General features: G+C 43.0%; 2 protein-coding genes across 3 annotated transcripts in view; both read left to right on the forward strand.

Annotated features, from left to right (window-relative positions):
- Nucleotides 1-5,099: 5,099 nt before the first annotated feature.
- FBXO21 (F-box protein 21) lies at nt 5,100-55,423 on the forward strand. Of its 2 annotated transcripts, none has more exons than XM_070763079.1 (12): nt 5,100-5,427; nt 28,818-28,953; nt 31,121-31,215; nt 32,774-32,895; nt 36,296-36,442; nt 37,780-37,916; nt 40,320-40,456; nt 42,873-43,049; nt 44,255-44,387; nt 45,749-45,939; nt 48,854-49,011; nt 49,243-50,223. In XM_070763079.1, the coding sequence occupies exons 1-12, from the start codon at nt 5,102-5,104 to the stop codon at nt 49,266-49,268; spliced, it is 1,785 nt and encodes a 594-aa protein (XP_070619180.1). In that variant the 5' UTR covers nt 5,100-5,101; the 3' UTR covers nt 49,269-50,223. The 2 variants fall into 2 exon arrangements, with proteins under 2 accessions (XP_070619180.1, XP_070619179.1); XM_070763078.1 differs by lacking the exon at nt 49,243-50,223 and adding an exon at nt 54,310-55,423 and having other exon boundaries at nt 5,103-5,427.
- A 10,450-nt stretch (nt 55,424-65,873) lies between these two features.
- The window catches only part of TESC (tescalcin), a 56,930-nt gene continuing 50,714 nt past the window's right edge, over nt 65,874-72,089 (forward strand). The window contains exon 1 of the mRNA XM_070763081.1: nt 65,874-65,970. Coding sequence (XP_070619182.1) covers nt 65,919-65,970 — 52 coding nt within the window. The 5' untranslated portion in view covers nt 65,874-65,918. The remainder of the gene's footprint in view (nt 65,971-72,089) is intronic.

Raw genomic sequence — 72,089 nt, forward strand, 5'->3', positions numbered from 1 at the left:
TAGCGACTTTAAGACTTGTGGACTTCAACTCGCAGAATTCTCCAGCCACCCATGCTACAAGCCCAGAAGCTCTTTCTTAGCTGGGATTCCATCTGTCCTCCTTGACCCCGAGCCCTCTGCCCATGCTCAGAAGCCTCGTTGCTCTGCTGCTGGCCATGCCCAGAAGCATCTCTTACCAATCTCTCTATTCCTGGTGCCTCATACCAATCCTTGAATACAGCTCATCTGTCTGGAACCTACACTGCATTTTGGATATCAACACTCTAGAAAATGTCCAGAGATACTTTACTGGAAGAGCCCTCCACTCACAACAGAATGCCCTACACAACTAGACTCACAATCCTAGGTTTAGGAAGCTTAGAACTACATCGCCTTAAACGCGACTTAAGCATAGCCCATAAAATCATCTGCTATAACGTCCTTCCTGTCAGCTACTTCAGCTTCAACCCCAACTGAGCTCAACATTTCTGTTGCATTTGTTAAGTGGGTTCTGACCCATTTTACGATCTTTCTCACCATTTTTTAAGTCCACAAGTCTTAAAGTTGCCGAGTTTGGGGAACCCTGCCCTATATGATTTCATAGCCTCTTTTAAAACAAGCATCCCACCCCGCCCCTACATCCCTCGAAACCCTTTCTTGGGAAGGAGGGAGGGAAGGAAAGGAGCTGTGTTCGGATCATAACAATGCTTCAAGCGGCCGCCCCCCTCCCTTTTTTTCCTCGACTTCCTCCCCGAGCTCTGGATGCTGCAAAAATCTCCATTTGTATAACGTGCTCAGCACCTCTCTCATGGACTAGATTCCTGCTCATGTTTGCAAGATACCCACAATGTTCTACAAGCATGCACCTTTTATGTATAGTTTCGATCTGATTTTATGGAACTCAAAAAAAAAAAAGGAAAAAAATAATACTTATGCCTGTTCGCATTGCAATCAATTAAATAATAATAATAATAAATTCCATGCCTCATGCTTTATGTTTTTCAAGCTGCTTGAGAATTCATTTGTGAAGAGGTGTGTTTTAACTGGTGCTGGGGGTTTGGATGAGAATTATCCGCTCTCCGTGGGGCTACGGGTCCCCTTTATAAGGTTGGCGTGCATTTAGTCTGGTGAGGGGGCTGGGGGCTGAAGGAATCTAGCGCCTGATCAAATTAATCTTGGTGTGTGCTGAAATTTGATGAAAAGGTTCACATGAGACATTTGGACGGTTTGGACAGTGGAAGGTCTTCAGCATAAAACGTATCAGGAAAGACTTAATGAACTCAATCTGTATAGTCTGGAGGACAGAAGGGAAAGGGGGGACATGATCGAAACATTTAAATATGTTAAAGGGTTAAATAAGGTCCAGGAGGGAAGTGTTTTTAATAGGAAAGTGAACACAAGAACAAGGGGACACAATCTGAAGTTAGTTGGGGGAAAGATCAAAAGCAACATGAGAAAATATTATTTTACTGAAAGAGTAGTAGATCCTTGGAACAAACTTCCAGCAGTCGTGGTTGGTAAATCCACAGTAACTGAATTTAAACATGCCTGGGATAAACATATATCCATCCTAAGATAAAATACAGGAAATAGTATAAGGGCAGACTAGATGGACCATGAGGTCTTTTTCTGCCGTCAGACTTCTATGTTTCTATGGACAGGAGAACAGAAATGTTTACTCTCTCTGGGTATACCAAAAACGATTTGCAGAGCGTGGTTTTCTTCACAAGAAGAAGAGACACTGGACAGAAGCTAAAGAGCAGGTTAATATACTATTACAAGACCTCCCAATCCTACGCTAGCTAATCTAGCATGGTGGGTTACAACCTACCACGGTGGTACACAGAATTTCTGCCTAAATATAGTCTACATGCTGTTTCTTTTCTCCTAAATATGAATAGTACCTAAAAGAAAAACAGAAAATTCTTTTATCTTGTTAAAACAGAACCTAAAACAGCAGACACTGGTCTTCTTAAAGCAGTGTTTTTCAACCAGTGTGCCACGGCACACTAGTGTGCCACGGCACATGGTCAGGTGTGCCGTGAGAGGGGAGAGAGAAAGAGAAAGAAAGAAAGAGAGAGAAAGAAAGAAAGAGAGAAAGAGAGAAAGAGAAAGAGAGAGAAAGAAAGAGAGAGAAAGAAAGCAAAAGAGAGAGTGAGTGAGAGAGAGAAAGAAAGCAAGAAAGAGAGAGAAATGAGAGGAAGGGAGAAAGAGAGAGAAATGAGAGAGAAAAGGGGAGAATAAAGAAAAATGAGAAAATGATTGATGCAGAGAATGAAAGGAAAGAGAAACAAAAGAGAGAGAGGAGTGACTCTTGATTTAAAGCGTATGATAAAAAGCACCCAAATAATAAGAGAGGAAAACCCCCAGCCCTCACCTGTTTCTGGAAATGGTTCAAGAGTGTTTATATATACACACACACACAAGGGGGGATAACATGTATAATATGTACTGTCTTAGAGTGTCATTTTGTGTCATTTTGGTTGGTGGGGTGCCACAGGATTTTGTAAATGTAAAAAATGTGCCGCGGCTCAAAAAAGGTTGAAAATCACTGTCTTATAACAGGATGGGACCTGGAGAAGGCCAACTCTGTGGGACCTGATTACTTACGGGATAGGTGAAGCAATAGACTGTCCCGTAGATAATCTGGGATGGAGAGAGTCTGGCTCGCTGGAGAGGCCCCTTGCCTAAACCCACATAGACTCCGGAGCTGCTACCTAGCATCCAGTGAAGGGCTGCAATATCTTTTACTACCACACTGTGGGTGTGGCTAATTTTGTGGGTGTGGCTTGCTGGCCATGTGCCCAGGTGGGAGTGGGGTGGCTTAAAGGCAGGGGTGGGCTGCTGCCCAGATGGGGGAGGAATGCAGTGGGTGGAGCAAAAATGGAACTCCGCCCCAGAGCCCCCAAATTGCACTGAAAGATGTTGAAAGAAAATGCAGGGCGTCCTGCATAAGCCACACCCACAGTGTGGTAGTAAAAGTTTTGGTAGCTCTTCCCTGCTTAAAGGTCATGTGACTGGCTTAAAGGTGGCCAACAAGGGTTTGGGTTAGGGTGCCTGGCCTCTCCTCGCCTCAAAGAGATTTCCCTATCTATTTATTTTATTTATTTTTATTATTTATTTATTTATTGTTAGAGTTGAAAGTGACCATGCAGGTCATCAAGTCCAACCCCCTGCCTGAGCAAGAATCCTAAAGCATCCCAGCCAAATGGCAGTCCAATCTCCTCTTGAAAGTGTCCAGAGTTGGGGAGTCCACAACCTCCACAGGCAGGTTGTTCCACTGGTTGATCGCTCTGACCGTCAGGAAGTTCTTCCTTACTTCTAGGTTGAATCTCTCCTTGGTCAGCTTCCAGCCGTTGTTCCTCGTCCGGCCCTCTGGTTCTCTGGAGAATAGAGTGGCCCCCTCCTCTCTATGGCAACCCCTCATATACCTGTATACAGCTATCATGTCCCCTCTGGCCCTCCTTTTCTCTAGGCTATCCATGCCCAGTTCCCGCAATCTCTCTTCGTAAGTCTTGGTTTCAAGTCCCCTAATCATTTTGGTTATTACTGAACATCTAAAATATACTATTTAATTCTATGTATATATGCCATATGTCTACATACATATTACACTCGCACACAAAAATATATATTATCTACTAAAAAATGTATATGTATGTACACACATGCACAGCTCTTCTAAAATTATACACATTCACCCTCATTTACTGCAATAGGAAAAACATACCCAGAGCCCAGAAGGGAAAAAAGGAAAAAATAAATAAAATTTCTACCAGTTCTGCGTACCTGATTGTACCTGTAGAAGCCCAACACTGCTAGCACCTGATCTCCTAAGCATTACAGAGTGTATCCTTCAGCCTCCTTGGCCCCCTTTCTAGCTTCTAGAGATGAAAATGTAACGTTCGAAGAGATTATAACAACAACAACAACAACACCAAAACAAAAAAAAAGGCATAACAATGGAGCATGTCTGGATGGAGTATGAAATAACAATGGAGTATCAAATCAAAACATACAGATATATTTCATCTGATAACAAGATTAATTTCAATAGGGCTGGACTTCAACTCCCAGGATTCGCCAGCCAGGCTTATGCTCACACAAACACCAACAAACCAGGGCTTGTTTAGAATAGAATAGAATTTCATTGGCCAAGTTTGATTGGACACACAAGGAATTTGTGTTGGTGCAGATGCTCTCAGCGTACGTAAAAGAAAAAGACACATTTGTGAAGAATCATGTGGTACGACACTTAATGATTGTTTTATTTATTTTATTTATTTATTTTGTCCAGTACCCAATGAGAGTTTTAGTGGAGATATATATACACATAGTAAAATACATGATGAAGGTTATAGAGGAGATCCTCATAGTAAAATATATCTAAGAAATAATAGAAAAGAAGATATAGTAATAGAACATATCAATGAAAGAATAGAAGAGACATAGTAATAGAAGAAAGGTATAGGAGATATAGGAGAGCAATAGGACAGGGGAGGGAAGGCACTCTAGTGCACTTGTACTCGCCCCTTACTGACCTCTTAGGAATCTGGATAGGTCAACCGTAGGTCAAATAAGCAATGAAGAAACAATCGATGATAATAAAAATCTTAGGATACAAGCAACAAGTGACAGTCATACAGTCCTAAGTGGTAGGAAAAGGATGATAGGAATGATGAGAAAAAACTAGTAGAAATAGAAGTGCAGATTTAGTAAAAGGTCTAACAGTGTTGAGGGAATTATTAGTTCAGTAGAGTGTTGTTACTATGGGTAAAAACATGCTATTTAATTATTTCCTATTTTAAAAGTAATTAAGGATCATACTAAGGAACTAGAGAAGGGCAATAAAAAAACTATTAAGTATTCAATAAATAGTGCATAAACCTACTGTGTTCACCCTCCCTCTGTTAATGCAATTTAGGATTTCTTCTTATAAACCTCCTTGTGTCCTCAACAGAGCAGAATAAAAGTAGCCCAGCCATGGTTGGGCGGGGTGGGGTGGGTGGGGTTGGACTAGATGACCTACAAGGCCCCTTCCAGCTCTTGTCAATCTGTATTTAAACGAGGAAGAATGTATGTAAGCAGCGCAGGCGCTTTGCAGACGCCCCCCGAGGGAGGGATGGAAACCCCTCCCGCCGCGCATGCGCAATCCTCTCCTCGGCCTCAGAGACGCTCCCAGGCTGCGGCGCGCAAGATGGCGGCGGCCGAGCGGGAGGCCCGTGAGGCGGCGGCCGAAGAAACCGAGGAGCAGCGGCCGGCCCTCGGACCCGCTCCGGCCCCGGCTCCCTTGGGCCTGACGGAGCTGCCCGGCGAGCTGCTGGAGCTCATCTTGTGCTGCGGCTCGCTGGGCGCCGCCGAACTAGGCCGCCTCTCCTGCACCTGCCGCCACCTGAGGGAAGCCTGCCAGCCCCGCGGGAAGGTCTGGCGGGAGCAGCTGCGGCGCAGGTGGGCGAGGCAGCCTCTGGGCGTGGGGGGGGGGGAGAGAGAGCAGTCCGGCACGGAGGGGGGTGGTAGAGGGAAGCTTCCGGGTTTCGCATCACGGCTGCGGCAGAGTGCCTGGGCATGTGCAGAGTGCAGGGATAGAAGACAGGGTACTTCCAGCCAGGAGGAGCGTTCCGCGTTCCCACCATGAGTGCACCAAGGCGCCTGGGCATGTGCAGAGTGCAGGGATAAAGGAGCGTCCATGTTTGGTAGCACAGGTGCATCAGGGTGTCTGGGCATGTGCAGAGTGCAGGCATAGAAGACAGGGTGCTTCCAGCCATGAGGAGCGTCCAGGGGTCCCACTATTGAGTGCACCAAGGCGCCTGGGCATGTACAGAGTGCAAGGATAAAGGAGAGTCCAGGTTTGGTACCACAGATGCATCAGGGAATCTGAGCATGTGCAGAGTGCAGGGATAAAGGAATGCCCAGGTTTTGTGCAACAGGTGGATCAGTGTGTCTGGGCATATGCAGAATGCGGGGGTAGAGGAGGAGTGTCCAGGTTTGTTTTTTTTACCGCAGGTGGACCAAGGTGTCTGGGCATGTGCAGAGTGCAGAAATACATGAATCAAGCCACCTCGAGTCCTCGGAGAGGAACGACATATAAATCCGATGAATAAATAAATAAATATCCAGCTTTTGTACCACAGATGCATCGGGATGTCTGAGCATGTGCAGAAAGCAGGGGTAGAGGGTTAGAGCCAAACAGGAGCAGCATCCAGGTTTCGCACCCCAGGTGCATCAGGGTGCCTGGACATGTGCAGAGTGCAGGGATACAGGAGTGTCCAGGTTTGGTACCACAGGTGCATCAAGGTGACTGGGCATGTGCAGAGAGCGGGGATAGAAGACCGGGCACTCCAAGCCAGGAAGAGCAGCCAGCATTCCCACCAAGGAGCATGTGCAGAGAGCATAGAAGAGGAGCATCCAGGTTTTGTACCACAGGTGGATCATTTTGTCTGGGCCTGTGCAGAGTGCAGGAATATAAGACAAGGTACTTCCAGCCAGGAGAAGTTTCCAGGTTTTGCACCAGGGTGTCTGGGCATGTGCAAAGGACAGGTGGGGCGAGGAAGAAGAAGTTGTCCCAGATCTAAAGAAGCTGCCTTGTTTTTGCAGCTCGTGATGCACCAGGAATAGAGAGATTGGTAAGCGATGCTTCTGGGCATGGCCAGGAACAGAGCAACGAGGCTTCTGAGCATGGGCAGAGGGCTTGGGGGCCAGGAGGACAGATGGAATCCCAGCTAAGAAAGAGAAGGGGGAGCCAGATTCAACTTAACAACCAGATTACTAACTTATCCGCTGCGGTGATTTGCTTTAAAAAATGGTGGCGAGAAATATCGTGAAATGGGGCAAGACCCACTTAATAAATGCCACAGAAATGTTGAGTTCAGTTGTGGTCGCAAGTCGAGGACTTCCTGTAGATGCCACTCACCTGCCCCGAGCCACTTTTAAAATACAGTGTTCTCTCGATTTTCGTGGGTTTGAACTTCGCGAATAGCCTATACCACGGTTTTTCAAAAAATATTAATTAAAAAATACTTCACGGGGTTTTTTTCTATACCACGGTTTTTCCCGCTTGATGACATCATACATCATTGCCAAACTGATAATTTTTGCAAATAAATAACAAAAATAATAATTATTGTTAATAAATAATTATGTTTATAAATATCAGGATTACTAAGTGTCTTATTCAATGGAGAATACCAGTAATAATGGTGAGTAAATTGTTAAGGGAATGGAAAATGGTAATTTATGGGTTTAAAGTGTTAAGGGAAGGCTTGTGATAATGTCCATAGCCCAAAATGGTGTATTTACTTCCGCATCTCTACTTCGCGAAAATTCGACTTTCACGGGCGGTCTCGGAACGCATCCCCCGTGAAAATCGAGGGAACACTGTATACTGTTCAAAAAAATAAAGGGAACACTTAAGCAACACAATATAACTCCAAGTAAACTAAACTTCTGTGATATGAAACTGTCCACTTAGGAAGCAACAGTGATGGACAATCCATTTCACATGTTGTCAGCACATTCGACTTTGTGCAGTTGGAGTCTACAGAGAGGGGCGGCATACAAATCTAATAAATTAATTAATAAATAAAGTATTCCATGAGAATATTTCATTCATTCAGATCTAGGATGGGTTCTTTGAGTGGCCCCTTTACATTTCTGAGCAGTGTAAATTCTGCATGCTTCATTTTTTTTTAGTCCTTCGGAGATTTAGAATGACTTGATCTGTTGGCCATTTTCAAGGCCTTAAAAACCTGGCTCTGCACTCGTGCCTGGAGCTCAGAATGTGTTATTTGGCTGTGGTGTTGGTTGATGAATCATCATTGCTGCTGTTTGTGGATGTTTTTACGGTTTTAATGTCTCTTTTTGATTGTTTTATAATTTTAGAAGTGTAAACGGCCCGCTTGTTGTGTTGGGCAGCTATAGAAAGTGAATGAATGCATGAATAACTGAACAGAATAACAGAACGATGGAGTTGGAAGGGACCTTGGAGGTCTTCTAGTCTAACCCCCTGTTCAGGCAGGAAACCATCTACCATTTCAGATAAATGGCTGTCCAGTCTCTTCTTGAACACCTCCAGTATTGGGGTATCCATAACTTCTGGAGGCAAGCTGTTCCATTGATTAATTGTTCTCACTGCCAGGAAATTTCTCCTTAGTTCTAGGTTGCTTCTCCCCTTGATTAGTTTCCATCATTTGCCTCTTATGAAACATAGAATAGAATAGAATTCTTTATTGGCCAAGTGTGATTGGACACACAAGGAATTTGTCTTGGTGCATATGCTCTCAGTGTATATAAAAGAAAATACAGATTTGTCAAGAATCATGTGGTACAACACAATGATTGTCATCGGGGTCAAATAAGCAATGAAGAAACAATCAATATTAATACAAATCTTAGGATATAAGCAACAAGTTAAAGTCATACAGTCCTAAGTGGGAGGAAATGGGTGATAGGAATGATGAGAGAAAACTAGTAGAAATAGAAGTACTGTACAGACTTAGTAAAAAGTTTAACAGTGTTGAGGGAATTATTTGTTTAGCAGAGTGATGGCATTTGGGGAAAAGACTGTTCTTGTGTCTAGTTCTCGGTGTGCAGTGTTCTGTAGTGACGTTTTGAGGGTAGGAGTTGAAACAATTTGTGTCCAGGATGCGAGGGGTCAGTAAATATTTTCACTGCCCTCTTTTTGACTCGTGCAGTATACAGGTCCTCAATGGAAGGCAGGTTGGCAGCAGTTTACATACATACATATATACATGCTAGTTTATCATTTACCTAGCTATTCTGTGACTTCAAAAGCTCTTTCTGCTGCTTCATCAATGACAGTCCTACTTAAAAATTCAGAGAGAGAATTTCATTTCATTTCATTTTATTGGATTTGTATGCCGCCCCTCTCCGTAGACTCGGGGCGGCTAACAACAGTAATAAAAACAACGTGTGACAATCCAATACTAAAGAAGCTAAAACCCCTTTTTTAAAAAACCAATCATACATACAAACGTACCATACATAAATTGTGGAAGCCGAGGGGGAAAGAATATCTTAATTCCCCCATGCCTCATGACAAAGGTGGGTTTTAAGAAGCTTGCGAAAGGCAAGAAGGGTGGGGGCTATTCTAATCTCTGGGAGGAGTTGGTTCCAGAGGGCCGGGGCCGCCACAGAGAAGGCTCTTCCCCTGGGCCCCGCCAAACGACATTGTTTAGTTGACGGGACCCGGAGAAGGCCAACTCTGTGGGACCTAATTGGTCGCTGGGATTCGTGTGGCAGAAGGCGGTCCCAGAGATAACCTGGTCCAAATACTTTTATCCATTTTCTTTAATAGGCATCTGGTTGTCCTAGCTTGTAAACTTTTCCCCTTTAATTATTTTACTATCTGGAGTTGACAAAGGGCAGTGTTGGTGAGGAATGCTTCCAATAACTGACTTTGCCATTCCCAAACCTTCTATTGTGGGTCCCGTCCATCCGTATCTGCTTGCTTTCATCTCTGCCTTATGCAGTTCCTTTTCAGTGATAGATGTATTTAGTGGCTTTGAATGACCAGCGGGTGCCAAATGACTCGTTGCCTGGAATACGGTGGCACACATGGCCGCCCGTTATTATTGCAACTGTTTATTTTAAAGCAGCAGGGCAGAGAATTAATTCCTCCAACCGAATTTGCAAGGGGGAGGATTTAAAGCCCTCCGATGTAATTACTTCAAATGGAGCCCGGCCCAAAGGAACAGGTCAATAACTCTTCGCCTGCCAGAAAGTCTCACGTTCAAAGAAAACGGCTGCTTTTGGAAGGCAGGACTCCATTCTCGCCAGCCCGCACGCTTGGAACTGAATCTTTGGACGGTCCAATTTGGCTGCTTGGCAGGCTAAAGCCGCTGTCTGAATCGCGGACGGCCACTTGGAAGCAAACTCGCGAGTTTTAGCTTGCTGAACTCGCCCGATGGTTCGGCCTCTTCTGCAGGTGCAGACAGGATATCTCCTTCCTTTGAACTGCTCATTCGGAGTTTTACAAGCCAACTGGCAGTTCGGAAAACTATGGGGTGGGAGGAATTAAAAAAGCTTGTCTTCCCTTGCCAAGGCATGAACAAAGCCAGGCAGCCGGCAAACTTCTTCTCCCTGGAAGAGAAAATTTACATATATCTCTTTCCAAACACTCTTGTCATTATTGACTCTGGAAGTGTTAATGCAAATGCTTGCGAGTCGTATTTCCAGCAGTGAAAGAAAAAGAGAGATCGGTAAAAGTCTTGAACTAAAAAGTTAAAAACAACGACAGTACATTGTGTGGCATCATTGCAAGCTTCCATAGATAGGGTGTGGTTGACCATTAAATGTTATGTGTGGATGATTGTGAAGTATTGATTTTTTTTTAAGATAATGGGTTTTTAGTCATAGTTTTAATTGTTAGATTTGTACATATATTGTTTTGTATTGTATGTTGTGAGCCGCCCCGGGTCTCCGGAGAGGGGCGGCATACATCTAATTAATAATAATAATATTTATTATTATTATTTATTTGAGTTGTCTGTGGAGATTCTCAGCCGTTCGGGTCATGGTTGTCCCAAAGGTGCTTTTTTTCCCAAGAGGCCACTGGACTTTCTTTGTGTTTTATTTATTTTACTTATTTATTTATTCATTGGATTTCTATGCCGCCCCTCTCCGAGGACTCGGGGCAGCTTACAACATATAAAAAACAGTAGGTTACAATAAGATTAAATCCAATTAAAGGTTTTCCTTGAAGATGTGTCACTTCTCATCCAAGAAACTTCTTCAGCTCAGACTGGGTTTATTTGAGGTGCATCCTTTTATTTATTAAAAATATGTGGCCATCTGGATTGAATCATGGCTCTTTAGCCCTTGGACCTCAGTCGTAAATGAATTAAGCAGAATATGGTGCATTGGATTACCTTAATCCAATGATTTCTTTTAGAATACAGGTATTCACATAGTATTCAGTCACACATGTATACAGTAGTCCCTCGCTATACCGCGCTTCACCTACTGCGGCTTCACTTCATCGCGGGTTTCTGAGGAAGTCGATCGGCAGATTTAAACAGCCCGCCGAACTCGATCGGCAGGTTTTTAAAAAAATATATATATCTAAAATTGTAAATACTGTATTTAAATACTGTATCTAAAATAAATACTGTGTGGGAAGGGTTTATAAACACTTAAAACAATGAAAACTTACCAAACAATTACAATATAAATACTTAAATAAGTACTATCAGTCGATAAATTCCCCATCGCGGATTTCACCTATCGCGGCCAGGTCTGGAACGTAACACCAGCGATAGGTGAGGGACTACTGTATGGCCCTTCTTTCCCTTTGGCCTAGCCCTTGTAGGGATTTCTAAAAAGGATTGTATTAAAGTTTGTTGCAAAAATCAAAACCAGAAGCACACACAGATAACTGATTCAGCTGGATCCATTAACTTCTTTATAAACATAGTAACAGATGAAGTTATAATACCATTAGCAGACTTCTTCAATGTAGTTGCAAGTAAACACAAGCAGGTGAGTTAGTTTCATTTCAGCAGAGCAGACAAGCAGAGAGAGCACAGAGTGAGCAGAGCCACACCCAGCCTTAAGCTTTCAGTTTCGATTCTCTGCACAGAGTCAGAAGTGGTTAGCTCCCATGGGCTGACTTAGTTGTTATGTCTATTCAATGGCTAACCTTGTTAACATGGCTCTCCCAACTCATGAATGCCTCTCCCTAGCTGATGGGAAAGGAATGAGGAACTGGTGGCTGCACACTAATAATATCATTAAGCTGTTTATTTTATGTAATTAGAAGGTTCTGTCATTGAGGAGGACATGGTGGGTCTGTTAACTGATTGGGGTTCCCAAAATAACAGCTCTGCGGAGCTGAGTGGAAGATGATTGTTTCCCTACTAAGCCATTTGTTCAGGCTCAGCAGCCAATTTTGAAAAATTCTCCATCTTTCCTCCCCTTTCTGCTCACCCAAATTCAATGGACACTCTATTGCAGTGTTTCCCAACCTTGGCAACTTGAAGATATTTGGACTTCAACTCCCAGAATTCCCCAGCCAGCGAATGCTGGCTGGGGAATTCTGGGAGTTGAAGTCCAGATATCTTCAAGTTGCCAAGGTTGGGAAACACTGCTCTACTGCAATGCTTCTCAATCTTGGTGACTTTAAAATGAGTGGACTTCAACTCCCATAATTCTAGGAATTGGAAGTCCACGAATCTTAAAGCTGCCATGGTTAAGAAACACTGCTCTTCTGTTACTTTTGGTAGGTATGCAACTACATTTATTTATTTTTATTTTATTTATTTGTTTGTTTTGTCAGATATGTATTGGTGGTATATAAAAATATAACAATAATTATATACATGATACTAATAAAAAAGAAACATTAGGACAGGGTACAGAAGGCACGCTGGTGCACTTATGCATGGCCCTTACTTGACCTCTTAGGAATCAGGAGATATCAGCAGTGGATAGTCTAAGGGTGAAGTTTGGGAGGTTTGGTGATGATACTACAGAGTCTGGTAGTAAGTTCCATGCATCAACTACTCAGTTACTAAAGTCAGGCATAGGGGAACTGAGATGTTCTTTCCCCCTGGGCCTCTTCAGTTTATGCATGATATGTCAGTATGTATGTCTGGTTTTTATAATAAGGGTTTTTAGTTGTTTTATTATTAGATTGCTACATATTGTTTTTATCACTGTTGTTAGCCGCCCCGAGTCCGCGGAGAGGGGGGCATACAAATCCAATAAATAAATAAATAAACAAACAAACAAATAAATAAATAAATAAATAAAGTCGTATTTCCTGCAGTCGAGTTTAGAGCAGTTTGCCTTAACTTTGTATCTGTTGTGTGCTCGTGTGCTGTGGTGGTTGAAGCTGAAGTAGTCATTGACAGGAAGGATGTAGCACAGGGGTCCCCAAACTTTTTACACAGGGGGCCAGTTCACTGTCCCTCAGACTGTTGGAGGGCCGGACTATAAAAAAAACTATGAACAAATCCCTATGCACACTGCACATACCTTATTTTAACATTAAAAAACAAAATGGGAACGTACTATTTAGAGGGGGGGAAGAAGTCTGAAATTCATACATGTTTATGTTTTGTTTTTAATTTTCTTTTGTTAACATCTGATTGGCTAAACAAGGTTTTCTTGGTTTATAGAAAAATGTATAAAATATTTATAGAAAAATATATAAAGAAGGAAGCACTTTGGCATAATGATTAATAAGTTGGAAATATAATTGGTGTTGTACTTTTTGAAGGAACATTAAGGAGGGAATTTAATTAAAAGAAAAGTATGTACCTGGATGACAACATTAGAAAAAAAACTTTTGCAACTTTTTTGATGATTGATATTAGTTACTGACAAAATACCGCATTTTATTCAGGGAAAATTAGATGGTACATTGTATTGGTTGAATGTATGTTGAGAAAATTTTTTAAAAATTTACACCCCCCCCCAAAAAAAGTCCTTCCTTCCTCCGCCCCCTCCATTCATTTCATTCTTCCTTCCTTCTTTGTTCCCTCCATTTCTTCTTCCTTCCTTCCTCCTTTCCTTCCTTCCTTTTCCTGCCATTTCTCCTTCTTTCCTTCCCTCCCTCCTTCCCACTTCTCTCTTCCCTCTCCCTTTTTTCCCTTCTTTCTCATTTGTTTTTTCCCCTCTCCCTCGTTCTTTCCCTCCATCATTTTCTCATTTTTCTCTCTCACATTCCCTCCCCCCTCACTTGTTTTCTCTCCTTCTCTCTCTTGCTTTCTTTCTCTCTCTCCTTTTCTTCTCTCTTCCTTCCTCTCTTCTTTCTTTTTCTGCCCTGCAACACGCCGCGGGGCAGTCGGCTGCAAGCAGAAGCTCCCAAGACGGTGGCACCGACGTCGGGTCGCAGTACATTGCTGGCGCTGGCCCGCTGGCTGGCCCAGGACGGAGGTGCCAGCCCCATGCCCAGCGCAGCGCCAGCAATGTACGGCGTCCTGCAACACATCAAGCCGCCGCCGCCGGTGCCTTGCAGCCAACCGCCCCACCGCCGCCTTACGACTACTGCTGTGCCCTCCCGCTTGACCCACGTTGCGCCACCTTCGTGGCTTGCCCTGCTGCCCCGCGCCCACCAGAGCTCCCGGTGCAGCCGAAGCGCGGGGCGGAGTAGGCGGCGGCGGCTGCTTCAGGCCCGCCCCCGAGCTGAGCTTCCTTCGAGGCAAAACTGCAAAGCTCACCTGCCGCCTCGAAGGAAGCTCAACTCAACGAGGACCGGCTGTTGGTCCCTTGAAGCTGCCGCTGCCCACTGCAGAGATCCCTTCGCCCGAACGGAGGCGGCGGGCTCAAGGGACCAAGAGCTGGTCTTTCTCAGCGCTGAATTGTTGCAGCCTCTGAGTCCGCCTCCGGGTGAAGGGATCTCCTCGGGGAGAAAGGAAGGAAGCCAAAGGAAGCTCAGCTGAAGGAGGGCCGGCTGTTGGTCCCTTGAAGCTGCCACCGCCACCAACGCCCACTGCGGAGATCCCTTCGCCCGAACGTAGGCGGCGGCGGGTTCAAGGGACCAACAGCTGGTCCTCGTTGAGCTGAGCTTCCTTTGGCTTCCTTCCTTTCTCCCCGAGGAGATCCCTTCGCCCGGAGGCGGACTCAGAGGCTGCAACAATTCAGCGCCGAGAAAGACCGGCTCTTGGTCCCTTGAGCCCGCCGTCGCCGCCTCCGTTCGGGCAAAGGGATCTCTGCAGTGGGCAGCGGCAGCTTCAAGAGACCAACAGCCGGTCCTCGTTGAGCTGAGCTTCCTTTGGCTTCCTTCGAGGCGGCAGGTGAGCTTTGCAGCTTTGCCTTGAAGGAAGCCAAAGGAAGCTCAGCTCGGGGGCGGGCCTGAAGCAGCCGCCGCCGCCTACTCCGCCCCGCGCTTCGGCCGCGCCGGGGCCAAGTAAGCCGAGGCTAGGCCCGTCGCCCCCAGCTCCAAGCGCGGGGCCTAGGCGGCGGGCAAGCATCGGGAGGGCCTCCCCGTCGCCTGGCTGGGACGGTGTGGCCGTTAACAAGTTAGTGCGCGGGGGGTCCTGATAAATTGTTTACTGCCCCCTCCAGACGCTCTTGCAGAGCTTCCAGGCTCCCTGCGGGGCAGCGAAGAAGCAAAAAAGCAGCACTCTCCCGCTCTCTCTCTCCCTCTCTTTCTTGCTTTATTTTTCTCTCTCGCTCCCTTTCTTTTTTTTTTTTTTTTAATAGTTTTTTTATTATTTTTCATAAAAAGACAAACAAATACAAACAAACAATGAACATAAAGTGGGGGTGTATTTCCCCCGCTTCTTATGAAAGTATAAATTCAAATATAGAAAAAGAATACATATGTATTAACTATTATAAAAAAAAGAAAAAATTAATAAATTTGAATTGAAGTTTACAAATCTTAATGTGGGTATTAAGGTTAATATAACATAGTTACCAAAAAAGAAAGATACCTTTAATATAATCCTAATTACTATAATAAAATAGTATTAAACCTTCAATCTAAACAGTAAGACTAAATTCAACTATTATACTTCAAAAATCTTAATATATTGCTTATACTTATACATACATAGCTATATCATAATCATCAAAAAATCCTTTTAAACTAATATTACTATTATTATCATCTAAATAAAAACTAATACAAAATAAAGAGAAAGAAAAAACAACCACTAACGATATATCTTATTTTTTCTTATCTATCCATTTGTAAACGTTATTCCATGTTTCGTAAAATTTAGTATCCTCTTGATCGTTTAATCTTCTTGTCATCATATCCATTTCAGCGCAATCTAATATCTTAGCTATAACCTCTTCTTCCTTGGGGATTTCCTCCCCTTTCCAGTTTTGCGCATATATTATTCTAGCCGCAGTTAATATATGTATGATTAAATAAAAAATTTCTTTCTTATAAATCTGGGTTGTGACACCTAATAAATAAAATTCCGGGGTATTATCTATATCTTGTTTTATTATTTCTTTTAATATTTTTTCAATCATCTTCCAATATAGTTTTGCTTTGCTACATGTCCACCATTGATGATAGTAAGTTCCTATATCCTTCTTACATTTCCAACATATTGGGGATGTTTTGGGAAACATTTTTGCTATCCTATTTGGTGGGAGATGCCATCTATAGAACATTTTGATTTGGTTTTCTTTTAAAGAAACTGATTTAGTCATTTTCCAATTATTAATCCACACTTTCTCCCATGTGTCTATATCTATTTCCTTACCAATATTTCTACACCATCTTATCATAGTATCTTTTAAAGTCAACTCTATATTTTTATGAGCAATAAGTAGTTTATATATTTTCCCTATCATTTTTGTAGAGTTAGTGGTTATTAAGGTAGTTAAAGGATTCTTACTTTTATTAAAAATGTAAAGAGTTTTATCCTTCTGATATCTAGATCGGATCTGGGCATAGTGCCACCAATCTATTATTATCCCTTCTTCTTGTAGTTCAATTCTAGATTTAAGCTTCATCTGATCATTTAATAGTTCTTTATATCTATGAGTCATTTTCTTGTCCTTTATAGACTTTGGATGCGTTATTGCTTCTAAGGGAGCTAACCAATCTGGGATGCTTAAGAAATGATTCTTCTTTATATCTTTCCATACTTCTAGTAAGTATTTCCTTAATGTATGCCTTTTAAAATATGAATGGTTTTTGTCCTTATCATACCATAAAAATGCGTGCCATCCAAGCATTAAATCATGTCCTTCTAATTCGAGTGTTCTTTTATTATCTAAGATTATCCAATCTCTAAGCCATGTTAGTGCAGCGGCCTGATAGTATAATTTCCAATTTGGAAGGCCAAATCCTCCTCTTTCTTTGATATCTTCTAAACAATTCATTTTTATCCTTGCTTTTTTACCTTGCCATATAAATTTTTTAACTAAGTTGGTTAAAGTTTTTAAAAAGATACCCCCTGGGTTTATTGGTATTGTCTGAAAAAGAAATAAGACCTTGGGTAAAATGTTCATCTTAATTGTTGCAATTCTTCCTAAGAAAGATATTTTCAAATTGTTCCAGGTTGCTAAGTCTTTTTTAATTTCTGCTAACAATTTCATATAATTATCATTTTTTAATGTTATTGTTTTCGCTGTTAAATTTATTCCTAAATATTTTACCTTTTTTACAGTCTTTATTCCAGAAATAGTTTCTAATTTAGTTTCTAGTGTTTTGTTCATATTTTTAGTCAAGTAATGTGTTTTGTTTTTGTTTATCTTTAAACCTGCTACGTTTCCATATTGTTCAATGGTTTGTAATAAAGTAGGAACTGTTGTAGTCGGTTCTTCAATTATAAACATTAGATCATCTGCAAAGGCCTGGAGTTTATAGATTTCATCTCCTACGGTTAAACCTTTTATTCTCCACTTGCACTGCTTCGGAGAGTCCAACATGGGTTAATCTACAGCCTATTGGAAGGGACTGAGTTAAAAATTAGCATAAATAACCGGTCCAACCCCCATGTTGCCCTCTCTGGGTCAGTCTAAAAAACTCAGTCATAGTGGAGGGACTCATGAGTTTTTCCTCCTATGACTCTTGTAGTCTTGTTATTTTAGCTTGTACATTTGCTTAACTTTTACTGTTTTTTATTGTTTTATTATAAAGCATATTAAGATATTCACTAACAAAAAAATTTTTTCTGTTTGTCTTTCAGAGACTGGACAATGTAGTTCGGCAGTTTGGGCCCCTGGTTCTGCGGAGCTATGCCCACTTCTCTTCACCCAGGTCGGAGCCTCTTCCCTGCGAGGGTACAGCTCCAAGGACCGGGCGTCGCCCAAGGAACGAGGTCCCCGGCCTGCGCGGCCATACCTCTGTTCGGAGCGACCATCGGGAGCCGGAGACGACGAAAAGAGGACATTTGAATTTCCCGCCAGGAAAGAAAAGCCGCGGCTGGGAAACGAGCCGGCGAGCGGAGCGCCGAGCCAGGAAGCCCGAGAAAAGCATCGCCGTTCGCAACGGCAGCTGTAATGGGCGCGGCCATGACAATAAAGGCGCCAAACACAGGGCGCCGCCATTTTGAGGCTTAGCTCCGGGCCGCCATCTTGGAGGATTGACGGACAGTCCGATTACCCAATTATATCGGCCGGATGTCCTGTGCAACAGGAAGAGGCGGAACATAATAGCGGCGGCCATTTTTACTGACCAAATTGCTCAAACGCAGCTATAATTACCTGTTGGTCTCACGGAGCTTTATAATCATCCTCATGGCCGATCCAGCCCAACAGGGGACAGCTGAGGCCCCGATCACAAAGGCTAAGGAGAAGTCTCACTCTTCCAAGCCCAAGTCTAAATCTTCGCAAACCTCCTCTGCAATGAGAGATGCTGAAAGGCGCATCAAAGCCCTGGAGGAGCAATTGGAGGCACAAAAGCAAGCTGCCATGCCACAAAATGCACCTATAACAGGTACTACCCCCCCGGGGCTCCCGGAGGGCATGGGATCAGCAACTGATCGGGACTGGTCACCGGATAGATTTGGGGGTGCATCCCAGGTGGCAGAGCCAACTAGGCCAGACATTACCAGGCCTTCTTCTTCTTCTTCCCCGGCATGGCACATGGCATCTCAACCAATGCCAACTGCCTCATTCACCCCGACAGCAGCTGGCCTCAGATCATCCCCAGACACCTGGCAACGCCTGCCACCTGCATTGCAGGACATGATTGCTTCGGCCTATTCCCATGGCATAGTGGCTGGGGCCCAACAACACATGCCCAGTGCCCCCCCTGCTTCGCCTCGCCCTTCTCCATCTGTCCAGAGGAATATATGGGCAGCTCCGGCACCCCCATCTCCCACGCACGAATCCTTTCAGGAGGACATGGGCTTTAGGGAGCATGGTTCTGATCCGGAGGATGGCCTATCAGAGGATGAGGGTGTACCTCCAGAACCCCCGGCATATACTGGCCTCTTTAGGCCCTCTATTTTTCGTGTGCTCTTGAACAAGGCTAAGTTAACTATCGCCTCAGATGCACCTGGCAAGCCCGCTGACCAGGCAGAGATCACTCAACCGACCTCAAGGGTACTTACTGAAACCCAGAGGGATGCAGACTGTATACCTGCTCCCAAATTGTTCTTGGACAATGTTAAAAGACCCTGGCAATACCCAGCGGGTGCTCTAGGCCCAACAGTCTCAGAAAGGAAATTCTATGCGTTTGAACCAGAATTGGAGAATTTACTAGAATTCCCATCTGTCGATGCCCCTGTAGCGGCTCTTGTTTCTAATGCACTAGTGCCATCAGAGGTGGCAGACGGCCTACGACCAGAAGACCGGAGGGCCGAGAGCATAATCAAAAAGGCCCATCAAATGAATGCATGGGCCCTCAAAGCAGCCTCAGCTGCTTCATTTTTTAACCGGGCGTCGGTCCTTTGGCTGCAAGACATGCTCACGAGGCTAGGACCGGAAGATGGCCGCTTGAGGCAAGACCTCAACAAGCTATTAGCGGCAGCAGAGTTCTCCGCGGACGCCACTTTATCGGCATCCCGTTTTTCTTCACGGGCTCTTGCAGCAAATCAGTCGGCTCGACGCTTACTCTGGCTCCGGACATGGCAAGCTGACGCCAAGTCCAAATGGCGTCTGGCTTCAGCCCCATTTGATGGTGCAAAATTGTTTGGTGAAGCTCTTGACAAGGTCCTCATAGAGGATAAAGACAAGAAAAAGGTCTTACCCAGAACCTATAGGAGGCAAGACAGACGGACCACACCATACTTCAGACGTCCACCCTTTCGGGCAGAGGCCTCCTCCAATGCACCCCAGGTTGGAAGGTCATACACTCAGGGGTCATACTCTCAAACTTCGTACAGAGCAGACAGGGGTGGCTTTGGAGACCGGAATAAACAATTCCAACAATCAAGGAGACCATACAGAGGCTCCAGCAGAGGAGGTTATAGAAGGAACAAATGACTCCATCGAGAACCTTCCTATAGGAGGACGGCTACAACACTTCACCGCCTCTTGGGAAGCCATATCTACAGACTCTTGGGCTCTAAGGACTATAGCTCAAGGTCTCACTTTGGAATTTATTCAGGAACCTCCCAGCAGGTTCCTGCAATGCCCAACAACCTTCAACAACCTCAAGAACAACCTTCTGTATCACGAGATCAACCACCTCCTCCAGATAGGCGCCATCGAAAGGGTACCGTCCCATCAGGAGGGGCGGGGATACTATTCAATCGTGTTCATAGTACCCAAGGCCTCCGGTGGTTGCCGCCTCATTCTAAACTTGAAGCAACTGAACATATACCTCAAATATCGGCGTTTCAAGATGCATTCCCTAAAGACAATATTAGCAGCAATTCGCAAAGGGGATTGGTTAACGTCGATAGACCTCAAAGAGGCCTACCTGCATATCCCAGTACATCAGGATTACAGGAAATACCTTCGGTTTTGCCTCGACAACCAGCATTTCCAGTACAAGGCCATGCCTTTCGGCCTATCATCGGCACCCAGGACATTCACAAAGTTGCTGGACATACTCACAGCTCATCTCAGGTCTCGTCCACTACGACTCATGGCGTATCTGGACGATATCATCATCCTGTCCAAAAGTCCTGGACGGGCTCACCACGACCTAACAGAAACCATGAGGACACTAGAACACCTCGGTTTCTCCATCAATCATCAAAAGAGCCACTTTACACCAACAAGGTACCTACCTCACCTAGGCACCAACATAGACACCACAACCGGCATGGTCTTCCTTTCAGCAGAGCGACAAGCCAAGGTCAAAACCTTGGTCACACAGCTACAACGCAACCGTTCTCCGACCTTAGCCTTCCTCTCTCAACTGTTGGGGGTACTCATTTCTTGTATAGACATTCTACCTTGGGCCAGGCTCCATGCCAGGCCTCTGCAATGGTTCCTCATTCCCTTTCAGAGGAACAGAACGAGTCACTCGTCCGCATCAGTGGCAATTTCGCACGAAGTAAGGAAATCACTTCCTTGGTGGAAGTCATCAGCCCTCACGCAAGGATCACCGTTCCTGCCACAACAGGAGATGACCATAACAACGGACGCGAGCCTCTCGGGCTGGGGAGCGCACTCCGAGGTGGGAGTGGCCCAGGGCCTTTGGACCGAAGAGGAGCTCACATGCCCAAACATCAATTACCTGGAGCTCAGAGCCGTTCACCTGGCTCTCAGACATTTCACTGCACAGGTCAGAGGTCAAAACGTATTGATCCTCACAGACAATGTGGCGACAAGGGCGCACATCAACCATCAGGGCGGCACAAGATCGGGTCGCCTGATGAGGGAATCCCAGTCCCTGTTCAAATGGGCGGAACGTCACCTATCATCCTTGAGGGCGGAACACATATCCGGCATCTCGAATCTTCAAGCAGACTGGCTCAGCCGGACCACCATAGATCCGGCGGAGTGGAGCCTGGGCAACGATCTGTTCATGGAGATCATTCACAAATACGGGACACCACAGGTGGATTTGTTTGCCACCCACCACAACAACCAATTGCCCAGGTTCTTTTCAAGGTTCCCCTCGCCGGGAGCAGAGCAGATCAATGCCCTGTCATGCCAGTGGCCGGAGGGTCTGCTATATGCCTTTCCCCCAGTCTGTCTGATCCCAAGGGTAGTCAACAAACTGCTGCAAGAACAAGCGGAAATCCTCTTGGTGGCCCCATTCTGGCCCAGGAGGCCTTGGTTCGCAGACTTGATGGGTCTTTCAATTTCTCCCCCCTGGCGAATCCCACACCACAAGGTGGTCCTGACACAGGGGTCGATTTACCACCCAGACCCTCAGTGGTGGAGTCTTGCCGTGTGGCACTTGAGGGGGAGAGATTGAGGAGAGAACAACTACCGGACAAAGTAATAAATACTATGCAGGCAGCTCGCCGACCCTCCACGACCCGCATTTATCAGGCCACATGGAGGGCATACTGTTTATTTTGTAGAAACCGTCATCAGGACCCACAGGCCCCTTCCGTAATCCAGATCCTAGAATTCTTACAAGCTGGGTTGGACAAAGGACTGTCACCCAACACGCTTCGCAGGCAAACGGCAGCTATAGCCACAATCCTTAAAATGGACTTTTCTCGCCCAATTTCACAACACCCATGGATTCGGGATTTTATCAGGGGGGCATCGAACATCAGACCCCCCACCATTCACAGATTCCCTACCTGGGACTTACCTCTGGTCCTGCAGGCCTTGACAGAACCTCCCTTCGAACCTCTAAGAGATATTCCACTTCGTCTCTTATCGTTTAAAACGGCCTTCTTAACAGCAATCACATCAGCGAGGCGAGTATCCGAACTCGCGGCCTTGTCAATCAGACCGGACTTATGCATATTTCATACAAACAATGTAGTCCTGAGGCCTGATCCTACCTTTTTACCAAAAGTAAACACGGTCTTCCACAGGTCACAAGACATCATCCTTCCGGATTTTTGTGCCAAAGGGTCACATCCACTGGAACTAAAGTGGCACAAAATTGATGTCCGTCGTGCCATCAAAATATACATACGACGGACAGGTTCCTTCCGGAAAACAGAGGCCCTGTTTGTTTCCTACTTCCCGGCATCCATGGGGAGTAAAGTATCCTCTAAGACTGTCAGTTGTTGGATACGCTCCTGCATCGCCATAGCATATAAATCAAGGTCGGCACCAATACCTAGAGGTATCACGGCCCACTCTACTAGAAGTGCAGCCACATCAGCGGCCTGGGCGACACAGGCCCCCCTTGAAGATATCTGTAGGGCAGCAACCTGGACTGCCCCCAATACGTTTATCAAGCACTACCGTTTGGACAGTTTCGCTTCAGCTGAAGCGGCCTTTGGACGCAGAGTGTTGCAGAGAGTTTGCACGGAGTCTGCGCCCCTGGTCCAGCCTTCTCCCTCCCTAATAGTTTAAAGCTTGGGTATATCCCATGTTGGACTCTCCGAAGCAGTGCAAGTGGAGAAGAACCGTTGCACTTACCTGAACGGTCTTCTCGCTGCACTGCAAGGAGAGTCCAAACCCACCCGGCTAACAGGCCCAGGGTCACTAGACGATTCATAGTTGAGTTGGATTCTGTTGAATCAGTTGAATAAAGTTTTCTTGTTTTTCTAACACTATGACTTCGTTTTATTATAAGACTGACCCAGAGAGGGCAACATGGGGGTTGGACCGGTTATTTATGCTAATTTTTAACTCAGTCCCTTCCAATAGGCTGTAGATTAACCCATGTTGGACTCTCCTTGCAGTGCAGCGAGAAGACCGTTCAGGTAAGTGCAACGGTTCTTCTGGGGTCCGCTCTTATTTTAATTAATAAGGTTTCAAGGGTCATAATAAATAACAGTGGTGATATAGGACATCCTTGGCGAACTCCCTTATTTATGTCAAGTATTGGTAATTGACTGTTATTCAATATTATATTCGTTGTTTGTTTTGAATATATGGTATCTATTAGATTAACAAATTTTGGGCCAAATCTCATTTTATTTAATTGCATTTTTATAAATATCCAATTAACGTTGTCAAAGGCTTTTTGAGCATCCAAAAACATTAAAGATGCCATCTTATCTGGGTGTTGTTCGTAGTACTCTAGTATATTTATTACAGTTCTAATATTATTTTTAATTTGTCTCCCTGGAAGAAACCCATTTTGGTCTTGGTGTATTATTCCATTTATAACTCCTTTGAGTCTCTCTGCATAAATGGCAATAAAGATCTTATAGTCTACATTTAATAGTGATATAGGCCTATAATTTTTGATTTTTTCTGGTTCTGTACCCTGTTTATGTATTAAGGTTGTCAGTGATTCTGACCAAGATTTAGGAATTTTTCCGTCAAGTCTACAGGAATTAAAAGTTTCTAACATATGGTTTCTTATTGTTTCATTATCTATCTTATACCATTCTGCAGGTATGGCATCTGGGCCTGTGGCCTTGTTGCTTTTCTGTTTTTTAATTGTTATTAGGAGTTCCTCCATTGTTATTGGTCCATCCATGGTAGCCTGTTGATCTTCTGTTATTTGTGGTAGATTTGAAGCCTCTAAATAGTTAAAAACTTCATCTTCAATGACATGATCTTTAGCATATAATTCCTTATAAAAATTATACACAATGTCTGCCTTACCTTCTGTATCGTATTTTATTTTACCATCTTTATCTTCCAATTTTTGGATTAATTTTGATTGACTCTGTTTTCTAAGTTTATACGCTAGCCATCTGCCAGGTTTATTTGCATATTCAAAGTATTGTTGCTTTGCTCTTTTAATCTTTTCAGTTAGTTGGTTTTGTTCTATAACTCTAATTTTATGTTTAATTACGTTTATTTCTGTCTTTAGATCTCTATTCTTAGTATGTTGCTGCGATAAAGATTCTAATTGTTTTAGTTCGTTTGTTAATTGTAAATACTCTAATTTCTTTTCCTTATTGTATTTTGCTGTATAAGATATTGTTAAACCTCTTATGTACGCTTTAACTGTATCCCATAAGTTCTGTGGAGTAGTGTCTGATGTTTTATTAATTTCAAAAAATATTTTTAATTCCTTTTCAATCCAATCCTTATATTTCTTGTCATTTAATATATACCTGTTCATCCGCCAATTGTTCTGTTTATTATTCATCGTCATATAGACCACTATTGGATTGTGATCGGCCCATGTATTAACGTCTATGTCAACTTCTCTTATTTGTTCTGCCACCGTTTTTGGTGCCCATAACATGTCAATTCTCGTCCAAATTTTGTGAGGATTGGAATAAAAGGTAAATTGCCTTTTGAGAGGGTGTCTTTCCCTCCAAATATCACTTAATAATAGTTCCGCTTTCATTTTTTGAAAAGTACTGGGTAGCAAGTTTCTTCTTGTTTTTTTACCTTTTCCCCTTTTTTTATTACCTCCCCCTCCTGAGTGGTCTAATTGTCTGTTCGCGATAGCATTAAAATCACCTATTATCAATAGATTATCAATAGCTAAATCTGTTATTATTTGGTGTAAATTTTTATAGAATGTCATTTGGTCTTCATTGGGGGCATAAATAGAAACAACCACTAGAGGTCTGGGTTCAATGTCTACTTGTACAATCAATATCCTACCCTCTTTATCCTTATATATTTGTTTGGAATTTATAGAATTCTTAACATACATCACTACACCTCTTTTTTTTTGGTCTGCTAATGCAGCATACATTTTTCCAATTTTGGGATTCAACAGTAATTTTTGGTTATCTTTTTTAATATGAACTTCTTGTAGTATTGCAATCTGAACATTTTGGTTTCTGATTTTGGAAAAAATTTGCTTCCTTTTTCTTGGTTCGTTAAGTCCATTAACATTTACGGAAAAGATTTTCAAGTCTTTATTCGTTGTCATTTAATAGGTTTTTTGGTTTCTCGCTGAGGTTGAACTCTTCTAGAACCTTGGTCCTGCTCTATTACTTGGGCAGTTGCCCCCAGGTTTTCTTCTTGCTGAGTTAGTGATTTTTCCCCTGGTTGCTGTTGAACTGGTTGTAGTTGGACCACTAGTTGCTTACTTACATGGTCGGAGTGGCCCAAGCCACTCTGTTCAAGAAAGAACATAGCTTGATCTACGTTTTCCAGTTTGTACCTTGTAGAGCGCCATGTCAGAGAAAGTCCTTGTGGAATAAGCCAACGGTAAGTGATATTTTCTTTAATCAAGATTTTGGTTAAAAAGTGGTAATCTCTTCTGTTTTCTCTGACACTTCTTGGAACTTGTTTTAATATCTTTATTTCTACTCCGTGTCGTTGAGGCGGGGAGTTTCTTGAATAATGAAGTATCTCATCTCGCAACGCCTTTCTTGTAAATTTAATATGTATCTCTCTTGGGAGGTTGTGTCGACGGATATAGCTATTCGAAATTCGGTATACTTCATCGATTTCTTTCTGTAAAGCCATGGGGTCCTCTTGAAGTATGCCTCCAATGATTTCCGCCATAGTCGTTTTTAAGTCTTCATCTTTTTCCTCTTTTATATTCTGAAATCGAAGTCCGTACGAAGCTCGTTGCATCTCCAGCTGGATGATAGATTCATCATATCTTTTGTATCTTTCATCAGCTCTCCCTTCAAGATACTCCATTCTTTTCTCATTTTTGTCAGCTTGCTCTTCAACTTTTTTTACTCGGTCATCACTTTCTTGAAGAGTTTGTTGGATCTGCTTTATCTGATCTTTCATCTCGCCCATATCAGCTTTCATTTGAGCCATCTCCACTTTAAATTCTGCCAAGTCAGCTTTTATGGCTTCTCTTTGTTGTGTTGCCTCCTCCTTTATGGCTTCTCTTTGTTGTGTTGCCTCCTCCTTTATGGCCTCTCTTTGTTGAGTGGCATCTTCTTGTGATTTGACCATAAAGTCCTTCAAAGCATTCAAAGTCTCATGTATAGTTGCAAGATTGGACTGCATTGTTTTGTCTTTGTCTTTGTCTTTGGTAGACATGGTTAGCACTTGATGCGAAGGAGAAGAATGCGGTGACACTTGTGGAGATAGGGTAGTTGGTGTTGTTTGTTTCTTTGTTGTTTTAACAAGAGTTGAGGTGTGGGACATTATCAAATTGGAATCCACTATTTCAAATTTTAAGGTTAGTTTCAATTTTATATATAGTGAAAAGGAAAAGAAATTACTATAAATTCCAAATCTATTCAATATATTTTGTTTCCCTTATAATATGACTATACCAATTCAATAACAATTCAATTAATAACAGAGTTCAAAAAAAGAAGAAAAAAAAAAGAAATATTATTGTTTAGTGCCACAGGGAAAAAAACAAATATTAGCCTTTTCAAGTAAAAGGAGGACAGAAAATGAAAGAAGAGAAAGAATATCAACTATATATAGAAGACAAAAGAAAGAAAAGAAAAAAAAAAGAAAATTTTTGGAGGAAAAGACTTTAGGAGGAGGGAAGAAAAAAGAAAGGGGGAAAAAGTGAAGTAAAAAGAATTGTTCAAAAAGAAAAAGAAGGAGGGTGATATTTTAGTTCAACTATTTAGAATAGAGCAGGAACCCAAGGTTTATCAACAATGCATGTAGTTCAAACCAAACTTCTTCTAGTAATAGAAATGTAAGAAAGAAAGTCAAAGAAAAATCAGGGAGAAAAAAACCAGATAATTATTCAAAGACACAATAACAGTATTGTATACTTAAGTTCTTCTTATAGATCCTGTAATTTTGCTAGGAAGTAGAAATGAAAATCCAAATCTCAAAGGGTAAAGTTATATTTGATTTCAATTCAAAATTCAAGGAGTAAAGCAATTCCAAAGCTTGCTTGTGTTCAAGATGGAGTCAGTTTATTTTCCAAATTCAAAACAGGAACAAAGAACAAAGAAAGAGATCCCAAGATGGAGTCAAGTTAATTTTCGTGCAGCAGGCAGATGTTAAACCAAGAGTTCTCAGCAAATAATCCAAAAGGTGTCAGCAAATAGTCCAAAAGGCTCAGCAAGTATTCCAGATAGGTTAATCCAACAATAAGTAATCCAAGAAAGAAGTGATTTCAATCTCTTCTAGATTCCATTTAATTCATGATTATTAAGTTATTCATGTTGTGAAAATAGGCAGCAAGAAAAAAAAGGCAGCAAGACTGTGTTCCTCCGCTTGAAAAATTAAGTCCAGAAGATTATGATTTTAAAAGTCTATCAAGAACAAATTCTGATCATCACTAGAAATTTCCTTTAGCAGTTAAAATTTTCTAAATAGTCATGTCAAATTTAAACTATTTTGTTAAAGCGTAAAGTCAGAAAATTATTTTGTAGATTCCCAAGTTCACGTTCAAAATGGAAAAGTAAAAGTGAAGAGAAAAAATTAGGTCCGGCTGTTATTTGCGGATGGGTTTAAACAAGAAAAAACTTTCACTTTCGCCCTGGAAAAAAAAACTTTTACTTAAAAGTTTTACGATCTTCTGACTTAAAGACGAAACACAATGGAGATTTTTACCTTAAGTCCTTTCTCTGGTATATTCTTTTTCTATGTAGATGTAGATATTTTTACTTTCACTTCTTTGCTTTTATTCTTCCCGCTGAGTGAGGGGAGAAAGCGCTGGCCGGTCCTCTTAAGCAAAGAGGAGCGGTTCTCCCGTCTCCGAAGCTGCGGGGCGAACCGCTGCCTCTGGAGTCCTGGCGATGGGTCCTCGGGCAGAGGAGAGCCCCCTGTTCATGGATCGGGCCATCCGGGCCCGATCCGATCGCAAATGCGACCTTCGGAGGGGGTAGAAGAGATTCGCCTGGCAGAGCCCTGCCAGACACGTCTCGCCGCGATCTCCACCAAACCGGAAGCCCCCTCTCTCGCTCCCTTTCTATGTCTCCCTCTTTCTCTCTCTCTCTCTCCCTCTCCGCAGCAGACCCCCCCAACACCAAACGCGCGCAAACTTCACCGATGAAAAAAAAAAAAAAAAAAGCAGGAGGGACCAAGACCGTCTGCAGCTGAGTGTCTGGAGAGGAGGCGGAAAGCCAGGGGGCGGGGAGGAAAGCAATTGGCCAATTTCTTTCTCGCCTTTAGGAAGAGGAACTGTTGCTGCTCTGCCATAGGGTGCTTTCCTCCCCGCCCCCTGCCTTTCCTCTTCCTTGCCGCCGCCAGACGCTCAGCAGCAGAGTGGAGGGGAGATTCGGGAACTTAGTATATTATATGGTAAAATCTTGCACGCTGCTGCGGCCCGGGTAAATAGCCTCAGCGGGCCGCATCTGGCCCGTGGGCCGTAGTTTGGGGACCGCTGATGTAGCATATGATGTTATGGGCTATGTTTAGATGATGTTTAAGGTGAGGTAGTTCTTAATGACGTAGTTCATAAACTTCTTTTATTTTTTAGCCTCTACGGCAAATATAAAACACCCTTTTCTAATCTGCTAACAAAGGACAAGCTTAGTAAGGTTGTTGGTCTTTTGTTCAGATTTTAAGCTAGCATGTGTCGACTAGAGATGAATCTTTGTTGGGTTTGTCTTTCTCTGTCGCAGGTGGCCTTCTTTAATGAAATACTACAATCAGGCAGACAGTGTGAATTGGCTGGAGCAATACAAAGAGCGGCATAAAGCAGGCTTGAAAGCCCAAACGGTCGTCGCCTCGTTTTCCAAAAGGTTCTTTTCAGAGCACGTAAGATTTTTCTGCTTGATCTTGCAAATAAAATCAAAATGTATTGTCGCTCCCTGTTTGTACAGCACGGTGGCTGGGGAATCCTGGGACCATCCATTGTCAGGGTTCCAAGTAGCACCCCCAATGGAAGAAAAAAACCTGAGGCTTGAGTTTCCTCAAAGTCCCATGTTATTAGAGATGTCATATCAGCACATCTTGGGAAAATCTGAATCTTGAAAGCTTCTGATTTTCCACACCCCAAAAGAAAGTCCAAGTCGTGTCCATCCCATGTTCCAATCAATGCACCATCCCAACTGGAGATGCCTCCCAGGCTCATCCTTCCAGGTGTAAGGCAGAGTGACCTTGAGTCTGGGAGAAAGGAATGTTGTTTTGACTATGCCTCCTCACTCACACAATCCCCCCCTCCCAGTTTCCCACAACATTAAATGTGGCAGTCTTAAAGATCCAATACCCAAGATGGTTTCCAGGCCTGACGCCCATCTTAAAGTTGCCAAGATGGAAAAACTCTGGTCTAAGCAGTGGCTCTTCTTCCTGCCTTTTGAAGGGTGTTCTCACAGATCTTAGGACCATAATTCTGGGTGCAACTATAATTATAAGTCAAAGACTACAGATAGATAGAGAGAGAGAGAGATAGATAGATAGATAGATAGATAGATAGATAGATAGATAGATAGATAGATAGATAGATAGATAGATAGATAGATAAATCTAGGAGGGTCTTAAGCATAAAACTCATCAGGAAAGACTCCATGAACTCAATCTATATAGTCTGGAGCAGTGATTTTCAACCTTTTTTGAGCCGCGGCACATTTTTTACATTTACAAAACCATGGGGCACATTGAGGGGCGGGGCGGCTAAAAAAAGTTTGGACAAAAAAATTCTCTCTCTCTTCCTCCCTTTCGCTCTATTTCCCTCTCCCTCCCTCTTTCTCTCCCTTTCTCTTTTTTCTCTCTCTCTCCATCCCTCTTTCTCTCTTCCTTCCTTCTTTTTTGCTCTGTTTTTCTCTCCCTCCCTCCCTCTGTCTTTCTCTCTCCCACCTTCCCTCCTTCTTTCTCTCTCTCTCTCTCTTTCTTTCTTTTTCTTTTTTTCTCTCTTTTGCTCTCTTTCTCTCTCTTGCTTTCTTTCTCTCTTGTTCTCTTTCTTTTTCTTTTCCTTTCTCTCTTGCTTTCTCTCTTGTTTTATTTCTCTCTCTCTTGCTTGCTTCCTTTCTCTCTCTCTTGCTCTTTCTTTCTCTCTCTCTCTTGTTTTCTTTCTCTCTCTGAACTTCGCGGCACACCTGATCATGTCTCACGGCACACTAGTGTGCCGCGGCACACTGGTTGAAAAACACTGGTCTGGAGGACAGAAGGGAAAGGGGGGACATTTAAATGTGTTAAAGGGAAGGGAAAGGGGAAACATTTAAATATTAAATATGTTAAAGGGTTAAATAAGGTTCAGGAGGGAAGTGTTTTCAATAGAAAGTGAACACAAGAACAAGGGGGCACAATCTGAGGTTAGTTGGGGGAAAGAAGCCACGTGAGAAAATATTTGACTGAAGGAGTAGTAGATGCTTGGAACAAACTTCCAGCAGACGTGGGATAAACATACAGTATATCCATCCTAAGATAAAATACAGGAAATAGTATAAGGGCAGGTTAGATGGACCAGGAGGTCTTTTTCTGCCGTTAATCTTCTATGTTTCTGTTTCTAGATACGTTTTCGTAGATTTTCCTTCAAACTCTCAATAGATTTCGTTGGGGCTTGCAGAAGTCAAAACTGCTAAAGTGGTTTCCTTCATTCATTTATTTATAAAATTTATATTGCTGCCTGTTCACCCATGGCGAGTCAAGGCAGCTTACAAGGACACCTTGTTCAACAGGTAGTCCTTTTTTCTTTTAATAACAACAAACCGATCCAAGAGCGACAAATTACAATTTATGCATGGTATGTATGTTTGTATGTATGTTTGGTTTTACAAATAAGGGTTTTTTAATTGTTTTAGTATTAGTTTTAGTATTGGATTTACATGCTGTTTTGTACTACTGTTGTTAGCCGCCCCAAGTCTACGGAGAGGGGCGGCATACAAATCCAATAAATAAAATAAATGAAATTGTGTCTGGTTATTCTTCAGGTGGTTATAGAAAGCTGCTTTCTATAGTGGAATAATTGCAGTGTTTTTCCATTTAGGTGCCCTGTGATGGCTTCACTGATATCGAGACTCTAGATTGCCCCAGCCACTTCTTTGAAGATGAGCTGATTTCTATTCTTAATACAGGAGGCAGGTGAGGCTGAGTCTAAAATCCTAGGAAAGAACATTTGGCTGTTTCTTCAGGGTGCGTAGCATACACATTGATTTTACGTTTTCTTTTTAAATTCCACTTGTGTCCTCAGTCTACCTATCTTGCTAACAAACCTTTGAGGTGGATTCGGCTGAAAAAAATCACGATACACCTTAAAGGAATTAAGGATTCATCTGTATATCACTAAAAACTCTTGTTCTCGTAACGGCACAAAATGATGTGTCACACGGCAACAATTTTTGAACCAAAGTACCTCAAATGTGTTGAATGCATCCAAAATCACAGACTCTCATTTGGCCAATTTTGTAAAACATTTTATGACACACAAACAATCATAAAGCAGTTTATGGCATCGTACAAAATGCCATAGAAGAATTCCTGTGCTGATATTTGATTGGGCTGCTCAGTTCAATATTTTAAAGGCAGATGCGTCTCTCAATATCTCCTTGAATTTGTAAGAATTTTTCCAGTACGTTAGAAACTCTGCCGTTGTTGAAAGCATTGAGGAATCTGGTAAGAATATACCTCTGGAAGGAGGGGCCACAAGCTGCATTGGATCTAACCATTTTCAAGTTGAATAGCTAAATGGACATTTTTGTGAAAATATTTCAGATATATAGCTCTAAAGTCTGCAGGGTGGGATTGTTTTTAAATGGAACTGTAATTCCGCGATGGAGCAATGGTTAGAATGCAGCATTGTAGGCTAACTGCTCACTGCCAGCAGTTCGATCCTGACCGGCTCAAGATTGACTCCAAAGTCGGTAAAACGAGGATCCAGATTGTTGTGAGCAATAGGCTGATCTTGTAAACCGGTTAGAAATGGCTGTAAAACATTGTGAAATGATATATGTCTTATGGCTGTTGCTATTTTCTGTAAGTTTCCTATCATAAGTTGATATCATGATCCAAGGATGAAATTACCTTTATAAACAAAAATATGCCAATATTTTAATAAAAACCTGCTTTCTCTCTGGGCTCTTAAATTGTCTTTCCTGTTTTATGTCTAAAATTACTTTTAAATATTTGTCCAGGATTCCTCTTGTTTTCCACTTTTCCAGGTGTTATTTATTTATGTTACACATATACAGTATACTGTATATTTGTGTGTGTGTGTATATATGTATATATGTGTGTTTATGTATCTATGTATGTATGTATGTGTGTGTGTTACATATTTTGCTGATAAATGAAAAAGGAGGCTAGATCTATTTTGAGCTCTAGAAATACATACATACATACATACATACATACATACTGCTCAAAAAAATAAAGGGAACACTCAAATAACACATCCTAGATCTGAATGAATGAAATATTCTAATTGAATACTTTGTTCTGTACAAAGTTGGATGTGCACGACAGCAGGTGAAATTGATTGTCGATCAGTGTTGCTTCCTAAGTGGACAGTTTGATTTCACAGAATTTTTATTTACATGGAGTTATATTCTGTTGCTTAAGTGTTCCCTTTATTTTTTTTTTGAGCAGTGTACACAAACACACACACATCTTGCTCACCACAGTGGTTTCCTTTACTCTGCAGGAAAGGTCTGACCTGGAAGTACTATGCAAAGAAAATTCTTTACTTCCTGCGGCAACAGAACATTTTAAAGAAACTGAAGACTTACCTTGAGCACCCAGCAGATGAGCAATCCTTTTTAGAAGGTTAGTCATGTCCCAGAAAGGTTGGCGTGGACACAGCGTAAGAAGACTGTAAGGAAGCAATGCAATATTTGAAGGATTGCAACAATTCTGTGTGGCCTGACCGGCCTTTGGGATGTATGGGGCAGAAGACGGTTTATTTATTAATTTATTTATTTATTTTGTCCAATACACAATGAGGATTTTAGTAAAATACATGATGAAGGTTATAGAGGAGATACTCATAGTAAAATATATCTAAGAAATAATAAAAAAGAAGGTATAGTAATAGAACATATCAATGAAAGAATAGAAGAAGAGATATAGGAATACAAGAAAGGTATAGGAGATATAGGAAAGCAATAGGACAGGGGACGGAAGACACTCTAGTGCACTTGTACCTTACTGACCTCTTAGGAATCTGGATAGGTCAACCATACATAATCTAAGGGTAAAGTGTTGGGGGTTTGGGGATGACACTATGGAGTCCGGTAATGAGTTCCACGCTTCGACAACTCAGTTACTGAAGTCATATTTTTTACAGTCAAGTTTGGAGCGGTTAATATTAAGTTTAAATCTATTGTGTGCTCTTGTGTTGTTGTGGTTGAAGCTGAAGTAGTTGCCAACAGGCAAGACGTTGCAGCATATGATCTTGTGGGCAATACTTAGATCTTGTTTAAGGCGTCTTGGTTCCGCAGGTAATCTGGTCCTAAACCATGTAGAGCTTTATAGGTCATAACCGACACTTTGAATTGCGTTCGAAGGCCAGTCGGCAGCCAATGCAGCTCGCGGAGTGCTGGAGAGACATGGGCGTATTTCGGGAGGCCCATGATCGCTCGCACGCTGCATTTTGCACCACCTGAAGTCTCCGAAAGTTCTTCAGAGGTAGCCCCATGTAGAGAGCATTGCAGTACTCGAACCTCAAGGTCATAAGGGCATGAGTGACTGTGAGAAGAGACTCCTGGTCCAAGTAGGGCCAGAACTGGTGCACCTTCTGTGATCAATAAAAATGAGGAGCCAGATTGTTGTGGACAATGCTGACTCTGTAAACTGCTTAGAGAGAGCTGGAAAGCCATGCAAAGCGAATAGAAGTCTTAAGCGCTATTGCTACTGTGTTTTCCCCAAAATAAGACACTGTCTTATATTAATTTTTGCTCCAAAAGTTGTGCTACGTCTTATTTTCGGGGGGGGGGTGCCTTATATTTCTCAAATACAGTGGTCCCTCGACTTGCGCGTTCTCGATTAGCGCGAAACGCTGCAACGCGGTTTTTCAAAAAATATTATTTAAAAAATAAAATATTAAAATATTATTTAAAAAAAATTTTTTTTTAAAAAAAATTTTTTTTAAAAAAAAAATTTTTTTTTATTCTGTTCCCTGAATGGAGACCGCCGGCCGCTCAATCGGGCCGGCAGGGAACAGAATGGAGCCTTCCGCGGCGGGGCTGGTAAGGGGGGGAGCCGAGGGGGGAGCCGAGCCCAGCCCCGTGGCATTCGCTTTCCTCCCTGCCCCGGAAGCTCTCCGAGGTTGCGAAGGAGCCCACAATCAGTCTCGGCTGCGGGTGGGAGGAAGGCGAATCCCCCGTGGGCTCCGTTACATTTTCCGCTGCCAGCCAGGCCATGCTGGCGGCAGCGGAACAATCGCTGGGTGGAAGGCGTGCTCGGCTCTGCCGCTCCAGCCGCTTTCGGCCGAGCCTCCCCGGCCAAGCAGCCAGGGAAGTCGAGCCAGGCGTGGCGGCGGCCTGCGCCGATGTTCCCCGCTGCGACGGAAGGCAGTCGCTTGGCTAGGGAGGCTCGGCCGAAAGCGGCTGGAGCGGCAGAGCCGAGCACGCCTTCCACCCAGGGAGTCCTGCCCTTTCATTCCCGCCGACCACAGGGGCGAGGGGTGGGGATGAAGGGGCAGGACTTCCCGGGCGGAAGGCGTGCTCGGCTCTGCCGCTCCAGCCGCTTTCGGCCGAGCCTCCCTAGCCAAGCGACTGCCTTCCGTCGCAGCGGGGAACATCGGCGCAGGCCGCCGCCATGCCTGGCTCGACTTCCCTGGCTGCTCGGCCGAAAGGGGCTGGAGCGGCAGAGCCGAGCATGCCTTCCGCCCGGGAAGTCCTGCCCCTTCATCCCCACCCCTCGCCCCTGTGGCCGGCTCATCCAGGGGGGCGTGTGTGGACTGGCAAGCGGCAAGCGGGAAGACCAAGGGAAGGTTCCTTCAGCCGCCCAACACCTGATCCGCTCCGCAGCGCGGCAGCAGCGAGGAGCCGAAGATGGGGTTTCCCCTTTGCCTTTACCCCATCTTCGGCTCCTCGCTGCTTCCGCGCTGCGGAGCAGATCAGCTGTTGGGCGGCTGAAGGAACCTCCCCTTGGTCTTCCCCGCCGCCCACACGCAAACTCCACCATCTGCGCATGTGCGGCCATGAAAAAAATGGCGCACATGCGCAGATGGTGGTTTTACTTCCGCATCCAATATAACGCGGAAATCGGTTAGCGCGGGAGGTCTTGGAACGTAACCCCCGCGCTAACCGAGAGATCACTGTAAGACAAATTCACAGGCAGAAAAGCTGACACCCCCAAAGAAAGTGTACCGTACGGTACACTGATTACGGTACGGTACCTGTCAGTATGGCACCCACACACACAAACGACGGCACTTATATGGTACAACAGTATACTCCCGCTATTGCAGCTTCCAGCCACCAGAGGAACTACAGTCTACGCACTGTAGTGGAGACTGTAATGGCAGTGGGACAGCAGCTGACTGTGTCTGCTGTACTGGACGGTACAAAGTGATGGAAGGGGCCAGCAGGGGACGCCACATTATTACGGTACCGCTATGAACAGCTTTGAATGGTACCGTATGTTTTTCCACCGTACCGTATGTAAACTTGAATACGGCTTATTTTTGGGGGGTGCCTTGTATTAGCAAATTCTGCAAAACCTCTGACATGCCTTACTTTCAGGGTACGTCTTATTTTCGGGGAAACAGGGTATCTGCCCTGTTTCCTGGGTCCTGGATCTCCTATTGCCAACCTCGCTACGATTCTACATTTCTACTACGCTTCGGTTGCCATGAGAAATGGGGAGGGGTTTGGCCATGGGGGGGGGAAGTGTGCAGGAGGCCCTGTGAAGTTTTGTTTCCTTAGAACCAGGTGACCTGGAGGAGACCGTTAGAAGCTGCATCCCCTCAATGTGACGTGGGGTTGAAGATGCGTCCACCTGACAGTTATGGACACTTAAGGATTGGCCAATCACCAAAAGGGGGGGGTCAAGTGGGGTTTTGATATACGCGTGTATCGTGCCTTTTTCCTTAGTCTTTGCTTCACTTTCGTTGCTTTCAGTTCTGATTTATGATAAATTCACTTTTGAACCTGAAATGGACTCTTTGAGTTTTATTTTTCTTAAATTCTGATCGAAGCAGCTGACACCTATCTCTTCCTAGGGGCCGTGCTGGTTGACCAATACTGTAACCCTTTGTCGGACATCTCGCTCAAGAGTATCCAAGCTCAGATTGATGACATTGCTGCTAAAGTGTGTAAATTTCTCAAATCCAAAAACCCCAGACATCCCAGTGTGGACCGAAAAGCAGGTATAGAATTAAGCATAGTTCCCTTGGGGGTTTCAGCTTTTTCTGTGGTAGACCTGCTGTGAAACCCATCCATCCGTGGCAGGCAGTCTTGACCATAAATTTTGGACCTGACCCATTGATAAATTTAACCCATGAATGAGGCACTTGGATTATCGACATCACCTTGGCATGGGTGGCTGTAGTATTCCTTGTGTAGGTCAAAGGTCATATTGATGGGCATGCCCAAATATGCCAGAAACTGCACATGGAAATGCTTAATTCACATTATGCTGTTAGTATGAGATAGCATGTGTTTTGTTTCAGGCTTTGCAGTTACGGACTTCTGAGTAGGCCGGGAAAGTTCATGTTCTCAGGAATAGACAGTGTTGTATGAGATCATGAGAAGGGATGGGAGTACTAGCACTATTAAACATATTCTTTTACCTGGCTTTCTCACAGGTTTCCTATAAACATCTACAGTGTTCCCTCGATTTTCGCGGTTCGAACTTCGCGAATAGCCTATACCACGGTTTTTAAAAAAATATTAATTAAAAAATACTTCACAGGTTTTTTCCTATGCCACGGTTCTTCCCACCCAATGACGTCATACGTCATCGCCAAACTAATAATTTTTCCAAATAAATAACAAAAAAAATAATTATTGTTAATAAATAATTATGTTTATAAATATCAGGATCACTAAGTGTCTTATTCAATGGTGAGTACCAGTAATAATGGTGAGTAAATGGTTGTTAAGGGAATGGGAAATGGTAATTTAGGGGTTTAAAGTGTTAAGGGAAGGCTTGTGATACTCTCCATAGCCAAAAATGGTGTATTTACTTCCGCATCTCTACTTCGCGGAAATTCAACTTTCGCGGGCGGTCTCGGAACGTATCTCCCGCGGAAATCGAGGGAACACTGTATTGCTATATCTGCAGCGTTATCTATGATATTGGCATGCTTATTAATTACAATATCATGTAAAACTGCATGTGTATAAGCTGCATTAGGTCATAGAGAACAGATTGTTATAAAACTGTGTGAAATAACTGCGGCTTCCTTTGTTTTGGGGTTTTTCATAAATAATGTTTGGATTTTTCACTCCTGCAATGCTCTTTGTCTATTTCTGAATCTACTGCGCTTCAACAGGTGGTTAGTTAACTTCCAGAGTTACCCAGCCAGTATGGTTGGTGCTGAGCATTCTGGGATTTGAAGTCCACGCATCTAAAAGTTGCTGAAGTTGGAAAAACTCAGATGTGACTGGAGAGCAGTTCCCGGCAGCATGAAATCCAGCAGTAGACTATTCAAGAACATTTCCTTTCTCTTATTTTCATTGCCTTTTCATTTTTTTTTTAAAGGAGAGGTCTTGATCGTCTCTCAGGTGGAGCTCCAGAGGCAGGTCCTGGACGCCATGAATTGTGTCCTGTACGAGCAGTTGAAGTACCGAGGGAACGAGGTGGACTATTACAATTGTCAGAATTCATACTTCCATCAGGTAAGGCGCTCGTTTTGACCAGACAAGGACATAACCTTTAGCCTATATTTTGGTTTTCATTTCAATTCAGTGTATTGCAGTCATAGACCAGAGACCAGAACAAATTTAAATTTAAATATAAGCCAGCCATGTGCAGCAACTGCCAAAAAAGCCCACACGGTTCTAGACTGCCTTAATGGAGGGATAGAATCAAGATCACGTGCAGTGTTAATACCAGTTTATAAGGCCTTGGTAAGGCCACACTTGGAATCCTGCATTCAATTTTGGTTGCGGCGCTGCAAAAAGGATTTTGAGACTCTAGAAAGAGTGCAGAGAAGAGCAACAAAGATGATTAGGATAGATGGATGGATAGGTAGGTAGGTAGATTCAATTCAATTTATTAGATTTGTATGCCACCCCTCTCCGAAGACTCGGGGCGGCTCACAACAATAATTAAAACAATATTCCAGCGAAAACAAATCTAATATTAAAAAGCACATAAAACCCTATCATATTTTAAAAAGCAAACAACATATACATACCCAAACATAAATATAAAAAAGCCTGGGGGGAAAGGTGTCTCAACTCCCCCATGCCTGGCGGTATAGATGGGTCTTGAGTAATTTACGAAAGACAAGGAGTGTGGGGGCAGTTCTAATCTCCGGGGGGAGTTGATTCCAGAGGGCCGGGGCCGCCACAGAGAAGGCTTTTCCCCTGGGGCCCGCCAAACGATATTGTTTGGTCGACGGGACCCAGAGAAGGCCAACTCTGTGGGACCTTATCGGTCGATGGGATTCGTGTGGTAGCAGATAAGTAGATAGATATTTCAGTTTGGAATATTGTTCAGTTTGATGGGCATCCTTGACTTATGACTGGCCGCTTAACAATTGTTCAAAGGACCAACAGATCTACCTGGGGCCTTGTGGATTCAAAGTTCTGAGGTTCACATACCGTTCCCCTTTGATCACATGTCCACATTTGTGGGCACTCAGTTACCAGCCTGTATTTACAGCTCCATTACAGTTGTAACTTAAGGACTACCATGTCCTTGAACCTATTGGCACAAAATTTATGCTGTCAGCTTTCCCCAGAGTACTAATCCCAGCGGCCGATAAGGTCCCACAGAGTTGGCCTTCTCCGGGTCTCATCGACCAAACAATGTCGTTTGGCGGGCCCCAGGGGAAGAGCCTTCTCTGTGGTGGCCCCTGCCCTCTGGAATCAACTCCCCCCAGAGATTAGAACGGCCCCCACCCTCCTTGTCTTTCGCAAATTACTCAAGACCCACCTTTGTCGCCAGGCATGGGGGAGTTAAGATATTCCTTCCCCCTAGGCCATTACAAGTTATGTATGGTATGCTTGTGTGTATGTTTGGTTTTTATAATAAGGGTTTTTAGTTGTTTTATGAAATTGGATTGTTACATGTTGTTTTTTATCATTGTTGTTAGCCGCCCCGAGTCATACAAATCCAATAAATAATAATAATAATAATAATTATTATTATTATTATTATTATTATTATTATTATTATTATTATTATTATTATTATTCTTCCAGGGATTAGATCTTCCCTCCGTTTTTAGCATACAGTATATCTTTTCCAATCCAGATCCAAGGAGAAGCCCAGACCTCTCGTTCTTCTCCCAAAGGTGCTTTTTCAATAGGAAACTGGACTTTCTGGTTTTTCTTTGAAGACGTTTCGCTTCTCCTCCTAGAAGCTTGTTCCCCTCTGAAGAAGAGTTGAAGAAGCTTCTTGGATGAGAAGCAAAATGTCTTCAAAACAAAAATAAAAACCCAGGATGTCCAGTTGCCTCTCAAAAAAGCATCTTTGGGGCAACTCTCTGAGTTTTCAGAGAAGGGCTGCATACAAATCTAAATAATGATGATGATGATGATCCATACTTTCTTTTTCTCCACGATCACAAAGCATAACACACCAGACATTGTGATCATGGAGAAAAAGAAAGTATGGATCATCGACATCGCAATCCCAGGAGACAGCAGAATTGAGGAGAAGCAGCTAGAGAAATTAGTGAAATACGAAGATCTAAAAATCGAGCTGCAACGACTCTGGCATAAGCCAGTGAAAGTGGTCCCAGTGGTACTTGGCACGCTGGGCGCAGTGCCAAAGGATCTCAGCGGACATTTGAAAACCATCGGAATTGACAAAATCTCCATCTGTCAATTGCAAAAGGATGTTTTACTGGGATCGTCAAACATAATTTGCCGCTACATCACGCAGCCCTAGGTGCTTGGGAAGCGCCCGACTGGTGATGAAATACGAAATCCAGCATAGTGATCTCGTTTGCTGTGTTGTATTGACATAATAATAATAATAATAATAATAATAATAATAATAATAATAACCATGACCTGGATGACCGAGAATCTGCATTGATCTTCTCATTCTTTTCTCTTTTCCTTCAGGTTTTGATTCGCAGGACCGGAATCCCAATCAGCTTGTCGGTGCTTTATTTGACGATTGCCAAGCAGTTGGGCGTCCAGCTCGAGGCGGTCAATTTCCCCAGTCATTTTCTACTCAGATGGGGCCAGGGAAAAGAAGGGTAAGCTTTATTTTTCCCTACCCCTCCGTTCCACTTCTGTGCAGTTCCCACCCCGGTGAGCAAGAGTCAACACTACATTTAAACATCCCAGGTTGCAGTTCTCTCACTAAGCCGTGCCAGACGATGAAGTCATACTTAAAAAAAAATAACAAAGTGGGTATAAATGTGTTTCCTTCTGCGAAAGAAAAATGGTGGTGCTCAGTTAGAAAAGACCCCGTTACTTAGTAATAGAGACATCCGTCATGGCGAGCCTCGTCCCACGGTCTCATTAACTCCGGGAGAAGAGGTTGGCGTGGGAACGGAAGGCTATCAATCCAGCCCTCCAAGAGCTCTCTCCATGTTGCAGGCTGATGAGGACACAGCTGTCTGGAAGGGAAAGAAGCAGGTTTTTCCCACCCATGAAACAGCTTTTTTTTATTCGCAAGCTTGTTTGTGATGCTTTCAGAATCCTGTCGGTTCTCTTTATCGTTTTAAAGCAGCACCATTTCAGGCAGTCCAGCATTGTGGCAGGCGACAGGAGCTTCTCCTGCGGCCCTTTTTGCAAAACCTCCATTTAGGCTTCAAAATGCTGCTTCAGATAAGCCTCCTAAAGTGCTAAAAAGAAGAAGAAGAAGAGGAGGAGGAAGAGAAGGAAGAGGAAGAAGAAATAGAAATGGGCTTTGTGTCAGCCCTGCAAAATAGTTCTGCCTTATGGGGTCAATTGAGCCCAAAATATCTGTTCCTAAATGAGTCGATTGTTAAGTGATTTTTTTTTGCCTCTGTTTACGACCTTTCTTAACACAATTGTTAAATCAATCATTGCAGTTTTTAAGTCAGTGAAGTGAATTTGGCTTCCCCATTGACTTTGCTTGCTGGAGTGGTGTGGTGGCCTAGAGATGGAGCTCTCGCCTCACAATCAGAAGGCCGTGAGTTCGATCCTAGGTAAAGGCAGTTATTATTTATTTTATTCATTTATTTTATTTTTTAATGCCACCCTTCTCCTTAGACTTACGGCGGCTTACAACATGTTAGCAATAGCACTTTTGAACAGAGCCAGCCTATTGCCCCCGCAATCCGGGTCCTCACTTTACCCACCTCGGAAGGATGGAAGGCTGAGTCAACCTTGAGCCGGTGATGAGATTTGAACCACTGACCTACAGATCTAGCAGTCAGCTTTAGTGGCCTGCATTACTGCACTCTACCCACTGCGTCACCTCGGCTCATTTTTCTCTCTCTCTAATAATATATCTGCTGAACAGTATATCTGCATTGGTGACCGGAAGGGCATCAGGCCATTAAAACACTCTGCTGCCTCCATTCATTTGCCCAGACTCCACCCCGCAAGGGATGATGGGTCCATTAAAAGGGTGAGAGATTTTGCTTGCCAGTAGGTTGCACAAGGACATGACCCCAGGGCACTGCAACCATCATAAATATATGCCAGTTACTAAGTGGCCAAACTTTGTGTGACCATGGGATGCTACAATCATCATAAGTGTGAAAAACAATCGAAGTCACCTTTTTCATTGCTGATGTAATTTTGAATGGTCCCTGTTGTGGTTGGCTCTGGCCCAGCTCCTGCCCCAAGGACTGTGGATGTGGGGGAGACATCCACATGCTGCAGGCCTGTTTTGCTCCAGGTGGAATCTGCTGATGAAGGCTCCTCTGACCAAGAAGACATGAGTGACAGGGAGGAGGAGAGTGGGGCAGACAGCTCAGAAGGAGATCAATTATCTAGCTCCTCCTTGGATTCAGAACAAGAGTTAATGATACAGCCACGCATGCGGAGAGCGATGCATAGGCAGCAACAACTGAGAGATTATTAGCAAAGAAAATGAGGCCACCTGTGGTTGGGTGGGACTGTGGTCATTAGTGAGGCTGCTATAAAGAGCAGCCTGTGGGTTTGGCCATTGAGGAGGATTATCTGATCGTTGTGTTTCGTGCCTGCTTTGCTGCATTTGACCTTTTGTGTGCTGCTTTTTCCCCGCTTTGAAACTAAACCAGAGCAAAGTGTGTTTCACTTTGTGGAAGAATAAGGACTGTGAATTGCTTCACAGCTGCAAGCTAAGTATCACAGAACTGATAAGGGACTTGTACAAATTACCAGTTTGTTTGGAGACGAGTGCTCTTTGCTATACCAAAAGAGGGCTTGGTTTAAGTGAATTTTCATTATAAAGAACATTGTTTTGAATTTTCAAACGTGTGTGTGTGTGTGTGTGTGTCTGAAATTTGTACCTGTGAATTTTCGGGAGGATTCCAGCAGAGAGCCCGACAGAACAGGTCCCTAAATGAACTGTTATATGTCGAGGACTAGATGTATTTCTTTCTTTCTCCCCTCTGGGAAAACTAGAGAGGGTCCTGTCGTGCACCAAAGATGATGAGCAGAGCATGATCAGAAATGAAATTCCCCTTTGGGTCCATTTTTTTCTTTTGTCAGGAGCACAAATATCTTTGACTACACCTACATCGATGCTTTTGGGAAGGGGCGGCAGCTGACGGTCAAAGAATGCGAATACTTGATTGGGCACCACGTGACGGAGGAATTTTATGGCGTAGCAACAGCCAAAGAGGTTCTGCAGAGAATGGTGGGCAACTTGCTAAATATTGGGAAGCGGTAAGAATCTAGCAAAGTTTGCATTGGCAGTTCCGTTCGCATTAAAGGAGGTCCAAGTCCCCAATTGACCATGGAGGACTACACCATCGTTGACCATAGAGGTCCAAGTCCTCAGTTGACTATGGAGGTCCAGGTTCCCATTGACCATGGAGGTCCAAGTCCTCACTGGACTGTGGAGATCCAGATGCCATTGGCCATGGAGGTCCAAGTCTTCACTTGACTATGAGGTCCAACTCTCCACATGATCATAGGGGTGCAGGTCTCCATTGACCATGGAGGTCCATGTTCTCACTTAACTATGAAGGTCCAGGTCCCATGGACTATGGAGATCTGGGTCCCCATTGACCATGGAGGTCTAAGTCCTCACTTGACTATGAGGTCCAACTCTCCACATAATCATAGGGGTCCAGGTCTCCATTGACCATGGAGGTCCATGTTCTCACTTAACTATGAAGATCCAGGTCCCATGGACTATGGAGATCTGGGTCTCCATTGACCACGGAGGTCTAAGTCCTCACTTGACTGTGGAGATCCATAGTCTATGGAGATCTGGGTCCCCATTGACCATGGAGATCTAAGTCCTCACTGGACTGTGGAGATCCAGATGCCATTGACCATGGAGGTCCAAGTCTTCACTTGACTATGAGGTCCAACTCTCCACATGATAATAGAGGTCCAGGTCTCCATTGACCATGGAGGTCCAAGTCCTCACTTGACCTTGGAAAAGTTCTAGTGCTTCACTACTGAAAGTTTAAGAAGACACTGGATAGCCATTTGACACGAACTGTATATGGTGGAGACCCCTATACACTTTCAGACAATTGGCTATCCAGTCTCTTGAAAGCTTCCAATGAATAGAGGGTTGGACTACCAAGGTCCCTTCCAGCTGTGATATTCTGTTATTGTTATAGAATACAGAAGGGTGGTAATACAGAAGAGTGGTTAAGGCAGCAACATTTGAGCAAACCATTGAAAGAAACTTCAAAACAATAGCAGTTGTTTGACAGCGAAAGAAAGTTGTATCATAGCTGCCCAGTTGGGCGGCATATAAAATGGATGGAGGGATGGAGGGAGGGATGGATGGAGGGATGGGTAGATATGTAGATAGGCAGGCAGGCAGGCAGTGGGACATCACATCTAAGTGATGGTAAACGTATCTCTGAAAACATGACTTTGACTTGAACATGTTGCCATCTGTTTGCCAGGGAAAGCACTGACCAGTCATACCAGCTCCTGAGAGACTCTTTGGACTTGTATCTGGCCATGGATCCCGACAATGTCCAGTATCTAATGCTCCAAGCGAGGCTCTATTTTCACCTCGGAATCTGGCCAGAAAAGGTATTTAGCTACGTGGGTGAGGGCATCCGATTCATGAAATAATGAGAGAGGGGAATGGATGTTGCTTCTCCTAAAGAGCTTAGTTGCCTCTCTTCCTTTCTCTCCCCACCCCCCAATTTTTTTTTGGGGGGGGAGAACTGGAATGGGTTGAACTCAGCCAGTTTGTATTTTTGACAGCCCGATTACAACTCAAGTATTTCTTTTCTTAGAAACATAGAAGATTGACGGCAGAAAAAGACCCCCTGGTCCATCTAGTCTGCCCTATTTCCTGTATTTTATCTTAGGGTGGATATATGTTTATCCCAGGCATGTTTAAATTCAGTTCCTGTGGATTTACCAACCATGTCTGCTGGAAGTTTGTTCCAGGCATCTACTACTCTTTCAGTCAAACAATATTTTTCTGACGTCAGTCTTCTATGTTTCTACTCTTTCAGTTAAGTAATATTTTCTCTTGTGGCTTCTGATCTTTCCTCCAACTAATCTCAGATTGTGTCCCCTTGTTCTTGTGCTCACTTTCCTATTAAAAACACTTCCCTCCTGAACCTTATTTAACCCTTTAACATATTTAAATGTTTTGATCATGTCCCCCCTTTTCCTTCTGTCCTCCTGACTGTACAGATTGGGTTCACGAAGTCTTTCCTGATAATTTATTTTATTTATTTTATTTTATTTATTTATTTATTAGATTTGTATGCCGCCCCTCTCCGAAGTCTCGGGGTGGCTAACAACAATATAAAAAGACAATGTAAACAAATCTAATATTAAAAATAATCTAAAAAACCCAAATTTAAAGAACCACTCATACATACAAGCATATCATGTATAAATTCTATAAGCCTAGGGGGAAGGGAAATTTCAATTCCCCCATGCCTGACTACAGAGGGGTGTTTTAAGGAGCTTGCGAAAGGCAAGGAGGGTGGGGGCAACTCTGATATCTGGGGGGAGCTGGTTCCAGAGGGTCGGGGCCGCCACAGAGAAGGCTCTTCTCCTGGGTCCCGCCAAACGACATTGCTTAGTCGATGGGACCCGGAGAAGGCCAACTCTGTGGAACCTAACCGGTCGCTGGGATTCGTGCGGCAGAAGGTGGTCCCGGAGATATTCTGGTCCGATGCCATGAAGGGCTTTATAGGTCATAACCAACACTTTGAATTGTGACCGAAAATTGATCGGCAACCAATGCAGACTGCAGAGTGTTGGTGTAACATGGGCATGCCTTGGGAAGGTTAAGTTTCATGCTTAAGAGCTTCCACCATTTTTGTAGCCCATCTTTGGACTTAGCTAGATTGGACTTAGCTAAATGTCGAGTTGTAGGATGATCGATTGATTGATTATTGATTGGAAGCTGTTTTACTTTCTTAAAGGTTCTGGACATCTTGCAGCATATCCAGGCCTTGGACCCCTCCCAGCAAGGGGCAGTTGGGTACTTAGTGCAGCACACCCTCGAGCACATCGAGCGTCGGAAAGACGAGGCCGGTCCCGACGTGAAGCTCCATTCCGATGAGAAACACAAAGAGATCGTCTTTTCTATCGGCCTGGTTATGAAGCACAAAAGGTGAGCAAGTCCCACCTGCCCATACCTCTCCCACCTGTAGCTGCAAAAGGTAGGAATCAAGATAGGCGTGATTTCTCAGCCTTGTAAGGTAGGCCACTTCAGGGAAATAGATGACCAAGTGGGACTCTTACTTTATTATTTTAGAGTAATAAGAAGAAATGAAACAAGAATAATGAATTCCTAAATAGATTCTGTCTGTCCTTCTCTCTCCCTCCTATCTCTCCTTTCCTATCTCTCCCTTTTCCTCCTCCTATTTCTTCTATAGAAACATAGAAGACTGACGGCAGAAAAAGACCTCATGGTCCATCTAGTCTGCCCTTATACTATTTCCTGTATTTTATCTTACGATGGATATATGTTTATCCCAGGCATGTTTAAATTCAGTTACTGTGGATTTACCAACCACATCTGCTGGAAGTTTGTTCCAAGGATCTACTACTCTTTCAGTAAAATGATATTTTCTCATGTTGCTTTTGATCTTTCCCCCAACTAACTTCAGATTGTGTCCCCTTGTCCTTGTGTTCACTTTCCTATTAAAAACACTTCCCTCCTGGACCTTATTTAACCCTTTAACATATTTAAATGTTTCGATCATGTCCCCCCTTTTCCTTCTGTCCTCCAGACTATACAGGTTGAGTTCATTAAGTCTTTCCTGATACATTTTATGCGTATATATACCTCTCTCTCCTCTCACTCTCCCTTTCTCCCCTCCTCTTTGTTCTTTCTCTCCTCTCTCTCTTTCTCTCTCTCTCCTATCTTTCTCCTCTCCTATCTCTCTCCCTTTCTCCCCTCCTCTCCTTTTCCTATCGTCTCTCTCTTTATCTCTCTCTCCTTGCCTTATCTCTCTCCCCCTTTCTCCCCTCTTCTATCTTTCTATCTCCTATCCCTTTCTCTTCCCTGTCTCCCCCCCCCACTCTTTTCCCTCTTCTCTCTCCTATTTTTCTCTCTCTTATCTCCCTCCCTCTCTTTCTCTCCCCTCTCTCCCTCTCTCTCCATCATCTCCCAACCAACATTTCTTAGAATGTAAACTTTTGAGATAGTTGTTTGTTCCCGTTTCTTAATCTCCCAGGACCGCCTCCACCACTCTAGTTTATTTTTATCTTTCTCCCCACTCCCAGCAACTGGGCAGGCTTCCATACAGCTCTGACCTGTAGCCTTTTCCATCTCTCCTTTGCTTAGAATACTTCTGAAATCTAGCTTGATGCTAAAGTCTTTTGAAAATAAAAGCGCAGCAGCCCAATGCTGATAATCTACTTTCCATGTTAATCATTTAAAAAAAAATATAGGCAAGCAAATCATAACTTGGAGCTAAGGATCATATTTGTGAATGCTGTCTTTGAAATCCCACGCTTTTTAAGAGTAGGCTATCAAAGGGAAAAGTTCTGGCTCCAAACATGTTTTGCCGTCTCTGCTGAACTAATAGGCTTTGCTTCCTGACTTTCACCGTCTCTTGTAGGCTAACCAAAACAAACAAACCCTTAATTGCTAGATGCAGCTGCTGACAAGTAACAGCTCTAGAAAGTACATAATCAGTGAAGAAATATGTAATAAATGTGGCTGTAGGAGAGAAATAATAATAATAATAATAATAATAATAATAATAATAATAATAATAATAGGAAGCACACGACTGGAGATGAAATTCAAAATCCAGCATAGTGATCTCATTTGCTGTGTTGTATTGTTGATATAATAATAATAATAATAATAATAATAATAATAATAATAATAATAACCTCTGCTGTCAGGCATGGGGGAACTGAGACATCTCCCCTGGCCTATACAGTTTAGGCATGGTATAGTCTGGAGGACAGAAGGAAAAGGGGGGACATGATTGAAACATTTAAATATGTTAAAGGGTTAAATAAGGTCTAGGAGGGAAGTGTTTTTAATAGGAAAGTGAACACAAGAACAAGGGGGCACCATCTGTAATTAGTTGGGGGAAAGATCAAAAGCAACGTGAGAAAATATTATTTTACTGAAAGAGTAGTAGATCCTTGGAACAAACTTCCAGCAGACATGGTTGGTAAATCCACAGTAACTGAATTTAAACATGCCTGGGATAAACATAGATCCATCCTAAGATAAAATACAGAAAATAGTATAAGGGCAGACTAGATGGACCATGAGGTCTTTTTCTGCCGTCAGACTTCTATGTTTCTATGTTTGTGTGTATGTTCTTGCTTTTTAATAAGGGTTTTTTAGTGAATTTTAAATTATTAGATTTGTTGTATATTGTTTTGTTGTTGTTGTGAGCTGCCCCGAGTCTGCGGAGAGGGGCGGCATACAAATCTCATAAATAATAATAATAATAATAATAATAATAATAATAATAATAATGATGATGTTGGAAGGGACTTTGGAGGTCTTCTAGGTTTACTTAGGCAGGAAACCCTACACTGCTTCAGACAAATGGTTATTCCACATCTTCTTAAACACTTCCTGTGTTGGAGCATAAGCAACATCTGCTTGTGTGAAAACTCTTTAGCATGTTGGAGGAGGTGGGGAGAAGATGACAATTGTGGGAATCCCTTGGTGCTCTCTGAGCTTGTTGTCTTGTAGTGGTTTCATGACCCGAACGATGTTAACATCCTCCGTGCCAATACTAGAGAACTGGTGATATTACATAATTCGGGTCATAAAATGTCTGCAAGAAACAAGCTCAGAGAGCACCAAGGGACCCCGTCGTCACCATCCCCTCTCCCCTCCTACAACACACCAAAGAGTTTTCACCCAAGCAGACATTGCTGATGATGATATTCCACAATTATTATTATTATTATTCATTAGATTTGTATGCCGCCCCTCTCCGCAGACTCAGGGCGGCCCACATCCTTATTCTCCTTTATCGAATCTCTCAGCCTGCCTTCGACCATTGAATGGCGTTGTGTACCTCCTTTCTGCTTCAATTCAGATACGGCTACAACTGCGTCATCTACGGTTGGGACCCAGCCTGCATGATGGGGCACGAATGGATCCGAAACATGAACGTCCACAGCTTGCCCCATGGTCCTCACCAGCCTTTCTACAATGTTTTAGTGGAAGACGGCTCGTGCCGATACGCCGCCCAAGGTAGGCCGGTGATATTTCCAACAAGATTCTTTATGGTTGCTTAAACACCATTTGAAAATGGGGAAGAGGGGAATTAATATTGGGGTAGAGTATTGGGAACACTTGTAGAGGTGACTTCCTCGCAGTTGCCATATTTGGCTGCTCCATTAAATCAGGCTGCCAAACTTGAGTCTTCAATTATATGTTTTTATTTATTTATTTATTCGATTTTTATGTCGCCCTTCTCCTTAGACTCAAGGCGGCTTACAACATGTTAGCAATAGCACTCTTTAACAGAGCTAGGCTATTGCCCCCACAATCCGGGTCCTCATTTTACCCACCTGGGAAGGATGGAAGGCTGAGTCAACCTTGAGCCAGTGATGAGATTTGAACCGCTGACCTTCAGATCTACAGTCAGCTTCAGTGGCCTGCAGTACAGTCCTCTACCTGCTGCGCCACCCCGGTTTTTGTTGTTGAAGTAAAAATGCCATCACACAAGAGGTAGATACAGTGGTACCTCTACTTAAGAACTTAATTTGTTCCATGACCAGGTTCTTAAGTAGAAAAGTTTGTTAATAGAAGCAATTTTCCCCCTAGGAATCAATGTAAAAGCAAATAATGCGTGCAAACCCATTAGGAAAGAAATAAAAGCTCGGAATTTGGGTGGGAGGGGGAGGAGGAAGAAGAGGAGGACAGTCGCTGCCGAAGGAAGAAGGGGAGGCGAGGGGAATTTAAAATAACCAAAACTTTAAGGCTTTAAAAAAAAAAAAAGTACTCTGAGGCAGCGAGGAGGAGCACACACCTTCCATATACCCGGTGCAAGGCTGCCTCCCATACACTGCGCCAGAGAGAGAAACCCAGGGGGAATGGCAGGAAACTGGCCGGACTTTTGTGCTGCTCTCAAATTTCCTGGGAAATTTTTCCAGGCTCGGGTTCTTTAGAAAATGCTTCTTAAGAAGAGGCAAAAAAACCTTGAACATCCAATTCTTATCTAGAAAAGGTCTTAAGTAGAGGCGTTCTTAGGTAGAGGTACCACTGTACTTAAATTTTAAGGTGTGTAATCTCAGGAATTGACCTTAGACTCAAAAGCAAAGGGTTGCACTGTCAATCGACATTCAAGACTGTTCTTGGGGTCTCCAGGTTCTTTTTAAAAAAATATTCTTTATTAATTATATACATTAAAACCAAAAAAGAAACACAAAATACAAAAAAAAAAACCCAAGAAAAAAGAAACCCAGTGAACAAGAGAAGCAGTAAACAAAAAAGAAAACATATAAACATATAATGCATTAGAGCAAAAATCAGAAGGAGGAGCGAGTAATATATTCCTTATCATATTCCAGGTTCTTATCATTTCAATAACGAAGAATATTCATACTCTGGGTTTGAAAATGAGGGGTCTTTGATGTTCTCTGGGCTTGGTTGTTTGGGCAGTGATAACGTTACTTAGTTTGGGTGATGAAACGTTTGCAAGAATACCACCAAGAGAGCACCAAGGATCCCACAGTCCTTCCTTCTTTCCTCCTCCTCCTCTCCACACACCCCACTCCCTTCTAGCACTGATGATGTTACCTAGTTTGGTAATAAAACGTCTGCAAGAAAACCACCAAGCTCTGAGATGGTCTTTGAACAGCAGGATTTTTGGTGGTTTCTGCACACCAAGACAACTTAGGCACAAGGAGTTTTTCCCCAAACACCATCACTCTGCTAAACAAATAATTCCCTCAACACTGTTAAACTATTTACTAAGTCTGCACTACTATTACTCCTTGTTTTTTTTCTCCATCATTCCTATCACCCATCTCCTCCCACTTATGACCTTTTGACTGTAACCTGTTGCTTGTGTCCTTAAGATTTTTATTAATATTGATGGTTTCCTGATTGCTTATTTGTACCCTATGACAGTCATTAAGTATTGTACCTCATGACTCTTGACAAATATATACAGTGATCCCTCGATTTTCGCGGGGGTTGCGTTCCCAGACTGCCCGCGAAAGTCGAATTTCCGCGAAGTAGAGATGTGGAAGTAAAAACAACAACATTTTGGGCTATGGACAGCCAAAAACTACCCACGCACACCCTTTTCCAAGGCCGCGCAAGGAGCCGGGCTTGAAGTTGGGGGCGGGGAGTGACGAAAGTGCGGAGGCCGGCAAAGATTGTTTTGAATGTCGCACCCCCCAGCGCCTCTGGCCCCCTCGCCGCTACCCCCCACCCGCCCGATCCGCCCCTCTCACCAGCTTTCTTGGGGCACGGGTCCTCCTGCAGCAGCGCTGGCGGCTACGGCTTCTCGTCCTCCTCATTCGGCCGCTCGCCGCTCTGAGCGCTTTGAGAATGCCTGCCCCGCCCCTCTCGCAGTCCCTTAGCTGAGAGCGCTTTCGTCCCAGCTGTCAGCGAGGGGGCTGCAGGAGAGGCAGGGCAGGCGTTCTCACAGAGAGAGAGCAACAGACAGAGCGAGATAGAAAGGAGAGAGAGAGGGAGAGAGAGAGCAAGAGGGGGGGAGTGGAAGGTAGAGAGAGAGAAATGATAGAAAAAAGGGGAGAAAAAAGAGAAATGAGAAAATGATTGAAGCAGAGAATGACAGGAAAGAGAGAAAGAGAGAGAGAAGTGACTTGGTGATGACGTATGACGTCATCGGGTGGGAAAAACCGTGGTATTTTTTAGTTAATATTTTTTGAAAAACCGTGGTATAGCCGTTTCGTGAAGTTTGAACCCACGAAAATCAAGGGATCACTGTATTTTTCTTTTATGTACACTGAGAGCATATGCACCAAAGACAAATTCTTTGGGTGTCCAATCACACTTCGCCAATAAAGTATTCTCTTCTCTTCTATTCAAAACCACCAGTCTGCAGGACCATTAATGGAATCCTGCAGGGTTTTGGGGGGGGGGGGGGGGTTGACAGCTAATGGTAGATCCATGCCCCATTCAGTCTCTGCTGCTTCTTGATAGTGCTGTGGAAACTCCCAGTAACTCCCAATAAACCGATGTCCACTGTGCTGGTTTAAATGGAAGTTGAGTCCAAATCAGCTTCCTGCAGAACACGTTTTCTTAACGGTTGTGGGTGGGTTTTCACATGTGTGGGACTGATCCTTCCTTCACAACGGTCACTGCGTCTTCCACGCTAAGAATAGCATCAGAAGGAAAACCAATCTGCACATTTCCTGTTATTTATTTTTTTTAGTTATTTTCATCTTTTATCGTTATTTAGCTATTTTTAGGGTTAGAATGAAGCAGTCCTACCAGCAGAGGGCACTCTGTACAATCACAGATTTTGATTACAACTACAGTGGTACCTCTACCTACAAACGCCTCTACTTATGAACTTTTCTAGATAAGAACCGGGTGTTCAAGATTTTTTTGCCTCTTCTCAAGAGCCATTATCCACTTACAAACCCGACCCTCCAAAACTGTAACGGAAAAGGCAGGGAGAAGCCTCCGTGGGGCCTCTCTAGGAATCTCTTGGGAGGAAACAGGGCTGGAAAAGGCAGGGAGAAGCCTCTGTGGGGCCTTTCTAGGAATCTCTTGGGAGGAAACAGGGCCGGAAAAGGCAGGGAGAAGCCTCCATGGGGCCTCTAGGAATCTCCTGGGAGGAAGCAGGGCTGGAAAAGGTGGGGAAAAGCCTCTGTGGGGCCTCTCTAGGAATCTCCTAGGAGGAAACAGGGCTGGAAAAGGTGGGGAGAAGCCTCCGTGGGGCCTCTAGGAATCTCCAGGGAGGAAACAGCCTCCACTATCCCTGTGGTTTCCCTAATCACACGCATTATTTGCTTTTACATTGATTCCTATGGGAAAAATTGCTTCTCCTTACAAACTTTTCTACTTAAGAACTTGCTCACGGAACGAATTAAGTTCGTAAGTAGAGGTACCACTGTAATAGGTTTTTCCTCCTATCTGCCTTTCTTCCCTTCGTCCTCCCCCTCCGTCCCAATAATCTAAACTTGGTCTACAACTCAACTTTGGTTGTAAGGATATATAAAAAATCTCCACCTCCAGGGAAATTACATCCAGGAATCTCATCAAAACATACAGGAGTATAAAGGGGCCACCTCATCAAAATTAAATAGGACAACCGCAGCATAGAAATAGGACATGAGAGAAGGACGTGTGGCAGCCACTGAAACATGTAACTAGGCAATCTTTAAGGACACGTGCACCCAGCCATATTCTCCCCCCCTCCCATGAGAATTGTTCTGTCCTAAACTTGTTATTTCCCCCCAGAAAATGATGGGTGTCAAGTCCCACCCAGATTGATAAGGTCAAAAAATTAAAAAATGCATAGGTTTCAGGAAGCAATGGCCCTTAATTATGTCATCCTTATTCAGCAGCTGCCTCGTTTGGTAATTGCTTGCAGTTACAACCATGATAAATAGCACTTAGACTTGTATATCACTTATCAGTGCTTTACAGCCCTCTAAGCGGTTTTACAAAGTCCCTCTTACCCCCAACAATCTGGCTCCTCGAAAGGACAGAAGGTTGAATCAACCTTGAGCCACGAACTTGCAATGCTGCATTCTAAGCAAAGGAAGGAAGCAAGGAAGGAAGGAGGGAGGGAGAGAGGGAAGAAAGGAGGGAGGGAAGGAAGGTAGGTAGGTAGGTGTTCTGCCAGGCTCTCTGGTAGGAGCCTCCCGAAAGTTCAAGGGTACAAATTTCAGACACACACGTTTGAAAATTCAAAACTCCCACTTTCTTCTTCGTCCGAGGAAACTAAACTCTGAACTGACTCTGTCGGCAATAATACAAGCCTATGACATGTTGAAGTTTCCCCTGCATCCACCTCCACATTCCCTGGGGCAGGAGCTGGGCCAGAGCCAACCACAACGGAAGGAAGGAAGGAAGGAAGGAAGGAAGGAAGGAAGGACACTTATATGCCACTTTCCAGCCCTCTCTAAGCATTTTACAAAATCAGCCCCTTGCCCCCAAACAATCTGGGTCTTCATTTTACCCACCTCGGAGGGACATAAGTTCAAATCAGCCTTGAACCTGGTGAGATTTGAACTGCCAAATGGCAGGCAGAAGAATTAGCAGTACTGCACTCTCACAGCGCCTAACATATAGGTAGTCCTCTCCTTACAACCACAATTAAGCCCCAGATTTGCTAAGCGAGACGTCTGTTACGTGCATTTTGTTCCGTTTTATCATCTTTCTTGCCACGATTGCTAAATGAATCCCTGCAGTTGGTAACATGGCTTCCCCGTTGATTAACCCCGTCGAGCTAAGCTGCCCAAAGAATCCTCTTCTCTCCCTTGGTGGCTTCTCTCTTAAGCTCCCATCCGTGACTCTCCCACCCTTCATGCAGCCTCTCGCTTTTCCTTCCTTTTGCAGAGAATCTGGAACTCAACCCAGAACCTCACGAGATCCCTCACCCATACATTGGTCGCTACTTCGAGGAGTTTGCCGACACGTATTACGTGGCCAACCCAGAGTTGGAGATACGATACCCTGAAGATATGGAGCTCACGCGTTTAGCTGGCCAGAAAACAGAAGAGAGCAAAGAATGAGGTATTTTTTTCCCCTTCCTTCCTCTTTTCAAGGACGGAAGAAACTTTGTACAGTGGGAACTCCATCACGAGGAAGCTGCTCGTTTCGCTAGCTGGTAGTGAAAACATCGTGTTACGTAACCCCCTCGATTGCGTTGTGACAACACTTGTAAAAACCCACATGGGTCATGCAATGTTTAGAGAAACCTCCTTGGAAAATCCCCCAAAAAACAATGAAGAACTTCTAAGACTTAAAACTTCTCATTCTGGAAATTCAGAATGACCTGAAGATGGAAGCTGTGGACAATTTCTAGGTGGGACTTTTCTGGAACTAACACAACATCTGTCTTGGTTGAACTTTGACCAGCAATGAGGTGCCAAAATCTTAGGAATGACATTTGATGCTTCCTTACTCAAAGAAACATTGTCAGGATCTCTCTCTACTCTCTCGCTTCAAGCCGACAACTCAGATTTCAAAAATCCTGCACTGGGTTGTTGTTATCGTTGTGTTTTTCCTGCAGGTTTCTTGGTCTCACATTCCACCACACAGACACCTGGCCACTTTGGTGATGAAGCTGGACATGAGCATCATTCTCCTTTTGTTCTGCTTGTTGCTCACTCCATTTAAAAAAAAGAAGAAGAAGAGATAAACGGCGAACAAAACTCTGGGAGGAAAAGAAAGCACGGAAGGACGTGGTGTTGATTGTCTAAAATTTCCTTTTCTCAGGGAAATGATCGGAGCCGGTTTATTTGCAAGCCGCCTGCGCCGAAAAGAACCGATCATGGTTTCGTCGGCTGCTGTAAATAATATATATATTCAAGGCTGTGGAAATATGTAATTTTCTGAATTGATGTGTCTGGGCAGCGTGCCGCTGACACTGGATTGTGCGTTTAGGGGCCGAGGAGGTAAGCTTTTAATTATCACCTTGTAAAAGGATAAAATGATACGCCTCTCCGAACCTTTTAAGTCCCGAATGTGGCTTGTTTCGTCGCGGTGAAATTGTTAGGTTCAGGATTCAGCCCCCTTCCTTTGCATGCTGTGTTTTCATACACTTCGGCAAAGCGTGTATTTCCCTGTGAAGTTTAGTGTTCACCAACGGGGAGTAAACAGCTCAGAGGTTCGAATTAAGATTGTCGCTCTAGGAACACGCGCGCCCCATTTCGACACGCGTACAGATCCGTGATGGCGAACGTTTTTGGGTTCACGGGCCAAAAGGGGTGAGCGAGGGTGTGCTAGTATGCGTGCATGTGCGCCCCCATTTGCTCCCGCACCACGCTCCCCCGCGCTGCCCTCCCGCGCAGCCACAGAGGCCTTTCTGCAGCCTGGTAGGCAGTTGTGGGTCCATACCTCTGTGGGTCCAGAGTGCTACAACGGTACGAACACACTGATGCAATTTTTGGCAATTGCTATTTCTTCCGTGTCAGCCCACCCTCATCTTAATGTCTACTTGCAGGGGGGCAAAATTGCATCGGGGGGCTTTCTACTGGTGTGGCATTCCAGAGCACAAAAGTATGAACCCACCACTGTTGATAGGTGGGGGAAAAAATACCCAAACGGGCAAACCAGAAGTGTGGTTTTTCCGAACTTCCGGTTTGTCGTTGGGGGATTATATTTTTTGCCTCCAGAGCGAAGCTTACTTGAAGCATCTGGAGGACGAAACAGCCTTTCCCGAGGCCGAAAATGTGATGCTGGAGCTGAAACTTGGAAAAATCTTGCGTGCCCTCCCCATGTGGCTCCATCACGTGTCATAGTTGCGCCATCACAGGTATAGATAGTCCTCTACAAATCATAATGGAACTTTCCCATTGTGGTCATAAGTCATGGTAAGATACACTGCTCAAAGATATAAAGGGAACACTTGAACAACACAATATAACTCCAAGTAAATCAAACTTCTGTCCACTTAGGAAACAACACTGATGGACAATCCATTTCACATATTGTTGTGCACAGAACAAAGTATTCCGTGAGAATATTTCATTCATTCAGATCCAGGATGGGTTTTTTGAGGGTTCCCTTTATTTTTTTGAGCAGTGTATACTCCGGAGAAAGAGAAGTTCTCTGAGGATGGGCTGAGAATAAACCTTTGGTCCCGGTGACCGATTCGGATTCTACTGTCACAGTTCCAAGTAATGCACCCGTCGCAAACAAAACTCGGGGGACTACCTTTGGATCGTGGTGGTGGGGCCGAATCCACAGGTGGATTGCATCAGACTGACATAATTATCTCTCGCAACGGCAGCCACCAACAGGGATTCCCCTGCCTTGAGACGTGACTCCCAGGCGTAGGACCGTTGTCTGAATCGTCCTCCCGATGAAGATGACCGCTAGAAGATGCAGAAGGGCTGCAAAGGCCACCTTTTTCCTTCGTGGCTACCGTAAAGCCGATGGCAAAAACCAAGCGGGAAGAACTAACCTATGCAGTTCACACAACACCACCCTCTCGTTGATTTTTGACAGTTTAGCAATACCACAGTCCGTATTTTAGCAATACATGGTCTCTTCTGTCGATGGGGAGACGGTACGGCTGAGAAACGAACCACGCAACTGCCTCAGCCTGTATCTTTCAGCCTGCAGCCGGCTGCAGGTCCCTGTTATCCTTGATAAATCAGAAGTGTTTTCACTCCCCCCTCTGGATTGGTGTGGGTCTGGTGTATGCATGCCTCTTTCTCTCTCCCTCTCCTAAATGTCTATATTTTTCCCCACTAAAGCGCTTGGAATTTCTCCCATCTGAATGGTGCTATATAAATTCATATCTCTCTCTCTCTCTCCCTCCCTCTCTCTATTATCTATCTACAGTTTTACCTCTGCCTACGAACTTTTCTAGATAAGAACTGGGTGTTCAAGATTTTTTTGCCTCTTCTCAAGAACCATTTTCCACTTACAAACCCGAGCCTCCGAAACTGTAACCGGAAAAGGCAGGGAGAAGCCTCCGTGGGGCCTCTCTAGGAATCTCCTGAGAGGAAACAGGGTCAGAAAAGGCAGGGAGAAGCCTCCGTGGGGCCTCTCTAGGCATCTCCTGGGAGGAAACAGGGCCAGAAATGGTGGGGAGAAGCCTCTATGGGGCCTCTCTAGGAATCTCCTGGGAGGAGACAGGGCCAGAAAAGGCGGGGAGAAGCCTCCGTGGGGCCTCTCTAGGAATCTCCTGGGAGGAAACAGGGTCAGAAAAGGCAGGGAGAAGCCTCCATGGAGCCTCTCTAGGAATCTCCTGGGAGGAGACAGAGCCAGAAAAGGTGGAGAGAAGCCTCCGTGGGGCCTCCGCCCTCCCTGTGGTTTCTCCAATCACATGCATTATTTGCTTTTACATTGAATCCTGTGGGGAAAAATTGCTTTTTCTTACAAACTTTTCTACTTGGTCACAGAACTAATTAAGTTCGTAAGTAGAGGTACCACTGTATATCTATCTATCCATATCTATCTATCTATCTACCTTCCTACCTATCTATCTGTCTATACACCTACCTACCTACCTTCAAGCATTTTGAAGATATCGGGGGAAAAACAGACTTTGTACAGCCCATCAATCCCGTATGCCGTTTTAAACATAAAATGCACTATTTATTTTTTAGGAGAGTTACAAATGTAGGGATACGTTTCTCTCCCTCCCTCCTTCCCAGCATTTAATGGTATTTCTGGAATAAAATGACACCCTTTTGAGCTTGTAGCTGCTATAGTTCTTTCTAATATAAAGCCATTTCTTTGCTTGGGCGTTTTCTATATTCTCGAGTTAGGCAGAAGTCAATGGGAAGTCCTACTCATAAAAACATTTGATGACTGTGATTACCCAATTTATGAAAGTTGATTCCATGGTAATTGTTAGGAGCACTTGAACTGATTGTCACTGATTCTCAAAAAAAAAAATACTTTTTGAAATGATGTATACTGATATTTTTCTCAAGAGAAAAAGGGGTTTTGGCTCCAACCCAGTTTGGAATTAATTTCCCTTCTGTCAGCCTTCAAGCAAATCCCAACTGTCCTGGAAAAGCTCGCTGCTGTACTCTTAAAAAGAGAAAAACATTTTGTACATTCCTAGAGGTGTTTTATTTCTTTTCTCGATCACTTCATATTCCCAGCCTGCACTCTGCTCCTGAAAATAAACCCTTGTCTCAAAACAGTTCACCCCTGGATTCATTGATAGTAGCTAAATCTTCTTTATCCACGTATAATATTACATTCAGGAAGGAAAAAGCATTAAGAATTAAAAACCTTTAAGGTTATATTTATTTATTTGGAAAAATTTTATAGCCGCCTACTCGCAGCAACTCAAGGTGGCTTACAGGAAATAAATATAAAAGAAATAAAATAATAACCCTCCACCCCCAGGTGACAACACACACATTCATATATCAATCAATAAATTTATATGTAGGGGTGTATGTATGTACATGTATATGTATGTGCCCTGTTTCTCCCAAAATAAGACCTGATAATGAGCCCAATTGGGCTTTTGAGTGCATGGCAATAAGGCCAAGCGCTAATTTCAGGGTTCAAAAAGTATATAAGACAGGGTCTTCTTTTAGGGGAAAGTAGATAGATAGATAGATAGATAGATAGATAGATAGATAGATAGATAGATAGATAGATAGATAGATAGATAGATAGATAGATTAGATAGAGAGACAGACAGACAGACAGACAGACAGACAGATAGATAGATAGATAGATAGATGATAGATAGATGATAGATAGATAGATAGATAGATAGATAGATAGATAGATAGATAGATAGATAGATAGATGATAGATGGATGGATAGATGGATGGATAGATGATAGATGGATAGATACATGATAGATAGATAGATAGATAGATAGATAGATAGATAGATAGATAGATAAGAGAGAGAGAGAGAGAGATGCCAGTGTGCCCATAGCAAAAACAAATAAAAATGGCAATAACGGTTATCTTTTAAAAATAGGCTCCATCCCACTCTGGGTTCCCCAAGCCCGCTGTCAGAATGACATCCTCAGAGTCTTTGGAAAGAGTGTTAGAATGGGGACCAGTCTGATGATGATGTTCCCAAGGGAGGGAGCCACCACGGACAAGGCCCTTCTGGGTCCTGCCAAATGTATCCTTTGAGGATGGGACCCTGCAATATTCCTTGCTACCCCACTCTAGTTGGGTTGGGTGGATGCGACTGGCAAGAGACACTTGGAAACGTATTGCATTGAGTTTAGGGAGACTTGCTCCCAAGCATATGAGCAGCTGCTCGACTGAGAAAAATGCAGAAAAAAGTGTAGCCTGCTGTAGGAACGGATTGGTTGTTTCAGCAGTGATCAACCTGATGCCTCAAGGTTAATGCTTCAGGGATGGAAGCCCCAGATTTTTCCCTCTTCCTCAAATAGACTACCTGTTGACCATCTTATAATCGTGATGTCCATGGAAATTATGAATCATCCAAGTCGTAGTTAGAAACATAGAAGATTGACGGCAGAAAAAGACCTCATGGTCCATCTAGTCTGCCTTTATACCATTTCCTGTATTTTATCTTAGGATAGATCTATGTTTATCCCAGGCATGTTTAAATCCAGTTTCTGTGGATTGACCAACCACTTCTGCTGGAAGTTTGTTTCAAGCATCTACGACTCTTTCAGTAAAATAATATTTTCTCATGTTATTTCTAATCTTTCCCCCAACTAACCTGAGATTGTGCCCCCTTGTCCTTGGGTTCACTTTCCTATTAAAAACACTTCCCTCCTGAACCTTATTTAATCCTTTAACATATTTCAATGTTTCGATCAGGGTTCTCCCAAAGGTGCTTTTCCAAAAGCCAACTGGCCTTTTTTTCCTTGAAAATATTTCGCTTCAGCCTCTTCAATTCAGCACCTTTGGGATTATAATCCTGACAATCTGTCCTCTCTAAATATACAGTGCCTTAACTTTGTGGGCTGCCAGATGCTTCAGGGAACCACAGATGAGGGTCTGGTCTCTTGAACCTAGCTCACCATTTTGATTTCCAACAGAGGTTTTGGGCTCAATTGTGGTCATAAGAATCAAGGACCAACAGTAGTTGCAGCTGAAACTTGATCTCAAACGAAACTCTAAAGCAGAGGTCTTCAAACTTGGCAAGTTTAAGACTTGTGGACTTCAACTCCCAGAGTTCTCCAGCCAGTTTGAAGACCTCTGCTCTAAAGTAAAGTTTGCAAACCGAGGAACCTGTGTGTTTGGGACACAGAATCATTTTGCTCTTCCGCCCCAGCTATTCCCAGATGTTAAAATCATCATTAGAGTCTGGGAGTTGTGGGAGGAGAGTCACTCAGGAGAAAAGTGGGATTCCTGGGTTGGGGTGGTGGAAATTCATAAACCTCTTTGGAAATCACTAGTTAGATCTTGTGCAGAAATGTCTATCTTGGGTTTATTTTTTTCTTCCAAGCCGAGGCATGAATCAAAGCAGCTCATTTCCATGTCATTAAAATGGCTTTGAAATTAACACTGACATTTTCTCGACACCCTTGATTTGAGCCTTCAACAGCCGAAGCTTCAAGTTCTGGTTGATTGACAAGCTGTCAGCAGCAAAATACGGCGGTTAAAATAAGAACCCACTCGGTTTCCAAACCGTGGGAAGTAACCGGAAATAATCCAAATCCAATAAAATTTAAACAGCTCCTGTACATTTCCCCCGTTTTAACAGAACCAGTTCAAGTACAGTGACCAATTTCTGAGTGCCGCGTTTTCAGAAACATTGAGAACAACTGGAAAGTCATAGGACTCGGAAATGCAGAAAGATTGAAGAAAATGCCATGCACTAAATAAATAAATTTAGAAAGTTTGTCTAGGGCAGTGATTTTCAACCTTTTTTGAGCCGCGGCACATTTTTTTACATTTACGAAACCCTGGGGCACATTGAGCGGGGGGGGGGGGGCTAAAAAAAGTTTGGACAAAAAAATTATCTCTCTCTTCCTCCCTTTCGCTCTATTTCTCTCTCCCTCTTTCTCTCCCTTCCTCTTTCTTTCTCTCTTTCCATCCCTCTTTCTTTCTCTTCCTTCCCGCCTCTCGTTTTTGCTCTCTTTCTCTCTCCCTCCCTCTATGTCTTTCTCTCTCTCCTTCCCTCCCTTTCTCTCTCTCTTGCTCTCTCTTGCTTTCTTTCTCTTGTTCTCTTTCTCTCTCTCTTGTTCTCTTTCTCTCTCGCTCGCTCTTTCTCCCTCTTGCTTTCTTTCTCTCTCTGAGCTTTGCGGCACACTTGACCATGTCTCACAGCACACTGGTCTAGGGAAAAGTCTAGAGGAAAAAAAGGATTAGGGGATGGACATGATAGCAGGGACAGAGAAGAAGGGATTAATTTATTATCCAAAGCACAAGAAGGCAAGACAACCGATGGAAACTAATCAAAGAAAGAAGCAACTTGGAAATAAGGAGAAACTTCATAACTGCGAGGATAATTACTGTATTTTTCAGAGTATAAGACGCACCTTAGATTTTGGGGAGGAAATAGAGAAAAGAATCTGCTTACCAGGTATTCATCTGGCTAGCATCCTTAGTCTGGTCAGTTTCACCACATTATCTGTGTGGTTTCCCCCATCGCACACATTCTTTGCTTTTACATTGATTCCTATGGGAAAAATAGCTTCTTACAAACTTTTCTACTTGAGAACCTGGTCACAGAACGAATTAAGTTCGCAAGTAGAGGTACCACTGTATCTGAAGGAGGTCAAAACCTGTTGGGGAGTTCTATCTTTCTTTGTCCCGCAAACACACACAGGACAAGTGTTAAAAGAAACACTTAACGGCTTTCAGTTAGAGCAGTGTTTCCCAACCTTGGCAACTTGAAGATATTTGGACTTCAACTCCCAGAATTCCCCAGCCAGCGAATGCTGGCTGGGGAATTCTGGGAGTTGAAGTCCAGATATCTTCAAGTTGCCAAGGTTGGGAAACACTGAGTTAGAGAAAGGGGATTTGTGGTTGAACATTAACTAGGACCAAGCTGGATAGGTCAAGGCACAGGTTCCATGGGAACCATTTTCATCTGAGCACTTGCCCTGAGCAGCAGGCCATAGGAAAGGGCTTCTACCTCCCTCCAATTCTGCAGTCTTTTCCCATGGTGCCAATCCTCCCTTGGGGCCAGGCTGATGGGTATTCATAACCCGTCGGGTCCAAGCTTTGAAAGGTGGGTGAGACGGGCTGTCTCCTGCACGCAGATGTCTCCTCCGCCTGGCTTGCTTTGTCTCCACGGAAAGTAATAGTTTGGTCTAATTGTTACCGTCTCGATCAAGGATGTGCCTGGCCAGGGTTTTTGGCAGATCATTAAGAGGCTTTTAAGGAGAGTGTGGATCCCAGCCAAATGCAATGGCTTACAGGGACATAGAGGAACATGGTTGCTTGTGATTTAATAGACATAGGCTGTGTGCGAACTCTAGCTGATAAAAGCCCAGGGCACATTAAGGTAAGGTAAGAACCAAGCAGGGCAGCCTCGATTCCACAAATAAATAAATACCGTATTTTTTGGAGTATAAGACACACCGGAGTATAAGACGCACCTTAGGCTTGGAGGAGGAAAATAGGGAAAAGAATCTGCTTTTTTTATTGTTGTGAGCCGCCCTGAGTCTTCGGAGAGGGGCGGCATACAAATCTAATAAATTGAAAAATTGAATTGAATTGCTTTCCAGGTATTCACCTGGCTAGCGTCCTTAGTCTGGTCAGCTTCAGCACATTAAAAAAAAACCTTATTCTGAGAGAGTAACAATGAAAGAGCTTGCAAGCCAGTAAGAGCTGGGAACATCATTAGCACCTGGAAAGAAACAGCTGGAGCAAGTAGAACAATGGGAAAAACCCTACAAAGACTTGGGGTTTAGAAAACATTCTTTGCAGAGAGTAACAATGAAAGAGCTTGCAAGTGGTAAGAGCTGGGAACATTGTTAGCACCTAGTTAGGGTTGGAAAGAAACATTTGGAGCAAATAAGGAATGGAGAAAAATCCTACAAAGACTTACGGTTTGGAAAACATTCTTGGCAGAGAGTAACAGTGAAAGAGCTTGCAATGATAAGAACTGAGAACATTGTTAGCACTTGGTTAGGCCTTGGTTAGAAACTTGGTTAGAAACATTTGGAGCAAATAGGGAATGGAGAAAACCCTACAAAGACATGGTTTAGAAAACATTCTTCGCAGAGAGTAACAAGTGGTAAGAGCTGGGAACATTGTTAGCACCTGGTTAGGACTGGGGGAGAAAAAAGCTACATTCAGAGTATAAGACACATTGTAATTATCAGCCTCTTTTAAGGAGAAAAATATGGCAGGTAAATATATTTCGTTGCTTTTATATATATGAGGGTCACCCAGAAAGTAATGCACCCCACTTTTTTTCTTCAACAATTATTTATTGAACACAATGAAACTTGCACACAAGAAAGAATGATGTTTCTTCTACACTCCTTAATTTTCCACGTAATTTCCGTCCCATTCTATGGTCTTCCTCCAGCAAGACACAAGGGCATGTATGCCCTGTCGGTACCACTCCTTGTTCTGGTCACATAGCCATTTCCATCTTCTAACGACCTCACCCTCTGTGCCCAGCGACTAACCGTACTTCTGTCGACTACAAATGTTTGTGAATGTTCCCAACAGTTTATTATCTCCGCAGTGAGAAATTCAATGACGGCACACTGCTTGTAACGCACATCACTTACAGATGTCATTTTGAAACACTGCTGCAGCTACGCTATCCGTCTGAAGAGATGCAAAATTTACACACACCTGATAATTCAAATAATATATATCTAAAGTTTTACATTCATACCATTACTGACCTGTCGGTACTATTCAATCAGCTTTCTTGTGTAAGGCGGGACTAGAATTCTGAGTCTCCTGGTGATTGGCTGAAGTCACCCAGCCAGCTTTCTTGCGTAAGGCAGGACTAGAATTCTGAGTCTCCTGGTGATTGGCTGAAGTCACCCAGCCAGCTTTCTTGCGTAAGGCGGGACTAGAACTCTGAGTCTCCTGGTGATTGGCTGCAGTTACCCAGCCAGCTTTCATGCCTAAAGTGCGACTAGAACAGTCTCCTAGTTTCTAATCTGGCGCTTTAACCCCTAGGCCAAACTGCCTATCTTCTATCAAGAGGCTACTTTGGAGTTACTATTGTAGCCTATTTGCTTACTAGACCTGTTTGAAGCTTTGCTCCAGCAGCCAAAAAATAAAAAGGAACAATTGGAAGAGGAAAAAATAAAATAATAATAACAACAATTATTATTATTATTATTATTATTATCATTATCATTATTATGATTATAATTATTTCAACAATACAACACAGCGAATGACATCACTATGCTGGATTTCATATTTTATCACCAGTTCAGCACTTCCCAAGCCCCTAGGACTGCGTGATGTAGTGATGAATTATCATTATTTATTTATTTATTTATTTATTCTATTTTTTTATGCCGCCCTTCTCCTTAGACTCAGGGCGGCTTACAACATGTTAGCAATAGCACTTCTTAACAGAGCCAGCCTATTGCCCCCACTATCCGGGTCCTCATTTGACCCACCTCGGAAGGATGGAAGGCTGAGTCAACCTTGAGCCGGTGATGAGATTTGAACCGCTGACCTACAGATCTACAGTCAGCTTCAGTGGCCTGCAGTACAGCACTCTACCTGCTGTGCCACCCTGGCTCTCTATTATTAATATTATTATTAATAAATTATTAATAAATTAATATTAATAAAAATCTTAAGGGTACAAGCAATAGGCTACAGTCATAGAGTTATAAGTGGGCGGAGAGGGGTGATAGGAATTATAAGAAAAAATTGGTAGTAATAATAGTACAGACTTAGTAAATAGTTTGATAGTCTTGAGGGAATTATTTGTTTAGCAGAGTGATGGTGTTTGGGAAAAAACGGCTCATATTATTATTATTATTATTATTATTATTATTATTATTATTATTATTATTAATTATGTCAGTACATCACAGGAAATGAGATCACTATGCTGGATTTCGTATTTCATCACCAGTCGGGCGCTTCCCAAGCACCTAGGACTGCGTGATGTAGCGGCGAATTATGTTTGCCGATCCCAGTAAAGCGGCCTTTTGCAATTGACAGATGGAGATTTTGTCAGTTCCGATGGCGTTCAAATGTCCGCTGAGATCCTTTGGTACTGCGCCCGGCGAGCCAAGGACTACTGGGACCACTTTCACTGGCTTATGCCAGAGTCGTTGCAGCTCGATTTTTAGATCTTCGTATTTCACTAATTCCTCTAAATTATTATTATTATTATTATCATTATCATCATCATTATCATTATAACTATTTTTAAAAGCTCCATTTATTCAGACTTAACAGCACTCTGATTTTTAAAAAAAAGAATTTCGGAAAAGCCATTTAAATGTACATCAGGAAAACCCCTCCGTTCCTTTAAAAAAAAATGGATTTTTTCCCTCCAGCAGCTAAGGGGTTAATTGCTGGTCCAGCAACACCTGTGAATTTGGGATTCTTCTGGCAGCCATTTTGTTTTTTAAGAAATGCCACATGTGGACTGGGGCCTTGTTGTGCAGGCTTGGACAACTTTTGGAGGTGAGTTCTCTCAGTTTTACTTTTCAGGGGGCTATTTCTCAGGGGCCTTTTATGAAAAGTAGTCAAAGCTAAATTAGTATTTTTTACTAGGACAAAATTAGTAAATTTTTGTGCTGATGGGAGCAAGTTAAAGGAGCAGGTTTATCTTGACCCACACCTGGCTTGGGGTGGGTGGGGTTATTATTATTATTATTTTTATTTTATTTTTATTTTATACCGACAAACATACAAACAACATTAAACATTAAGACTTATTTATATACATAATGACTAATATCTTACAATTCTGTTTTAAATACCTTATGTTCCCTTAATACTAATTCCCTTTCTTTTTTTTTCTATACAGTTATACAGTTTCTCCCACACTCTATAGTAGTTCTTATTTTGTTTGTTCTGTATTTCACACGTTAATTTACTTAATTTAGCGCAGTCTAACATTTTCTTAATCACCATCGCTTCGTTAGGTATTTTTTCTTGTTTCCAGGTTTGTGCGAATGCCAATCTTGCTGAAGTTAGTATGTGTGTTATTAAATAATAGTCTTCTTTGCTGCGTTGGCCTCTAATTATTCCTAATAAATACATTTCAGGTTTTGTTTCTAATTTGTATTCCAATATTTCTTCCAGCCAGGTATTTTATTTATTTATTTATTTATTTATTTATTTATTTATTTATTTATTTATTTATTTATTTATTTATTTATTTATTTTATTCTTTGTCCAATATACAATACATATGGAAGAGAGTAGGCATTAAGTAATATATATAAAGATAGAAGGAAAAAGAGGATATATATGATATAAGAAATAAGGAGAGAATATATATGATATATGTATGTATATATATGTAGATAGATAGATATATGTAGATAGATAGATAGATAGATAGATAGATAGATAGATAGATAGATAGATAGATAGATAGATAGATAGATAGATAGATAGATAAGGTAAGGGAAGACAATTGTTGATTTGATTTGATTTATTGGATTTGTATGTTGCCCCTCTCCGGAGTCTCGGGGCGGCTAACAGCAATAATAGAACAGTATACACAATAATCCAATAGTAAAAACAATTAAAAACCCACAAAGTAAAAACCAAACATACATTCAGACATACCATGCATAAAATTGTAAAGGCCTAGGGGGAAAGAGTGTCTCAGTTCCCCCATGCCTGACAGCAGAGGTATTATTATTATTATTATTATTATTATTATTATTATTATTATTATTATTATTATTAATGTGAGGTGACAATGTGTGTGTAGGTCTTTGGCCCCTGTGTTGTGTTTGTTTTGGTGCTGTTAGAGAAATTTGAACCTCTGCCTTTATTTGTTTATTTCCCCTTCCAAAACAATGTATTTAATCTGCCTGTTTAATTTTCCAAGTCAAAATGGCAACCTGATTCTGGGTTCCTTTGTTTTAGGTTATTTATCCTCCCTTTATTACTTTGTAAGTAACTCAAGGTGGCAAATACTACATAAGGTCAACAGTGGGTAGTCTAAGACAGTGGTGGACTCTTAGGGTATGGTCAGGTACGCAGAACCAGTAGCAAAATTTTGATATTTCTTTTCTTTTTTTCCCTTCTGGGCTCTGGGTATGTTTTTCTTATTGCAGAAAATGGGTTTAAATGTGTATAATTTTAGAAGAGCTGTGCATGCGTGTGTGTGTATATACACTACTGCCCTGATTATTATTATTTATTAGATTTGTATGCCGCCCCTCTCCTAAAACTTGGGGCGGCTCACAACAATAATAGAAACAATATAACAGTGAAACAGTGATGGGAGAGAACGGAGTGGGGTAGCGAAAATGGAGCTCCAGAACACCCAATTTATTTGTTTGTTTGTTTGTTTGTTTGGACCAATACACAATACATATTGAAGAGAATAGACATGTAGTATTATATATAAAGAAAAGGATAGAAGAAAAGATATAAAAATAGAGGAGATATAAAAATTTGCACTGAAAGATGTTGAAACATCTGAATGCCTTAAGTATGATTGCTGAATGTTTGGTTCATAAGTTTTTCTTTTAATTGCTTTTAAATTGTACTATTAATTGGATTTACATTATTGTTTTGTTTTTATATATGCTGTGAGCCGCCCCGAGTCCTCAGAGAGGGGCGGCATACAAATCCAATTAAATAAATAAATGAAGCAAAATGCATTAGCCATGCCCACAGTGTGGTAGTAAAAATTTTCGTAGCCCATCACTCTGGTCTAAGGGTAAAGTTTTGGAGGGTTAGGTGATGATACTACAGAGTCAGGTAGTGAGTTCCAGGCATCGACTACTCGGTTGCTAAAGTCATATTTCTTGCAGTTGAGTTTCGAGTGGTTTACTTTGGGTTTGTATCCATTGTGTGCTCGTATGTTGTTGTGGTTGAAGCTGAAGTAGCCGTTGACAGGAAGGACGTTGTAGCAGATAATTTTATGGGTTGTGCTTATGTCGTATTTAAGACGACGTAGTTCTAAGCTTTCTAAACCTAGGATTGTAAAGTCTAGTTGCGTAGGGTATTCTGTTGCGAGTGGGGGAGTGGAGGGCTCTTCTAGTAATTTATTTATTTGTTTATTTATTTGTTTGTTTACTTACTTACTTACTTACTTACTTACTTACTTACTTACTTACTTACTTACTTATTAAATTTGTATGCCGCCCCTCTCCATAGACTCGGGGCGGCTCACAACAGTAATAGAAAACAATCTATAATACAAATCTAATAATTAAAACTAAAAACCCATAATTTAAAAAACATGCACACAACATACCAAACATAAACAGTATAGGCCTGGGGGACTTACGGTATCTCAGTTCCCCCATGCCTGACGGCAGAGGTGGGTTTTAAGGAATTTACGAAAGGTGAGGAGGGTGGGAGCAGTTCTAATCTCGGGGGGAGCTGGTTCCAGAGGGCCGGGGCTGCCACAGAGAAGGCTCTTCCCCTGGGACCCGCCAAACAACATTGTTTAGTCGATGGGACCTGGAGAAAGCCCACTCTGTGGGACCTAATTGGTCGCTGGGATTCGTGCGGCAGAAGGCGGTCCCGGAGATATTGATAGATAATGCTATCTTACAACACATTACTGCATTCCCATTACTGCTGTTACTGGTGTGCTGCGCATGTAGCTTTGTTTCTACTGCATGCGTGCACATCCCAGAATGTTTTCGCTTCTGCGCATGCCGCGATAGCCATCGTGGGGCTTGCAAGATCTGCCCACGTTTCACCAACACTCCGCGGCCTGCACTGGCTGCTGATCAGTTTCTGGTCACAATTCAAAGTGTTGGTTATGACCTATAAAGCCCTACATGGCATTGGACCAGAATATCTCCGAGACCGCCTCCTGCCGCATGAATCCCAGCAGCCGATTAGGTCCCACAGAGTTGGCCTTCTCCGGGTCCCGTCGACCAAACAATGTCTGCTGGCGGGACCCAGGGGAAGAGCCTTCTCTAGGGTGGCCCCGGCCCTCTGGAATCAACTTCCTCCAGAGATTCAAATAGCCGCCACCCTCCTCGCCTTCCATAAAATGCTGAAGACCCACTTTTGTCGCCAGGCATGGGGATAATTACCATCTTTCCCCCTTTTTAATTATGTTTTTGGCCTTACTGTATGATAGATTAGGTTGAATGTGTATGACTGCATAGTTAGGGGTTTTATTATGTTATTAATGCCTTCTTAAATGGATTTAATTTTTTTATTATTAGATTTGTAAGGTATTGTATTACAGTACTGTTATGCTGTGAGCCGCCCTGAGTCTTCGGAGAGGGGCGGCATACAAATCTAATTAACTATAACTATAGGAAGCAAAATTTTGCAAGGGGATGCGTGTGTGCGACAGGGTTTTTTTTTTTTGCTTCTGCACATGCTCAGAAGCAAAGAAATCACTGAAATCTCTCGCACATGCGCGTCCCCACTCGGTGCGATTTTTCATCCTGCCCATGCGCAGAAGCAAAAACATGTTGGGATGCGCACGCCAGTGGTGATCTGCTATGGGAATGGTAAGGTGCTCCATTCCACTAGCGATTTTTGGTATGCATGTGCAGCTTTGTGCTCCCGATGTGCAGAATTTCAGCATGTGAGCGGGATTTTGGTGATTTTTTATGATTTTTATGATACACATGGCAACTCCAAATCTCAACTAGCAAATGCTCTGTCCTACACATTGGGAAGAAGAATCTGAACTCCAAATACGAACTGAATAATCAAATTATCACAGATAATCCCCACTCGGTTAAAGACCTTGGTATACTAATAACAAAGATTTAAGTGCCAAAGCCCACTGCAACAACATAGCCAAGAAGGCTTCAAGAGTTGTAAACCTAATCCTAAGTAGCTTCTGCTCTGGCAATCTCACACTACTTACCAGAGCTTACAAAACTTTTGCCAGACCCATCCTCGAATACAGCTCATCTGTTTGGAACCCAAATCACATCTCAGACATTAAGACCCTTGAAAATGTCCAAAGATACTTCACCAGAAAAGCCCTTCACTCCTCCACTCGAAACAGAATACCCTATGAGACTAGACTTTCAATCCTGGGCCTAGAAAGTTTAGAACTAAGACGCCTTAAACAAGATCTAAGTATTGCCCACAAGATCATATGCTGCAACGTCCTGCCTGTCGGCGACTACTTCAGCTTCAACCACAACAACACAAGAGCACACAACAGATTTAAACTTAATATTAACCGCTCCAAACTTGACTGTAAAAAATATGACTTCAGTAACCGAGTTGTCGAAGTGTGGAACTCATTACCGGACTCCATAGTGTCATCCCCAAACCCCCAACACTTTACCCTTAGATTATCTACGGTTGACCTATCCAGATTCCTAAGAGGTCAGTAAGGGGCGAGTACAAGTGCACTAGAGTGCCTTCCGTCCCCTGTCCTATTGCTCTCCTATATCTCCTATACCTGTCTTCTATTCCTATATCTCTTCTTCTATTTTTTCATTGATATGTTCTATTACTTTATCTTCTTTTATTTTATTTCTTAGATATATTTTACTATGAGTATCTCCTCTATAACCTTCATCATGTATTTTACTATGTGTGTGTGTGTGTGTATATATATATATATATATATATACACACTATATATATACACACACACACACACACACACACACACACACTAAAACCCTCATTGTGTATTGGACTAAATAAATAAATAAAACAAATTAATTAATTAATTAATTTTGGGGGGGTGATTTTTTTGCTTCTACACATGCGCAGAAGCAAAAACTGCTCAAAATCACCAAAATCTCACCCACACACATATTATTATTTTTTTTATTTTTTATAATTTTATTTATTGATTTTTAACAATTTAAAATCACACAACATAAAACAGTGCATAGTGAAATGTGAATTGTGCCCATCACCCCGACATACACACATTCCCCACCACCAAACTGGGGGTATTTCTTTTTTAATCCACTTAACCCAAGAGCAATATATCTGTCTACATATTATAGAGTGATTCTAGTTTATTTCTTGTAGCTTGGTCTCGGATTCTGCTCGTCATATATCGTCTTACCTTGTCCCACCGTCCAATCAGCTGTCCCAAATCAGTTTCATTATCCAAATTTATCCTTTTTTCCATAATTTCAAATTGAATATGATCCACCATGTACCTATACCAATTTTGCATTGTCCATTTTGTCGCATCCTTCCAACCCAAAACTATTACTGCCTGAGCACTTTCTATTGCTGCTTTTTTTATTTCTCTAAATTCTCCCATCGCATTGCTTTTTACTAATACTGCCATTTCCTTAGTGATTGTCCATTGTATATTTAACATTCCATTGATATCCTCTTTCACTTTTTGCCAAAATTCCTGCACTATCGGGCATTCCCAAAACATATGCATAAACACTCCTTTATCTTGACAACCATGCCAACAATTCCCCCTAACATTCTGCTGAAAATGTGCAAATTGAACGGGAGTAAAATACCACTTATGTAATATTTTCCTTCTCATTTCCCTAATTCTTGTATTTTTAATTTTCCTTATATCTTCTACTATATTTTCCATTTCTTGTACCTCTACTAATATCTCATTTTGCCACCATTTAGTCAATCCATCAATCGTGTCCCCATCTGACTGTACTAGCAGTTTGTATATATTA

This window comes from Erythrolamprus reginae, chromosome 10, assembly GCF_031021105.1.
Source record: "Erythrolamprus reginae isolate rEryReg1 chromosome 10, rEryReg1.hap1, whole genome shotgun sequence".
NCBI lineage: Eukaryota > Metazoa > Chordata > Lepidosauria > Squamata > Dipsadidae > Erythrolamprus > Erythrolamprus reginae.

Excerpts from the sequence above, each read along its gene's own strand:
- FBXO21 (XM_070763078.1), top strand. The coding sequence starts at position 5,177 with ATGGCGGCGGCCGAGCGGGAGGCCCGTGAGGCGGCGGCCGAAGAAACC. Across the intron at positions 5,428-28,817 it reads CGGGAGCAGCTGCGGCGCAG|GTGGCCTTCTTTAATGAAAT; the intron begins GTGGGCGAGGCA and ends TCTCTGTCGCAG. Across the intron at positions 43,050-44,254 it reads TTGCTAAATATTGGGAAGCG|GGAAAGCACTGACCAGTCAT; the intron begins GTAAGAATCTAG and ends TCTGTTTGCCAG.